Raw genomic sequence first — 67,137 nt, 5'->3', positions numbered from 1 at the left:
AGAACCTGCTGGGCATTAGGTCTGAGGGCCACATGGACCTATTTTGAGTCGCAAGATGCCAAAGTTGGTATTATTTTTGATGTGGGACCATGCAATGCACTGAGGTAGAAGTGCATTTGCTCCCAGCTCAGCGCATGCACAGCTCACTATTGTCCCTGCAGTTTCTTTTTTTTTTTCCCAAGATTTATTTTATTTTTATTGGAAAGTCAGATATACAGAGAGGAGAACAGACAGAGAGAAAGATCTTTTGTCCAATGATTCACTGTCCAAGTGGGCACAACAGCCGGTGCTATGCCAATCCCAAAGGCAGGAGCCAGGAACCTTCTCCAGGTCTCCCACAAAGGTGCAGAGTCCCAAGCAGTTGGGCTGTCCTTGACTGCTTTCCCAGGCCACAAGCAGGGAGCTGGTTGGCAAATGGAGCTGCTTGGATTAGAAATGGCGACCATATGGGATCTCGGCTCGTTCAAGGCGAGGACTTTAGCCATGGCACAGGGCCTGTCCCTGGTTTTTCAAAACCTTTGCCACACTGTGCCAAATGGCACTTGATCTGTCACTGGTGGAGTGCTGGATCTGCTAGGCATAATGTCTGTGTGCTACTTGGACCTATTTTGGGTTGAGCCTTAGAATACTATGTTGGTGCAATGCACTGAGTCAGAAATAAGTTCACTTGGAATTTATTGTGTATGTGGTCCTGTCCCATAGCCTTTGCCTCCTTGCATAAAATGGCCCGATGCAGCTCTGATAGGGGCCTGGGCTGTGAAATCCCCCTTGTTCCTGCACTGCCTGTATGGGATCTGCTCTGTCTCTGCTCCTGGTCAAATCAAACAAACGAGCAGGACAGGCATTTCTTTGCCTTGGTTCATCCGCTGAGTGCTGGTGCACTCCCCTTCCCATCTGGTTGTGGTGGAGCTCTGGCTGTTGGTGGAGGTCAGATGGTGATTCACTGACTGCCACTGTGACATCTGGTCATTGCAACAGCACACCATTTCTGCCCTGCTTTCCCATGTCTGTCAGTTTCCAGGTGGCCCTCTGCCATTGGTCTGTCCCATCCTATTTCCTGGAATGTGCCCTTTTTCACCCTGGCTAATAATTCTCCATTTGTGTAATTGTGTTTACCCTATTCCACCAACTTGAATCCCCTATTTACCGTTCTTCCTAGTGGTATGTTCCTCTTTAAGCCTATGTGTCACAATACTTGCCCCCAGGGGTACCTTTCCTAATAAAACTTTCATTTTCAACTCCTTTATATGTTGTTGTAAGAAAGAACACAGAGATCCTTCATGCCCAATTTTTCCTCCCAGTAACATCTTGAATCACTACAGAATAACATCACAAGCAGAAAATTAACAGTGATGGAACTTGTAGACTTCAGTTAAGATGTAGGACAGTTCCCATGCTAGAATCCCACATACTGTTCTCTCCCCTTTTCTCAGGGCCACTGGTGAGTCACTATCTCTGTAGCTTTATAACATTTCAATACTCTCACACAAATAAAGTCAGCCAGTGTTAAGTCTTTAATTGCAGTTTTTCACTTAGTATGATTAATTCCCTTAGGATCCATTCAAGCTGTCATGTTGTCTTTAGTTCTTATTTATGAGTAGTATCAATCAGTTTTTTCTAAAATACACTACTCCTTGTTTTTGTACATAAATATGTATTTTATATATGCACTTGTATTCATTTCCAGGGCTGCCATAACAAAATACCCAAAATTCCATACCTTGAAGCATTAGAAATTCAGTGTTTAGTGTGGAAAGGTGAAATCAAGGAGTTGGCAGGACGGTGTCCCCTCTGAGAGAAATCTTCAAGCTTCTCTAGTTTCTGTGGTTTTCCGGCCATTCTTGGCTTTCCTCATCTTGCAATTGTGTCACTCCAGTTACATGGCCGTCTTTACTCCGTGTCTCTTCACGTGGTCTTACCATGGCATATGTCTGTGTAATAACTTCCTCTGCTAAGAACCACAGCAGTCATACTGGACTTGGGCACATTCTAAAGATCTCATTTTAACTTGATCTTCTCTGTAAAGAGCCTAGCTCCAAACAAGATCATGCTCTGAGGGATTAGAACTTCAATATACCCTCCAATCTATAACAATATGGTATCTTTAGTTACTACTATTTTCAAATCTTATTTTCATTTTAATTGCAGAGATCCTCCTTCTACTTGTTTACTCCCAAATGCTTACAATAAACAGAAATGGATCAGGCTCAAGCCAGAATCCTGGAATTCCACTTCTATCCCCCATGTGGATGGCAAGAATCCAAGAACTTGAGCTATCACCTGCTGTCTCCTAGGGTTCCCATTAGCAGAAAATTCTGTGTGGGCAAAAAAACAGAACTCAAATCAACTATTCTGATAGGGGATGGAGATGTCCCAAACAACAACTTAATTGCAGCACAAAATTCCTGTCTTTATTTTGCCAAAAAAAATTTAAGATTGGATTTCCTAGGCCAGAGAAAATGAGCTGGTTTCACAACAGTTAGCTTCCTTGTGTCAAGTTTTCACAGTTCATTAGTGATTCTGGTGAGAGTTTGTAAAGCTTATTGGTTTTTATTGTGTGTGTCCACAATATCCATGAAATAATCCCCGCTACTATTTTTATCACCCTGGAAAGAAATCCAGTTCCTATTAATACTCACTGCCCGTCTTCCTTCTCTCTTGCCCCTGGTAATCTTTAATCTACTTTGGGTCTCTATGGAATTGCCTGTTCTAGAACATTTTATATAAACAAAATCACATAATAAATCCTTTTATATTTGGCTTCTTTCTTTCAGCATTATATTATCAAGTTTCTTCTATGCTATGTCATGTTTCAAGATTTCACTCCTCTTCATTTTTGACTAAAAATCCACTAAATGAGTATTCCACAAATTGTTTGTTCTCATATCAGTTGATGAATATTTGGATGGTTTCCATATTTGGCAATTATGAGTAAGACTGCAATGAACATCCATATATAAAATTTTGTGGGAGCACATGTTTCAACTTTTTCGGCTATGTATCTAGGAGTGCAATTCATGGTTCATGAGGTTATTCCAGCATTCTTGAAACATGCCAGCTCGTGGCACTGTGAGTTAAGTGACCATGTGCATCACCAGCATCCTTTTTCAAAGCACCAGTTTGATTCCCAGCTACTTTACTTCTGATCCAGCTTCCTGCTGATGCATTTAGGAAGGCAGCCCTAGTGGCCTAAGTACCTGGATCCCTCCCACCAATGAATGAATTTCCTGACTTCTGGCTTTGGCCTTGGCTAGACCTGGCTGCGGCAGCTTATTTGTGGAATAAAGTAGTAATTGGGAAATTTCTGCCTCTCTCCTTCTCTGTTTCTCTGCCTTTCAGAAAAAGGAAGAAAGAAATCTTTTTCTAAAATGTTTTTCAAAAATCAGCAGAAAGACAGGAAACTACAAAACAGCTGGATACAACTGGTTTTCAGTGTGCTTGCCGAGGCGCGGAAATGACCGGGGAGATGGAGGCAATGCATTGCTCATGCTCATGTTGTGATACCAAGCTACAGCAGACACTGATTGAGGAACTGAAATAAGATTGAGATGGTGGAGATCTGCTTCAAGTAATATAGCTCGTTATGCCAGGCCACTCTGTTACTATAACTTGAGTGAGGTTACTTATGAAAGAAGGCCTATTGTGTGTCACAGTTTGGGAGGTTTGTGCTCCAAGACTCGGCAGCCCCATTGACGTAGCATCTAATGTGGTTGGTAAATGATACCTGTAGAGGAAAGATCACATGGTGAGTTACGAAGCAGAAAGACAGAGAATACAACCATCCTCCATGTCCATTTGGCTGATCCTTAAACAGCCACCAGGAATCTATCATGGAAGTTCTACCTGGTAATTTAGCCCTATCAAACGACTTCCTAAGGGTCTGCTGTCAGATACAATTGGGTGAAGTCCCAACCTTAATCCATTAACCAGAAAATAATGCTTTGGAGACTAAAGCTTTAACACATGGGTCTTTGGGAGAACAGTTAAATTAATATTAATTAATATTTAAACTATAGCACTGCTTGCAATGAATCCAGGGCTCCCAAGCAGTGAAAATGAAGTGGAAGAAATGAAAGTAAAGGAGTCTATTAATGAGGGAGTTGGGGATGGGGTGTTTGCATAAGAGGATAGAAAAACATTAAACATGAAGAAAGGAATTATCTCTCAATACACAAGAATAGAAAGTATCACATTTCCTTGATTTTATAAATTCTATCAGATTTGGATCTGGGATGCCATTTGCCAAGTTCACAAAAATTTGATTTCTTTTCTCCCACCCCTGCATCCCAACCCATCACTGCTCCCAAAAGATTCTGTTCCTATCTCTTGGGCTTTATTAGAACCCAGGACCTAGGAAAAACTGAGTGATCACTATGGCCATTACAGAGATGAACCTTGCCCAGACCCACCTGACTTCTTTCTAGATTCCCCCAGTCAAAACATTTTTGCATATCCCCCTTTATTCTCACAAACAAGAGAGGCAGACTAGCTCAATTAGTCTCAGGCTTCATCCACAAAATTCTAACTAGGTCAGCCTCCTTGGCACCTTGCCATCAGATAACAAACACCTAAAAATTAAGCTAAAAATCACATCCCTGGAGTGGAAGAACTACAGACTCCAGAATACAAAATTCACTCCTATTGTTTTCTCTGCCTAAACTGTGGGTATCAAAATATCCTAACAGATTAATCCAATTATTGGTAATACATTCAATTTTGTAAATGAGCATTTATGTAATCACAACCTAATAGCTTTCGGTAATTGGAAAAAATAACTGTGGACTAGGTTTTTTAGTATTTTTCAATATCAAAAGAGAGTACTTTAAATATTTGAACATGTCAGAGTAAAATAACTTTAACAGATGTCAAAAGTGTCATTGCTTTTGGACTCAGAACTGTTCAGGAATTTTGCCAATTGCCTTTGAAAACACATTTTCTCCAGTTCTGTGTTTTGTTGGCTAGAAGTCACTTGTGTACTAAAAGGACAACAATGAAGAGAAGGCATGTGGATTAAAACATCAGTGTTACACAATCCTCACACTTTTTAAGTATCTTCAAGAATAACAATTACAGGGCCCAGCGCAATAGCATAGTGGTTAGACTCCTCGCCTTGCATGCACCAGGATCCCATATGGGTGCTGGTTTGTATCCCGCTGGCCCTGCTTCCCATCCAACTCCCTGGCTTGTGGCCTGGGAAAGCAGTTGAGGATGGCCCAAAGCCTTGGGACCCTGCACCCGCATGGGAGACCGGGAAGAGCTCCAAGATCCTGGCTTTGGATTGGCTCAGCTCCAGCTGTTGCAGCTGCTTGGGGAGTGAACCATTGGATGGAAGATCTTCCTCTCTGTCTCTCCTCTCTGTATATCCATCTTTCCAATAAAAATAAATAAATCTTTTTTAAAAATAACAATTATATGCACCTCTCACTTACCAGAAGCTCATTTTTGTCACTTGTTAGTAATAGTTTGTGCCTTTTGTGCTGGTGCTCTGTAAATATCTGCCCGTGAGCGTGAACTATTGTGCTTAAGAATCATGAGGGAGGGGCCCGGCAGTGTGGCCTAGCGGCTAAAGTCCTCGCCTTGAAAGCCCCGGGATCCCATATGGGCGCCGGTTCTAATCCTGGCAGCTCCACTTCCCATCCAGCTCCCTGCTTGTGGCCTGGGAAAGCAGTTGAGGATGGCCCAATGCATTGGGACCCTGCACCCGTGTGGGAGACCTGGAAGAGGTTCCAGGTTCCCGGCTTCGGATCGGCGCACATCGGCCCGTTGTGGCTCACTTGGGGAGTGAATCATCGGACGGAAGATCTTCCTCTCTGTCTCTCCTCCTCTGTGTATATCTGGCTGTAATAAAATGAATAAATCTTTAAAAAAAAAAAAGAATCATGAGGGAGAAAGGCTTTCCAATAAATATGTAAATGTATAATATGCTTATATACAGTCACCTTCCCCTAATACGGCTCTGTGTTGTGGATTCAATTAACTGGAGAGCAAAGATATTTGGGGGAAAAAAAAAACATATCGTCAGAGCTGATATTGTGGTGCACTACCTAGTTCTACCAGGTATCTACAATCCTGGCATTCTTCCACGGGTGCCTGTTCCTGTCCTGGCTACCACATTTCTAATTCAGCTCCCTGTTGATGGCCTGGGAAAAGCAGAGGAAGATGCCCAGAGTGTTTGGACTCCTGACACTCACGTGCGAGTCCTTGACTCCTGGATTTGATCTGGTCCAGTCCTAGACGCTGTGGTCATCTAAGGAATGAAACAGCATGTAGAAGATCTCTCTCTCTCTCTCACTCTTTCCCTCTCTCTGTAAAAGTCTGACTTTAAAACAAACCTAAATAAATATTGAGTTTTTATTGAACAGACATATCTTTTCACTTTTCTGTGAACAATACAGCAACAATTTATATAGCATTTACTTCGTGTTAGGTACTGTAAGTAACCTAGAGATGAGTTACAGTAAAAGAGAGAAATGTCCAGGTTATTTGCAAATGTTATGCATATTAGGGACTTCAGCATCCATTGATTCCAATATCCATGGGGGATTCTGGAATCAATCCTCCACAGATAAGGAAAGGTAGACATCTATATTTCCATCTATATCATCTATATATCCATTTTTCACTATGTAGCAGATAATTTTCCTTGGGTGAATTATTAACACTCTGTACTTGAATTCCTCATCTAAAAAATGGTTATGATAAGGTGGTTGTGTTGATTAAACAAGTTAATAAAAGATTTTTGAACAGTGCCTAATGTGACAAACTCTCAATAAGTGCCAGATCCAAAATGCACGATAGATAATTTGTAACGTATAGTCCTCTAAGAACTAAAATGACAAAGAAAGTTGTCAACTCAGAAGGTTAAGTTAGAGCTTGAAAAAGCATTTGGAGAAATATTATCTATGATACGAAGTCTGAGCCATCTGCTGTGGCAGGATGCCTGCGTTTGAAGAAGATGGATAAGGAGGCCACATGAGCAGATGGTGAAGACAGAAACCACCCAGAATGGGAGTTACCATAGCTGGGCCAATGTTCCAGGCCTCTTGGCTTCCCTTCCTCCAACAAGGCTACACCCAATCCAGATGGTAACAAAGCAAACTGCCCCATACTGAAGATCTTTCATGTATTTTCCTACTTTGCTGAGCTACCATGACCCTGCCCTACCCCAGTCCTCATAAGAGTGCACCTAGGACTATTGTCCATCAGGCTCATCTATGACCTCACAAAAGACTGCCCTTTCTCCTCTACCACAACCCCTTCCTCTATGTTTCTCGTCTTTTTTCCTGGTAAGGAGAACTTGGGAGAAGAAGAAAATCTTTGAAGAATTTCCTGATTTCAAAAATAGGTGGGATTTTTGTCTGGGTTTGGTTTGGTTCATCCCAATATAATCTCAGGATAAAATTAAATGATAAAGTAAAAGAGCAGTAGGGTTTTAAAACATAAACTCAAGGAACTGATGCCATGGTGTGGTAGGTTAGGCCTCCACTTGCAGTGCTGGAATCCCATATGGTGCCAGTTTGAGACACTGCTCCTCCACTTTCGATACAGCAACCTGCTTATGGTTTTGGAAAGCTGTAGAGGATGGCCCAAAGCCTTGGGACCCTGTACCCACGTGAGAGACCCAGAAGAAGCTTCTGGCTCCTGATTTCAGATCAGTTCAGCTCCAGCCATTGCAGCCACTTGGGGAGTGAACAAGTGGTCAGGAGATTTTTCTCTCTGTATCTCCTTCTCTCTGTATACCTGCCTTTCTGATAAAATAAATAAATAACATAAATCTTTTAAGAAAGAAAATCTGAACCACAAATTGGTAGACATAAAATAAGAGGAAATGAGCTATAAGATCCTACAGAATATGAGGGAGCAATTATATTCAGTACTGCCAAAGTTTTCATCCTTTTTTATTATTATTATTTTGGAGGGAAATGGGGTAATCCCATCTGCCTGTGAGCTCCTTAAATGCCTGTAGCTGCTGGGGTTGGATCAGGCCAAAGGCAGCAGCTGGAAACCCAGCCCCAGTCTTCTACATGGGTGGTGGGGACCAAAGTATTTGTGCCCTCACCTGCTGTCTTTCAGGATCTGCATTAACATGAAAGTGGAATCCAGAGCCAGTGCTAGGTATTAGACCCAGGGCCCCTGATATGGGACATGGATGTTCTAGTTAATGTCTCAAGCACTAGGTTAAACACCTGCCCAGAGTTTTCGTTTTTTTAAAGAGACTTTGGAAATAAAGATCCTTGTTTGAACTATCCCAGTGTGTGGTAATTACCATTGGCCTTCTGTGTGGTGTGGGTTCTGAATCCATAGATTCAACCAACTATAGACTTGGAAAATACAGGGGAAAAATATGCTTGTAACAAATTCATAGAGACTTATTTTCTTGTCATTCCAATGAGTATAACTAAATAGTATTCATGCTATATAGGATGCCATAAATAATCTAAAGGTATTTAAGTTTATTGAAAGATATACACAGGTTACATGCTTAACTACATCCTTTTATATAAGGAAATTGAGCTTCTGTGGATTGATGGACTTTAGCGGATCCTGAAACCAATCCATCACGCATACCAAGGGACAACTGTGTTGTTTCAGAAAAAAATTAAAGCACCACACATGCAAAGTCTGTCAACAATAGACTTAGCAACATTTAATATATAGGTACTCTGCTTCTAGACAACACTTAGAAATGTTTCTATTGTTTCACTACATTAGGAGTCAAAAATATATAATTGACTTGGATACATTTTGTTCATGAATTTTAAAATGCTGGTTCTATGACCAATCACAGTAGATGATAACAATCTATTGAAACACTTTACAGTGTTTGCACTTGTGCACTTTTCTGCAGGAGGATTCAGCATATGTCACCTAGTTCAAAATGCTCTTCCTTTCTTCCTCAGTAACTTCTTTCAAGCATTTCTGCTACAGTGATAAAAAGCTGAGTAATGCAGCTGGATTTTCCAAGTTGATTATAAATCTTCTTACCTACTTTCCTCACAGCCATAGGCACATCATTGTTCCATATTTCGATAAGAAAGGGCTGAGCAGTCAAAATGGAGATACAGAGCTTGGTTCTATGGTAACCATTCATACTTATCCTGGTCGAGAGAGAGAGAATGAGAGAGAGAGAGAGAGAATGAGAGAGGGGAGTGGAGAGAGAGAGAGAGAGAGTTAGGAACCCATGCTTAAATAAATTTAAAATCCATCTTGCTAAAAATAGGGAAAAATTAATTTTTGAGTTCCAAGACTCCCATAATCCATAAACCATTTTACTATGAATGTTTGAATGTGTCCCCTAAAATTCATAGGTTGGACACTTCCTTCCCAATGCAAGTACTAAGAGGTAGGGCCTTATAAAATGATTGAATCCTGGGGGTTCTGCCAAAATGAATACATTAATATTATTACAGACATGGGCTAGGTATCTTGAAAGTGAATTTGTTAAAAAGTGGCTTTGATCCTCCATCACAGAAGTGTCTTTTTTGTCCATCTGCCTCTGCCACAGGATGAAGCAGCATGCAGATCCAATACCAGACACTAACACCATGTTTGTACTAGTTCTCTGTCCCTAGAAACATCAACCAAGTAAACACTGGCTCATAATAAATGGCTCAGTTCAGTTACTCAATGACAGAAGCACAAAATGGACCACTGGTGGCTGAAGTCTAACCCAATCTGTCACTCCACAGTCCCAGTGTACACCATGCCAGTGCAGGGTATAGCCATGTCCAGCCAAGCCTGCTGCCTACTCTTGTCCTTACCAGTGGGAACCCCAGCCCAGCTGAGGTGCACTGTTACCTCCCCAGCAAAGCCTGACCCCATCATCAGTTCTCGTGCAAGCCAACAGAGATGGCAGTTCTACAGGGATGAGACCACATTTCCCCTACAGGTTCTGCTATCAAACCTATTTCCCTCACTCTTGTTCTGCTCTCCAAACCAATTTGGTGTCAGTCCCCTACTTGCATACACATGTCATGGACTTGACTATGGAAGTCACTCAGCTGTAATTCCTAACCTGGGCATAAGAACCAGAGGTCATCTCTCACTACCACCTGGGTGATCGCATCATTCTCCTGTAAAGCACAACCCCTCAAACCATGAGGGTGCTCCACTGCGCAGCCATGGGCAGAGAGACAAACAGCCCGGCTACAGGCACCTGTGTGGGTCAAAAAATAATAATAACTTCCAGGATGGGATGGTGCTGGAAGCCCACTGAGTGACTCTCCACCTCCCCAGGGAGCCAGTGCGCTCAGCTGTGTGTACCTCCAAGCAGGGGATCCTGAAGGCCTGCCACAACCATCCCTCCCCCAAGGCAGCCATGCCGTCTGGCTACAGGCACATGTGCGGTTCAAAAACTATAATAACTTCCAGGATGGGGTGGCCCTGGAAGCCCGCTGAGCGTCCTTCCCTACCCCAGGGAGCCAGTGTGCTCAGTTGTGCATACTCGAGCCAGTTAGCCCTACTGTCATACTTTCAATGCCAGAGACTTGTTCTTTCTATTTTGGAGGTACATAACATAATAGTGATTTACAAAACTGAAAATATTTACATTAAATGAAAAACAGCAATAGCTTCTGATATCTGCATAGCATTAAAATTTCTAATGAAGCTCCTTTACATACAGTCTTTTCACAAACATTTAATCCTTACCTCAATCAAGTTGTAAGACACTTCCAGGGATCCAGGAACATTCCTGAAATCCCTTTCCAGTCGATTCCCACATTATCCCTTTCTCTAATAACCTCTGATTGCTTTTAACAAAAATTAGTCTTGTCTGTTTTATAACTGTATAAATAGAACCACACAGCATGTGGTCTTTCTTACGCAGCTTGTTTTGCTCAGAATAATAATAATATATAATAATAGCATAAGTTCCTCCTATAGTATATGCCAGGCATTCACTTTTGCTGCTAAGTAGTAGTCCATTGTATGAATATACAGGTTTCCATCTTTCTTCTGTTGGTGGTCATTCAGATTTCTTCTAGTTTCGAGCGATTGTGAATAAAGCTATAGTGTAATTATAAATACATAGTTTTAAAGATTTACTTAATTTTTTTTCTTTGGGGAGGATTGTGGAATCGTATGTTTCCATATCATATGCCTATTTAGCATATCAAGCATATCAGCTCTGTGGTTAGATTTAATTTTTGAGGTCCATATAAAACCAGGTGTTTGGTATTTAGGCAAGAGGCAAGCCCAAGTAACGGAGAGAACATGTCAGTCTACTAAACAGATCTTATTTTTGGAAGAACTCAGAAGGTGCCAGGCCACCAGTCAATTATGGAAATTACGAGAAATCAGTCTAAGTCAAAGTTTCAAACACAGGATGTATGAAGAGCCATGTCTGTTGACCTCCCTTTTCTACATCTTAAATACTCCTCTAACCTTTGCGGTCAAAGCCCTGGCAAACAGCTTCTCAAGAAGGCAGTTAGCTTAAACAGCTCAAGCTCCATTTCCTCCATTACTTGTCACAAGTAAACAAAACTTTCCTTGACCAACTCCCATCAGTGGCAGATGATTTGTTGACAACTACAAGTAGAAGGAGTCCTTGGGTCTGCTTAACACCAAAAACAGCAAGGAGATGGAGTGGGGTGGGGACAGAAGGGGAATCTGCCTTCCCCACCCAGGAGATTGTGGAGAGAAGAGGGAGGCAGATTGGGTCCCGTCTGTGTATTTTAATCCCCATCAGCATGAGTCAGGTGTGGAGGAGACTGAGGAAGAAAGGGCTGCTGTTGCCCTCACTGGGGACTTGCAAGAAGTGCCTTTGACTCACTTGGCAACAAAGAGGTCAATGTTCAACCCAAGCAGAGTTTATTGCCAGCTTTTGCTTGCGCCCAAAGCAGGAAATGTCCACTACCTGGCTCCACCACAAGAGCTAACAGGAGACTTTTATGGATTGGAGAAGCCTGACTGCATGCTTTCTCGCTCTCTGGCTCCTGTCCTGAGCACAAGGCACTTTGATTTGCATTCGGCTCGGTGTCCTGTGTGGCACAGTTGCCTCTGTCCCCCACAACATGTTCAAAGTGGCAGTGGTGTTGTTCACTTCCGCTTCTCCAGCAGGGCCCTGTGTTGGACAATTGATCACTTCTCCTGGATCATTGTAGGCATGCAAAAGTTGGGACATTCCCTTGCAAGACACTGGGGAGTGTTCTGCAGTGATTCGTGTGAACCTGTGGTCAGAAATGGCTACCTAGCTGGGATGAGAGGGGCTTGGTGTTATGAATCTTGTCTCCATATTGTCTCATTTTTATCTCCTTCCACCTCTTCCCCCTGCCCTTTCCCATACAAGCCTGTCTGAGCCACAACCAAGTGATCCCAGAGCTGCTGTGTTTTAGCAGGAAAGAGACTCAGGTGAGCTACTCTTTTTGCTCTTCTGTGTAACTGGAACCCAGAAAACAGCTGGCAGTCTGGGAAGCTGCTTCTTGTAGGAGCTGAGTGTAATCAGAAAAGCTGTCTCTAGCAGGGTATCTAATGAGAGAAGCAACTAGCTGGTTGAGGAGGGTCTCACAGAACCCAAAATGGCCTAAGAAGCCTGAAAGGATGGATATCCAGTCATGTCACTCCAGGAATGCCCACGTACACCTTGTGACCACAGCAGGTTCCAGCTGAGAGTCCCAGCTGGACAATAAGCATCTGCATTTGGAGAAGCAAGGGGACATCACCTTTGAGGCCCCTGATGCTTTCCTACTGCATGAGATTTTTAAAAAAATTTTATTTATTTTTGTTGGAAAAGCAGGTGAGATACAGAGAGAAGCAGAAAGGAGAAAAGGATCTCTGTCTACTGGTTCACTCCCCAAGTGGCCACAATGGCCAGAGCTGAGCCGATCTGAAATTAGGAGCCAGAAGATTTGACCAGGTCTCCCATGCTGGTCCAGGGTTCCAAGGCTTTCGGCCACGCTCTACTAACTTCCCAGACCACAAGCAGGGAGCTGGAAGGGAAGTGGAGCAGCCAGGCCACAAACTGGCACGGACACGGCATCCTGGAGTGTGTAAGGCAAGGATTTAGCCATTGAGCCATTGTTCTGGGCCCTGCCCTGAGATCATAACTTTTCTTTCCTACTTGTGTCCACATTTCCTGGAAACCATCTTACAGCAAGAAAAGAATATTGGCAAAAGTGAGTATTTTCATTACAAGAAACTAAACAATGCCTATAAGGATTGTTCTAATGGAAACGAGTGGTTTGTTTACCTGTCAGTTAGTGAGTGGCACCTGATTTGTCTTAGATGACAAAGCTATAATAAATGTGAATGTCTGAAGGAGATAATCAGATTTGATTCCATACAAACTAACACAGGGTGAATACAGCTGAAAGAAAAACTTCTAACCAAAAACATGCTAGCTATTGAGTCAGAACGAAAGAAATAACATGGCTGCTGAGGCATGAGTTTCTACTAGGAGTGGTCTTTTCACTTATCTTGGCCAAACCAAGTCACAGGTGGAGCATGGGCTTTAGAGGGTGAATGGAATTTTTCCACCGCTTGGGGCATCTACTATTGTAAACGGTTGCACCCACTGCGAAGTATCCTGGGACCCACTAGTCTTGTAGCTTATTTGTTTCCACAATATGGTTTCTCAGAGGACTCTTCTGAGCTACAGCTAATGATTTGTGAATGTAAAATAACTAACTCTGAGAAGCTGGCATGCTATTCTTCCACCTGCAGTGCCAGCATCCTATATGGGTGCTGGTTCTTGTCCCAGCTGCTCCACTTGCCTTGTAGCTCCCTACTAATGGATTGGGAAAGCAGCAGGAGATGGCTCACATGCTTGGGATCCTGCACCCGCATGGGAGACCTGGAAGAAACTCCTGGCTCCCAACGTCAGATCAGCCCAGACCTGGTCATTGTGGTCATTTAAGGAATGAACCAGCAGATGAAAGACGTTCACTCTTTGTCTCTCCTTCCTTCTCTGTAAAATCTGCTTTTCAAATAAAAAGGAAATAAATTTTTAATTAAAAATGAATAACCCTGAGACACCTTGGGAGAAGATTGCACTTCCAAAGAGAGTTTGTGGAGCAGAAATGCCATTGGAGTCCTCCAAGGAGACCGAGCAGTTACCTTAGAGCTACAGCTTTTGTCATTTTTTATATATTTTTTTGTTTTAAAATATTTTTTATTTATTCATTAATTACATTGTATTACATGACACAATTTCATAGGTACCGAGATTCTCCCCCCTCCACCCCAAACCCTCCCTTATATTTTATTTTTTAGATTCATGACACTTAAGTTCTGCTTTAAGCCCCTGGCCTGTCAGGTGCCCTCTGTAATGATTCACATCAATTATTAACTCAGAATTTAGTTTAAAATGTTATATCAAAATCCTGTTTCCCTTGTCCTTAGGCACCCACACTTATGACCCAGGCAGCCAGAGTCCCTACGGAGCGGGACTCTTGTGGTTTCTGTTGGCCATACACTGGAGCCGAGGAGTCTCACTTGTGTTCCTGTCCCCACCTCAGGTCTCCACGTGCTAAAGATGCACCAGTCCCATCGGACAGCCCCTTATGGATCTGTGGGTTCCCACTTAGTCCCGGGCATGCACGTCCACCAGAAGTACTAACCAAACATTTGCGTGGGTCTGTGGCAAGGATCCCAGGCCCCTTCCTCAGTAATTCTTGGGAAGTATGCCTGCTCCTGCCCTGTCAGCTGTGCCTCACCAATTTTGCAGTAGCAACATTTTCATTTTCATTTGGATCCCATTCAAGCCACATTTCCCCGGGGCGGGGGGAACATACAGCTCCCAAGTTCCCTCTTGCTCTTTGTACTCCTACCAGTTCAGGCCTTATTTTCCTAGCTACTGCTTTTTTAGACTCAGTCAGAAAACCCCTATATACTTGGGGTTCATGGAGTGCTGTGTACCAACCTGCTTTCCCGCCACACTAGGCAAAGCAATAAGGTTGAGACGTTTGAGTACAGAGTTCATTTGCCCTTTTCTTGTCTCTTCATATCACTGTGCAGACAATGATACGTGTGGGCAGGAAGGAAACCAGTTCCCCTGGTTGTCTCAAATTCCCCCAGCCTTTTGGTCTCACACCTGGTGGGATGGTCTTGGAAATCAGCAGATCAGCGTCTAGCCACTTGGTTTTCACAAGCCCATGTCTAGGTAATTGCAGTAAAAGAAGGGCATGTACTTTAGTGCCTTAATTTTTAACTTTCAAAATGTAATATTTTACAGAGTATTCTCTCAAACCAACTCCTGACAATTCTGCTATGTTTTACTTGCAGGTTTTGACGTGGTGAGAATATTTGTAAAATGAGTACCTGAGAACTTAGAATTAAGAGGGCCTAACTGGTGAAGTTTCAACACCATCGTAGTAATAGATGTAGACTTTGCAGTTCTATCTGCCTGAGTTTACCTCCAAACACAGATTAATGGGGGCATGTTGATGGGTCTGTGGTGAAAGCTTAGTACTTTAGTTGCATTTTTGGAGAAGTGAGATTAGAAGAAGAGAATGGAAAGAATACAGAGGGCATCCTAGTGTCTGTTCAGAGATCATTCCATCGATCTGGTCCATTGGCCATATGTAAAACCTTACAGAATAGAAAAGTTGTATCAGAGGTGAGGATGTAAATTTCATGCAGGATTCTGTGAGACTCTAAGGCACAAGGAACTTAGTTTAGTACCCAGTAATAAAATACTACACAGGTGTCACCCTCCCATAGGTGGAGTGCAAAACGGTCTAATTGCTTTAGGTTCCCACTGGTGAGGACAAGAAACAGGTTTGATAGCAGAATCTGTGGGGGAAATGTGGTCTCACCCCTGTAGAACTGCAATCTGTGCTGGCTCACACAAGAACTGATGATGGGGTCAGGCTTTGCTGGGGAGCTAAGGGGGCACCTCAGCTGGGTTGGGGTTCCTGCGAGAGCCATATTGGGTGTAGAACAGGCCAGGCTAGGTCTTGACTCTCACTGAGCTATGTGAAAGCTGTGTGTGGGTGCGGACCAGGTATCACCAGGCTGCAACAATCAACAACAACAACCAGAATGGGTGTGGCTGGTTGAGCAAGGCCACTGTTCTTGCCAGGGCAGGAAGTGGACAAAGTCAACCTGGGCCAACGACCCACTGGTGTGAGTGGGAACTGTCGCTGGGAGGAGACTCTCTGGAGGAACTTGGGAAACTCCTTAATTGGGATGCAGTTTCTGCAGGTGAGCACAAGAAGCAAGGCAAGAAACAAGGCAAGAAGCAAGGCAAGAAGCAGCTCAGACAATGTAAGGCTACAGTATTCACCGGCATACATGTGGGTCAGTTCTGGGGACAGACCAGTCTGGACCAACACATAATACCCACTGGTAGATCTGAGGACTGGGGCAGGAGGCAGGAGGAGCCAAATCAGGCCGCAACACCAGGCAGTTCACATTAGGGCCAGGATAGCAATCATCCTGGGCTGGGATAGGCTATAGCACCCACCAGTAGTAGCTGGAACAGGGGGCAAACTAGACTAGACCAGGCTGCGCAATAAGACTGCAGATGCTGAGGTGAGGCAAGTCATGCCAGCCTGGGCCTAGCGGGGGCCAGGTTCATGAGTCTCAAGGACAGGGTATCTGACAGGGCTCAGGTATCAAGGGCCCACCTACATGGTGGTGGTCAGGTTCCTGAGCCCCAGGGATGGAGGAACCAGTGGGGCTTGGGTCACCTGGCCCAAATTCTGGGTCCTACCTACTAGGTGGATGTTGGGTTCATGAGCCCCAAAGGTGGGTGATCTGCTGGGACTCAGGTCACCTGTCTCTCGTCTTAGGGCCAGACTGTGAGGTGGGTGTTGGGTTCATGAATCCCAGCAGTGGGGAATCCGGCAGGGGTCAGGTTGCCTGGCCTGGGTCCTGGGTCATGCCTGCGAGGCGGGTGCCAGGTTTTTGAGTCCCAGTGGTGGGGGATCCAGTGGAACTTGGATTGCCTGGGCCAGATTTGGAGGCCCTCCTACTAAGTGGATATGAGGTTTGTGAGCCACAGGGGTGGGGGATCCGACAGGGCTTGGGTCGTCTAGTCCAGGTTCTGAGTCCACCTACTAGGTGGGTGCTGGGTTCATGAGCCTCAGGAGTGGGGGCTCTGGCTAGGCTTGGGTCACCTGGCCTGGGTCCTTGGACTCGCCTACAAGAACATGTCCGACTTAATGAAAAAGATGGAGCAGTGGACCCAGGCCCTGTTGTTAAAGGAGAATATGGAGCTCATTTGGTTCTGTAGCAGAACAGAACTGACTGGATAATTACCCCAAACGATGACAGCAAAAAATCTCAGTGAATGGAGCCAATGGACATTGGGAGGGTAACATCATCCTTGCATTAGTGAAATCTGCAATATTTCAGAACTATCCAAAACACTTGGACAGAATCCTCAGAATAAGCATACATTGAGACTCTGGTTTGATACGTTGTGGTAGCTCTTCATCCCTGGGTCCTGGGATGTGTGGCAAGTCATGTGTTGGTTTCCCTCTTTGTCTCTTCCCTTCTCCCAGAAACAACAAGAAGAGGCAGCAAATTTGGAAGCAATGAGTTCACCCAAATTTCCCTAACCCTCAATCCTTTCCACTCTGATCCACCATGTAGTCCTTATAAACAATTAAATTTAAAATTAAAAAAAAAAACTTCATGGAGCCCAGTAAAGGCAACCTGGCCAACTAGATCTAAGGGACTCCCCATAACAATCAAATGTGTGATGTGGAGTATGGTGTGTTTGTGTGTGTACACGCATGTGTGTGAGTGAGAAAATTGTGAGTGTATGTATGAGTGTGGGTGCATGAGTGAGTATGTGTATGCTTGTGAGTGTAGGTATATATTTGAGTGTGTATTGTGCATACAAGTGTGCATGTATGTGGTTGAATGTGGGTGTCTGAAAATATGAGTATGGCCACTTCAATAAGTGGAGCAAGAATCAGAAATCATGGCTTATTACCAAGATCTTAGCCTCATCTGATCCCATAGCCTGGTGAGGCCAGAAGTTTCAGCCAAGTACCACCTGAAAAAATTAGCTAAGAACTTTAAATGGAGATGATATTTAAAAAAAAAAAAGCTTTGTCAGGAGTTTAAGTGATACACAACAAACCACACATACTTAAGTGTCCAAGTTGATTACTTTGACATAGATATCCACACATAACCACAGTCAAGATAATACTTTCGTAATCATTTCCTGACATCCACTGATCTGTTTGCTGTCACTATCAAGTGGTTTATTTTTTTTATTAATTATTTTGCATTATGTGACAGTTTCATAGGCTCTGGGAATCCCCCACCCCTCCCTCTCCCCTCCCCCTGGTGGATTCCTCCACCTTGATGCAGTATTACAGTTCAAATTCAATCAAGATTCTTTCCTTGCAAACATATACCAAGCATAGAGTCCAGTTACTTATTGTCCAGATGGGTTGAAAAGTTTCTTGGGGAGACCATTTCTGGTCTGAAGTTAGAGCTGGTAGAATATCATCACAGTCAATTAAGAGTCCCAAAATAACATCAACAGCAATTTGCAATATTATGGAATTGACATGGTTTTGAGTAACCAGTATGTTAAAAAAAAAAAAAAAAAGCAAGTCCTAACCACAACCTATGATTAGCTCATTGACATTTCTCAAGTGGTCTATTTTCTTGGGGATTTTGTGTAAATGGAATCAAACAATGCACACACTTTTTTCTTTTAAATACGTGGTATAAAGCACAATAGAAAAAGCATCATCTTAGGCATTTTTAAATGTACGGTTGTGTAAGTAAGCTTACTAAACACATTCACACTGTTGTATAATTATCATCACCATCTGTCTTCAGAATCTTTTTTTTTCAGTCTTCCAGAACTGAGATGCTGTCTCTAACTCCATTAAACCGTAAGTTCCCATTTCCCACCGCCACCAGTTTGTCTTTTTTCACTGTCTTTTTTGAAAGATATTTATGTTCATGTATTTACTTGCAGAACAGAGTGACACAGGGAGAGAAAGATTTTCCAACTACTCCACTAGGCCATTCCACAAATGACTGGGCCAGGCAGAAGCCAGGAATGAGCAACTCCATCAGGTCTCCCAACAAGCACCTGAGTCATCTTCTGTCGCCTTCCCTGGTGCACTAACAGGAAGCTGGGTAAGAAGCAGAGCAGGCAGTACTTGAACCGGAACTCTGGTATTGTGGATGAAGACTTAAGCTGCTGCAGCACAAGGATGGTCCTACATAGTTTGTGGCTGTTTTTATTTATTGTATACTCAAGGTTCATTCATGCTATAGCATATGTCTGATCTTGCTTCTTTTCCAAGATGAATAACATTCCAGTATGTGTGTGTGTGTAAAATTTGTTGATAGACAATTCTACTCTTTGGCTATTGTGAATAATACATGTGGTAATAACTCACATGGGTGTTATGAATATGCTGACAATGAACTTTGAACTATTTTGACTATATACCCAGAAGTGAAATTACTGTGCCATGTGATAATTCTGTTTAATCTTTTTTTTCAGAACAGATCATACCACTTCCTACACTTATTGTACCACTTCACAACCCTACCAACAGTGCACAACAGTTCAACTTTCTTCCCATCCTCACCAATATTTGTGACTTTTTAAACAATCATGAGGCTAATGGATATGAGGTAAATTTTTTTATTCTCAGGATATAGTCTATCTTCTTGAATTTTTGTGCACTTATTTTTTCAATATAGTTGGAGGTCAAACATAGAAAGAGATCTAGATCTCTCGTCCACTGATTCACTCCCTGAGTTTTCTCAGTCATTGGCTCTGAGCCAGGCCAAAACCAGGAGCCAGAAACTCAGCTCAGCCCTCTCAAGTGAGTGTCAGTGATCCAGGTACTTTGGCCCTCCAGGGTGCATACCAGGGTACTGCTGCCCTCCAGGGTGCATACCAGCGGCACGCTGCAATGGGGAGCTGAACTGGGACTGTGGCCTGAGCACTCTGATATAGGTTGTAGACATTCAAAGTAGTGCCTTACCCACTATACTGCATGTCCATCCCATTCCTTACGCATTTTAAAACAATATCTATTGGGGAGGGGTGGGGAGAACCCAAGTATCTATGTAACTGTGTCACATAATACAATGTAATTACTGAAGTTAAATAATAAATAATTAAAAAAAATATCTATTGTGACATTTAGATAGATTTGTCTGTAAGTTTCAATTAAATTGGTCAATACTGTTGTTCAAGTCCTCTGTATTTTAGTCTACCTACTTATTCTTTCAACTACATATATGTACTTTATATATATATATACATATATATTCTATCTATTCTTTGTTCCCTTTTCTCTCTCAATTTTCCCCTCCCTGCATTAAAGTTTTATGATTTTATGTAATCTCTTTTTGTTATCTTCTTAGTATAATTTTCTAAAATAAGATTTATTTATTTTTATTTGAAAGGCAGATTTACAGGGAAAAGCAGAGACAGTGAGAAGATCTTTTATCTGATGGTTCACTCCCCAAGCAGCCACAATGGCCAGAATGAATCCATCAGCAGCCAGGAGCCTCTTCCAGGTCTCCCACATTGTTGCAGGTGCAGGGTCCCAAGGCTGTGGGCCATCCTCTGTTGCCCTCCCAGGCCAAAAGCAGGGAGCTAGAAGGGAAGTGGAGTAGCCAGGACACAAGACTGTGCCCACATGGGCTCCTGGTGCTGGAGGGGGAAGACTCTCAATTGAGCCATTACGCAAGTTCATTAGTATAACTTTTTATGGTAGAGTTTCAGTATTTGGTTTAGAATTTTCATAACACGGCTTGACCTTGCTTATTACTAAGTTCATTTTACACTAATATCCATATAGTATAAGGGGCCAAAAGTAGTACTCTTTCATTTCTCTTCTGACATATATCTTATTGTCACAAATCTTATTTTTAGGAATCTTCTATACTCTTTCTGCATTACAACTTATTTTTGCTAACATGGTAAATTAGCTAGCTTTTAAAGATTTGTATACCACAAGAATCTCACAATTTTACTTACGTAGTTACAATTACTTGTGCTCTTCGTGCCTCTGCTTTGAAGTGAATCCAAACTTGTGCTTTTGCCTGAAACAATTCTATGTTGGTTTCCAAGTTTCCATAACAAAGAATCAAAACCTCTTTGGTTTAACACCACCAAAATATATTCTGTCAGTGTTCTGAAAGCTAGAACTCTGAAATTGCATAAAAACCTTAGCTTGCCTCCTCCAGCTGCCATGGGTTGCTGACAACCGTGCATATTCCTTGATTTATGGCACTGTTACTTCTATTTCTGACTGCTTTCACAAGGCCTTGTACCCATATGTCACCACTCTCATAAAGACACTAGTGATCTTGGATTTAAGGCCCAGACTAAAGTAGTAGGACCTTATCTTACCTGGCTTGTATCTGTGAAGGTCTATTTCCAAATAGGGCCACACTTAGAAACTTCAGATGGAAAGGAATTTTCAGAAGACACTACTGAACCCAGTACAAATTCAGACAAGTTCCTCAAGACTTCTTGCAATGTAGACAGAGAGACAGAGAAGAAGTCTGGTTAAGAAGTTTTTCAGCTTTTATATGTTTTAAATGCTCATTTCACCTTCATGTTGAGATTACTTTCCTTAGGTATAAAATTCTGGGTTGATAGGTTCTTTTTTATTATCTGTAACTTGAAACTGTTGTTTCACTTATGTTGCTTCCAGTTATTATGTTTCTCATATCAGTCAGAGACCTCTAAAGGACGTTGAAACAGATTGTAGAAGGGGAATTGTGTTACAGCACACTCTTTATGAGGAGGATTGGAAATAACCTGGAGAGGCTTGGAAAAGTCTCAGCAGTTTTTTCTTTCTGGTTCCCGACTTCACCAGAAAACCACATGTGATAGGATCAGCTGCACATGAGCCAACAGTTTTGGAAAGCCTTCAAAGATGCATAAATTCACAGTTGTCATAGTCGTTCTCCGAAGATGAGTAATAGAATATTCAAATTAGTTGAGAACCGATGTCATTTCATCTTCTACATTTATTACTTCTTGGAGGAAAAACACTTTTTAAAATATTTTGTTCAAAGATCAGAGCTAGAGAAAGAGGGAGAGACAGAGAGGAAGAAAGAGAAAGAGAGACAAAGAAAGGAAGAGAGAGTGAGCGAGCATTCCATCCGCTGGTTTACCCACCAAATGGTGGCAGTAGCCAGTGCTGAACCAGGCCAAAGCCAGGAGCCAGGAGTCAAGAGCTACATCTGGGTCTCCCATGTGGTTATCAGAGACCCAGATATTTGGGCCATCTTCACTGCTTTAGGCCATTAGCAAGGAACTTGATAATAAGTGGATTATCCTGGACTCCCTCAAACAGGTGCATATAGGGGATGACAGTGTTGCTGACAGACTTTACCCACTATGCCACAACACCATCTTGCAAAAAGTTTTATAGATAATATTCATACAACAGAAAACATGTAGCTACTTAGAAGTCTGCCGTAATTTTGAATGTTTGGTCTCATTTTCCATTGCAGAGACTTTGATACTCATATAATTGCATAAGCAGAGTTTAGGAGATAAGAGGGTATGCATGAGGGTATCTTTAAAACATTCATGAGAAATGGAATTAAAAGTGAACTTTATTTTGGTTGGAAAAATTAAGATCCATAAAGGCTGTAGAACAGCAAGTTATGTTTCCTCCTGCAGCACTGGCATCCCTTATGGGCACCGGTTTGTGTCCTGGTTGCTCCATTTCATTCAGTTTCCTGCTTGTGGCCTGGGAAGGCAGTGGAGGATGGTCCAAGTCCTTGGTACCCTGCACCATGCCAGCTGTATCTGTTGTGACCATTTGGGGAGTGAACCACCAGGTGAAAGATCTCTCTCTCTCTCTCTCTCTCTCTCTCTCTCTCTAACTCTGCCTTTCAAGTAACAATGCTGTCCATTTTAGGAAGATATTTGCAGCTGGGTTCTAGGCAACAGGGCCTCTCAGTGAGCCTCCACATGGGCTAAGCAAGCATCAGCCACAGGTGGGTAGGAAGCATCTGTTGTGTCCTCCTTTACAAAAAAGATTTATTTACTTATCTGACAAGGAGAAAGAGTAAGAGAAAGAGAAACTTCCATTTCCTTGTTTGCTCCCCAATAGCAACAACAACCAGGGCTGGGTCAGGCACAAATCAGAAGCATAGAGGTTTACTTGAGTTTCACACACCGGTGGCAGGGATCCAAACACTTGAACCATCTCCCACTGCTTTCCCAGGCACATTATAGGGAGCTGGCATGAACCAGAGCTCTGATGAGGGCTGCTGGTCCTTCTGGCTGTCCTTGAAGAAAACTTTAGTCTTTGGGTCATTGGAGGAAGAGTGAGTAGGGACCCCTGTCTGCCTCTTCCTCAAGGTAAATAATATCCCAGGTGGGATATTGTTCAATGTTCAAGGATTGATGACCACACACAAACTTTTACTGTTCAAACAGATTCAATGAACGTACTCACCTGGTAAGAAAAATATAAGAACTAAACTGTAACTAAACTCAGATGTCTAGAAAAACCAGCACAAGAGGCTAGTTGTTTCCGAGTTTAAATGCTTCATTTGAATATTGCTATGAACTTCCACCTTGATTTTTTTTTTCAGCCAGACTCTTATTTCATTCAACATCCTGTTGAAAGCACGGGGGATTTTTTTCTCTGATCATCACTGCAAGAACCTCATTGAACCTCTGGAGGAAGAACTCGTGAAAGCCTGGGTTTCTCTGGGTTTTGTCTCTCAGAAGTGTCCACATTGAACCCCAGGGCTTCATCAGTGACTGCATGTGCTGCACTGGTGGTTATTGTCCCATGCAAGATGCGAGTCTCTCTGTATCAGCCTTGTCTGTCTAACGTTGTTAGCCGTGATTTACCCTGTAATATCACTTCTATGGGTATGAGTGACTGACTTTCTGTTTGTTCAGGTTTTCAAACGTCAACAAATTAAATTAATTCTTAAGCAAGACATGTTGGAAGCCATAAAATACAGCTCCCATGTGAAAAACATGATGGGACCCAGTGCGATAGCCTACTGGCTCAAGTCCTCCTTGCACACATCGGGATCCCATATGGGCACCAGTTCTAATCCTGACGGCCCTGCTTCCCATCCAGCTCTCCGCTTGTGGCCTGGGAAAGCAGTCGAGGATGACCTAAAGCCTTGGGCCCCTGCGTGAGAGACCCAGAAGAAGCTTCTGGCTCCTGGCCTCAGATTGGCTCAGATCCAGCCATTGCGGCCACTGGGAGTGAATCATCGGACAGAGGATCTTCGTCTCTGTCTCTCCTCCTCTCTGTATATCTGACTTTCCAATAAAAACAAATAAATCTTAAACAAAAAGAAAAATACTGACAGTGATGTGCAATTTAGCTGAAAGAATAGCAGCAATTAAAATCCCAAACTCAAGACAGTTATGGAAATGTTTCCACAATAGTTCACCTTCTGGGAGCTAGGCAAACTTTATGCTTTCGATAGAATACTGAGTTAGGGTTCGGCATGATAGCATAGTGGCCAAAGTCCTCGCCTTGAATGTGCTGCTTCCCATCCAGCTCCCTGATTGTGGCCTGGGAAAGCAGTCAAGGACTGCCCAAAGCCTTGGGACCCTGCACCCACGTGGGAGACCCGGAAGAAGCTCCAAGCTCCTGGCTTTGGATCAGCTCAGCTCCGGTCGTTGCAGCTGCTTGGGGAGTGAATCTTTGGATGGAAGATCTTCGTCTCTGTCTGATCTGCTCTCTGTATAATCTGCCTTTCCGATAAAAAAATAAATAAATAAATCTTATTTTAAAAATAGAATACTGAATTAGAGCCTTCCATACTCTTTAATGGATATTATTCTTTAGTAATCTGCTATTAGCATTCAAAATCATAAATCCAAGGTCTATTAATAACCATAGAAGCTTTAGGAAAACCCGCCTGGCCTTCTACTATGGCTGAGAGTGTTTCTTTGAGAAGCATGAATAATACCAGCTGTATTCAAATATCTTTATCTCAGTGCTTTTTTTTTTAATTGAGGTGAAATTCACATAATATATAATTGTTATAAATACACAATTCAGAGCACTTTAGTGTATTCACAATTTGTATAACAATAACCTTTCTGATTTAAAAGTAACTTTTAAATTATCCTAGAAAATCAGCTCTCCCCATTGAGTAATCACTCCACACCCCTTTGGAAGCCACTAACCTGATTGCTATCTATATGAAGTTGTACATTCTGAATATTTCACACACTCACAAAAATTATGCAATATGTTCCTTTGTGTGCAGGCTTCTTAAACTTAGCATCATGTACTTGGGACTTATCCATTTGGTAACAGATTTAAATATTCCATTCTTTCCTATGGCTGGATAATATTGTATTTCTTATGCGTTCATTTGGTGATGGGTACTTGAGTTCAATGCCACTATATAACACGTAAGTTTCTTTTGGACATGTATTTTTCCTCTCTCTTGAGTATGTGTATAGAAGTAGAATTGCTGGGTCAGCTATAAATCTGTATTTAACTTTTTTGAGGTAACACCAGCCTGTTTTTCACAATGGTTAAACCGTTTTATACCAATGGAATCTGAGGTATGAGATCTTATTTTTGTTTTTCTCTCAAAGTCTTTATCAGTGGATATGAAATGCAGTTCACTGTGGTTTTGATTTGTATTTCTAAAATGGCCAGTGATGTTGCTGGCAGTTTTTCAGGCCCTGCTTATGTGATTAAAAATTATTAAGATCTTTTGTTTATGTAGATGTATATCTAGAGATACCATTTTTAAAAGGTAACACCAAGAAGTTTTATAAATATTCTTTATTGATTCTTTTATAAACAACAGTAATAAACCCATCATTACACATCACGTAGCTTCTGGAAAATTCCAACAAACATCTTTTTCAAAGAAGGAGAATAAAACAGACAAATAACAGCTTAGTATTCTCATGAAAACAATTTGGACACCATGGGTCTCCCTCCCACAAAATGAATAATAAACCAATTCAGTTTTACTCAAGTAAGATTTGACAAACTTTTTCCGGTCTGAAATTCCGCTCAACCTAAGTATACCCAGAAAGTGTGTATTTGGGGGAGGGGAAAGTGTGGACAACAAAATCTGGTTTATACTTGGTTCACTTTAGGAAGGACAGAAAATCTTTCTTTGATCTGGGCCTAAACCCTGCTGAAAATTGCCCGTCATTTTCAGAACAGTCTTCTGCCCTTTTAAAAATGAAAGCTGGTTGATAGTTTAAATTTTTTATTCATCTTTTTAATCACATGACTGATTTGAGAGGAAAAATATTATTCAAAAGATTGAGCACGATGTCTCAGCACCTGACGATGATTGTTTTCAGCAGTTGAGGGTGGGTGGACATGCGCCAGGGGTTCTCAGACTGTGGTCTCGGGACTAGCATCATCAGCATCACCTGGGAACTTGCTAGAACTGCAAAGTCTTTAGCTCCATACCAGATCATTGATTAAGAAACTCTGGGAGTGGGCCCAATCATCTGTTTTTTAACAAAGCCTTCACGTGATTCTGACTTGCTAAATTGTTTAATAACATTTGAGGACCGCTGGTGTGTCGTTTTCCGTAGCTAAATTCTATAATATGACTCCTTTTCTCTCCCCTCCCCCATTCCCTACGTTGTCTCCTTCCTTCCTCAAACATTTAAGCCATAGCTATCTTTTCAATGTTTTAATGACACTTCATTTGAAATATACACTTCTACACGTCATGCAAATTCAGAGTACCATTTGTAGAAATCCCCCAAAAACTATTCCTAAAATAGGTCTATTACTAATGTACAAGTAAAGCTTTTTACTAAGTGTAATTCGTTACCTGGAACCTAGCTTATCCTTCTGTTCCCAACATTGACTCCAGTAAAATCCTTCCAAATATTGAAGCTCTACAATTCCAAGGGCTTGGCTGTCCTGATTAGGTGTCACTGGAAGACTGTTTAGCCTCGGCCTCCGAGTTTCTTTAGAAATTCAATTAGAAGGAACTGTCTCAGTACACTGAGTTAAGGACAAAGTGATTCCTAGTTACCAGATCAGAATTCTTTAAAAATATTAAATAATGTGATCAAGAGAATAGGCTTGTCAAGCACAGGCTGGGAAAGAATCTACATGGACAATATCCAATTACATAAAGTGTGTGCGTGTGTGTGTGTGTGTGTGTGTATACATTAGCCCTAAGGTTTTACCTGAGATTTCTAAACTTGGAATTTGGGATAAAATTAGCATTAAGAAAGTTTTCCTTATATTGTATATGGCATGGAGAGTTTTATAACATTCAAGCTCCGATAAACATAGATTCATGAAACTAAGACAAAGAGTTCTGATTGTTCCGCCTTCTCCTTCAAAGACCTTGGAATTTCTGTTTAGAAGTGGGTAGAGCTCACTCTTGTGTAGCACAGGGCTGACTTAGAGATGGCATTGCAGTTGCTGTGTAGCCTGTGATGTGACTTCAGATCTTTCCAAAATGCAAGGAATCACAAGAGATGCCTGTTGGGTGAGTGTTTAATGTCTTTGATTTTGCTTGTGCTTTGTAACTTCTCTGTTGGCTGTTCTTGGCTTCTTGCCATTGTTTTCTAGATTGTCCGTCTGCTCTTCTTCCTGTTGTGATATAATTAAATCATAGCCATGGATGTAATAATGTACCAAGAAAAACATGGTCCCCACTGCAAGCCATTGTGGGCAAATCATTCAATATTAGTCCTCAGAATATGGTTATCTGCGCACACTATGAAATGTGGCCTTAGGCCACCCTGTTCTTCCAAAGGCCAAGACTTGGGGCCCAGTTCTCACCTCTGCTTTGTGGTCTTTTAAGGTGATAATTCAATTAATTGTTCAGTGCATGAATATGAAAAAAAAGACCAAGAAATCCTCCCATTTCCCTGTCAGTTCCAGGGCTGACTGGCTGTGGACGTGGAATCTGGGTGAGCAAACTATAGGAGAGGTTCAGCTTTGTGGATAGTTTCCAAAAGGTATATCACTTCTGAGCCTCACTTGAGATTCTATCCCATAGGGTCACACTATAACACACATTAAACTCTATGGGCCACCTCTGACTCATCCCTCTTCCTTCTTATTTTTACTCAATAAAAAACCCTACTAATTTGATCTCTCTTATGTGTATCTTGATTCTTCTCCTCCTTTTTAACTTCTGTACATGGATTTAGCTCGAGCTTTCATCATCTCCTACACGGATTTATTCTCTTGCAATATAGTCAAACTGCCACCCACACTAACACCAAAAATCCATTGTAGTCAGACCATTCAGAAAGCCAGAGTAGCCACTGGTCTTACATGTAAGGCTTTCTTTAGTCTTCTACTGCCTTAAGAGTACAGGCCAAGCTACTCCATCTAGCCAGATCCTCCATAAGTAGCTCTCTGCCCATCCATGCAACAGTACATTCTCCCTACTTCCCTAGCTGTTCTGAACTGCTTGGCTTCTTGCAAGCATAACATCACATACTTTCACATCTCCTTACTTCTCCGTTTTCTTCCTCTGCCAAGAGGCATTGGTCTGCCTGCCTTTACTTGGCCTGCAACCTTTCAGGTACCATCAGCTCTGAAAGCTTTCTTTAAACTCCCATGTAGGGTCAAGAGATCTTCCTCTTTGCTCCTATGGAAAGCCCTCAATTTGGGACTTTGAAAAATTACATTTCAAGCCAGTATTCCTTTTCATTCCCTATTTCCATTCATCTGTAAACTCCAAAGGACAGGACCATGTTGCATTCATCTTTGGGTGCAGTTACAGTGTTTGGCATTTAGCAGGTGCTTTTTACATTGCTTCTAACTCTGTGAAGGGCAATAATGGCTGAATGAGAATAGAAAAATGGATAGTAACTGTGCTAAGTGATTATCCTAAATTGAAAATGACTTTCTATCCAGAACCGTCCAATAGAACTTTGTGAGATCATGGAAATCCTTGTATCTGTGTTTTCTGATAAGGTAGCCACATGCAGCTAGGAAACAGCTGAATTTCTAATGTTATTTAGTTTGTCTGGGCATAAACTTAAAAATCCACCTGTGGCTAGTACTACCTTGTTGGTGAGTATAGCCCGATACTTATCCTTATCCCTAATTAGCATACAGGAATACCTGGTTACTTCCTGCCTTGCACAGAGCTCCCCACTAACCAGGCTCCAAGCAAGGGTGTGCTGGTAATATCTAATAGTTAAGTCTCTGAAAACAGATGCCTATTCTCATGATACAAACAGTCACCCATACCCAGTTTTCAGTTACCATTGTGCAGCTGGAAATCACCAAACACAGTTGAGAAGAGCTGCACCATTACCACGTTACCACAGACTATTTCCATAATATTTTAACATGTATCATTGGTGGAAATAAGTCTAAAAATAAAGGTAACAATAAAATGTGGTTTAAAAAATTAGGAAGTCATTAGTATTATAAAGTTTTTGCCTTTTTAATATAATTTATTTCATTATAAGTTCACACACTTTAATTTTTATTGATAATTGTGCTTAAAGTCAGTTAACAGAGCTCCTAAACACTTAACTGGTATGAGCCTGCTACAACACATCTCTGGCTCCTGCCAAGTGCTCAAAACAGCAACCAAAACAAACAAATAAACAAACAAACAAAAACAAACAAAAAAACAAATCTCTGGCCAAGAAACAGTCTTTTACTAACTCAAGTGCAGCATTTCTGTTTTGCCAAAAGAGGGCACCATCAGATGATTCTAAGAAGTAGGATTTTGGACAGGCTCCCTGAGCAGAGGGTCATTTTGAGACTTAAAATTGACTCCCTGGACACTGTACTTTTGGGAGACTCGAGGAAACTGATACACTTCCAGACACTCCTTTACTTTACAGCATTAATTTTCATAAACATCTGCAAAACACCTTGTTTTCTGTGTCTGATGACAGTCTGTCTACAAACTACTCAATTAGGCCCTTACAGTTATTCCTCTTGAAGCAAGACAAGATTTAAGAACTTTTGTGTATCTGCAATACACCAGGCACTCACAAGCTTCATCTCTGGTCATCCTAAAGCCATACTTTGGAGAAGTCGATGAACTGCAGCTGTAGGATGCCACAACCCTGGAGGGCTTCTCATTGGCATTACAATCATTTGCACTTTTTCATTCACACAGGAAAAATGGGAATATATTGTGGCCTGATGACCAACATAAAGTTGGAAAACATCTCATTGTTTTTCTCTTGTCAAAGAGAGCATAAGTAAAGTATCTAGTAGCTTCTCAGGGTCTTCCTGTGGGGTTCAAATCAGGCCTGACCAAAATATAGTGAGCTTCACTGTCTACAGTGAAAGGATGGGAGGAACTGGCCTGTCTTAACAAAGCTTGCCTTTTTCTGAATTGGTTTTACTTTCTTAACTCTTGGTAGTGTTGGTCGCATGCAAATTCCTGGTTGCTGCTCTGGGGACCCAACCAGGAGGTGCTTTGCCCATATATCCTTTGAAAAAAGGGCCTCCATGATCATGTAGGACTCACCATCTCCGCTGCCAGCTGAGTGCAATTAGAAGCAGGACACTGATGAGCAGGAATACACAGCCAGCCACTGTCAATAGAGAGGAGGTTCAGCAAAGCACAGCCAGGGCTGGGCCTGGGGGGCTGCAGGTGCCGGTCCACAGAGCAAGCCAGGGAAGTCCCTTAGGTGAGTACAGGCTTCCAGCCAAGGGACAGGCTGCAGGCTCTCCAGTGATTGGAGGCTCAAAGAACCAGGGCAGGGATTGTTGTGAAGGGTAGGGGTGGGGGAAGGTGGGGAACATATGGAAGGCTGGCCTTGGTCTAAAGAGAACAGATAGTGCCTCTTCTCAAGAGGTTCTTTCTAGGGAGCAAACTAAGACAAGGAGTTCAGTAAGGTGCAGAAGCCAGGTCTCTTTGGGGACCTGGAGCGGGGTGGGGGCTGTGGAATGTGTGTCCCTATGTAGCGGAGGAGGGGGTGCTGCTGGGGTTGGCTTCTAAGCCCCACTCTCCCCATCTGCTGGCATGGTCTGCAGCCAGGTGTATGAAGCTAACGGTAAACACATTCACATCTCCTGAAGGTGTTTGTGTTTTCTAAATGCTGCTTTGGTGAGAGTCTGAAGTCAGGCAGGCAGGTGTAGCCTCAAAGCCCATCTCTCCCTCCCCCCAGGAAACTCACAGTGCTAATGGGGCATGTTTTCTCCCTGGCTGCTTCTACTGCCTCCACCCCCAACCCACCATCCTGCCTGGTCTCACTCCTTACGCTCAGCATGGGGGCACTGTCCCTGATGATCAGCTCAGGAGGATGGATGTGGGCTGCTTTGAAACAATAACCCACGGCATCCTAGCACTGACTCTTGGCATTTGGAGCAATGTTAGTGTCTGGATTCATCTGGCTCTTAAATATTATGTTACATAAGAGGGAGTCATTTAAACAACCAACCTATTGTTTTCCATAATTCTGTTCATAAAACAAGTGAACCCACTCACCTGCTACCTGATATTCCATTGTAAATAGGAATGTCTCCATGGTGGTTGTTGCTTCTGTATGTTTCTGAAAATCTGTGGGAGCAAAAGGGGCAAAGGGGACTCTGAGTGTATACTCAGACCAGGACCACAGCAGGCTGAAGAGAGGGAGACAGGTGGAAGGAATCTGAGAGGAGACCAGTAAAGCGGCAGTATTTCATTCCTTTACTTGGTCCTGTGTTTCCTCTTTCTGACCCTGGCTTTGGGATATGCGGGTTACTGAATGTGTGCCCCTGCTATTGGAGAGAGGGGAGGCTGCTGGAGTTGGCTCCTGGGACCCGCTCTGCTCATCTGCTGGAGCATCCTGCAACCAGATGTCTACCCTTTCCCAGGGAGGCTTTAATGGTCAAGTGTCAGTCTCCATGGAAACTCCCCTGCACCTGTTGTGGTGATGGGGCAGGAAGTCTCGCTCTCCAGAGGGTCATCCATGCTTGCTTGAGGCTCTTCTTTATCTGCAACAGAGAGAGTGATGGGTATTCAGCCAAATAGGGAAACAAGAGTCTCACTTCTTCCACCACCTGTCCTCTTCAGCTAGCTTCAAATTTATCTACCGAGGCGTAAATCCTCATACGGACATAAGTCTGGGAGGTCACACACATACTTTACATAAGCATGTGAGAGGGAATTCTAACCCTGGTGCTGGCTGTTCATGACATTATGCAACTCTTTCTCAAGCATTGCAGCTCAGTCCTGGCTCTCATTCGCAACTTGCAAATGGGTCGGAGTAATACAAACACTGGACCGATAGGTCAAGCTGCCACTGTTTGGGATAGATCCCATTAAAAAAAGTGTGGGTTTGAGTTCTGCCACCTCTGCTAATGCTGCTGTAGGAAGGTGGTAATATGCTTAGGAGGCAACAGATAACAGCTCAAGTACTTTTATTCTACCACACATGGAAGAAACAGGAATGGGTTTTCTGGATCTTTGGCCTGACTCAGCTTCAACTATTGCAAGCGTTTGAAAAACAAACAAGTGAACAGCAGATTTCCTCTACATGCACATGCATTTTCGCACTCTCTCCCAATCTTTTTCTCACATACTTTTTCTGTCTTTTAAGTAGACGAAAGTAAACTAAGATAAACATTAAAAATAATAATTTGGACATTGTTAAACCACCCAATGAAGAAGAAATGCACGGAGGGATAGCCCTTTCTCTTTGGAACGTTCTCCATTTCTTCTAGTAGTGGTTAGGGGTCAGGACCCTGCCTGATGAGCCTCTTGCAAAGGAAATGATTGACATACCTTGGCTGTCCATGTGGCTCACTGAAGATCGGCTATTGGGAAGGAATTGCAGCCCAGAGAACCCAGGAAGAAGTCATGGGAAATATGAAATGTTGAGGCTCAAGGAAAATAGGGACTTATGACACAATGTGAGTAAATTAGATTGTAGAAATAAGATGGAGGAGGCTCTCAGTCCAGGCAGGTTATCTGTGTGTAAGAGTATGAGTGTGTGCACATGCTTGTGAAAGCTCCTTCTCTGCACATTTTTATGAGTGTGCAGGTGGAGAGTTACACAAGGAGGAGGAGCATGATAGCAACAGACACTATAGATGATGGATTTTCAGGGAAGGCATATGTGGGTGGCTGGCTGGACTTTCACTTTTGAAGCAGGGCAAGTTTAGTAGCTTGTGGAAGTAGTGAAATTTGGGGATTAACTAGGAGAGGGGTGGCATTGTTGAGACAGCATCCATCTTGCTGTGGAGACCTCAGGGGATCTTTCCCTTCTACCTGTCTCCTACTAACTCCCTTGTGTGCAAGAAGTACCTTAGGTGAAGGAGACCTTAGAGTTTTTCTGGTTTTTTTTTTTTTTTTTTGTCTGTTTGCTTGTTTGTAAGGTTTTTTTATTTTTTATTTTTTTGAAAGGCAGAGTTAGTGAGAGGGAGGAAGAAGAGAGAGATCTTCTATCCATTGGTTTACTCCCAAAATGGCTACAATGATTGGGGCTATTCAAGGCCAAAGTCAGGAGCCCAGAACCTTTCCCATATAGCTGTATCTGGACCATCTCCCTTTGCTCATCCAAGTACATTAGCAGGGAGCTGGATCAGAAATTGAGCACCTGGATTTCTAACTTGTGCCCATATGGGATGCTGGTGTTACAAGTGGTGGCTTAACCCACTGAGCCACCATGAAGGCTTCCTGATTTTTGTTGTTGTTATGTTTATTAAGAACAAAAGCAAAACTGAGATCCAAGAGAATCAACTTCATTTCCCAAGGTCACGTGGCAGCTGGAGTTAGGAGTTCTATCCTGGTCAGCCCCACGAAGAACAGATCAGTGGACTCAAGAAGGAGATTATGTACCTGGAAATTGATGGTGCTTGCTTTTATTTGTGCAGGTGAGCTGGGGTTGGGTCCACTGTGTTTTCCCACACACCATCTTGCAGACACTCACGGCAGGCTCTCTCTGTATGGGCCTGTATCCCTGAAGGCACTGGTAGTGAACTACCTGCCCCACGATGAAATGATAAATTCTCTCTGTAGCTTCATGTTTCCATGATGGAGGCTCCCTGCAGTCACCTGGAATGAAGGAAAAGAATTCTGAAGGCATATTAGGGGAAAGCATTGCAATTGAATCCAGGTGACTTCTAGCTAGGAATGGAGAATGGTTCATTCTCCAGGTCTGAAGCCAGGTCTGAAGCTGGACTCACATGAGCCCTTGCAAGACCTCTGGAAATCCCACGTGCTCAGTAGCTTTCCACTCCTGCTAATTACAACCCAGCCTGGCTGATCTTGATCTCAGAGATCTCATTCTGCTCTGCCTTAATCTCAGAACTCCCTCCCCTCTGCCCCCAGTCTGGACCTGTAGACTGCATGTACCCTCTAGGCCCTGTGAATCTGCATCTCCAGACTGGCTACTGCACCCTGATCACCCACTGTGACTTTTATCTGCCCCAGCAAGAAGCTGGCTACCCATTTGGAGCTGTCTTCTGTCATATAACACCTCAAAAATAGTGTGTAAATTTGTGCTCTCCTCTCAGAATAAAGTGTTTTATAATCATAGTTCATGACTGTTAGAATGTGTTTGAACTGGATTTGATTCTTTCAAAGGAAAATAACCAAACTAACACAATCTATGAAATTTCCCTCCTCCAGAACTAGCTTTTGATCTTTTGAGTGAGGACAACTCTGGCCTCTTTAAAAAAACCTATCAATAATGGTGTGTGTGTGTGTGTGTGTGTGTGTGTGAGAGAGAGAGAGAGAGAGAGAGAGAGAGAGAGAGAGAGAGAGGCATGGTGGGAGTTATATGAGAGAAATAGAGCAACATAATTAAATGTGTTTGGAAACACCATTCCAGGACCAAGTTGAAGGGGTAAGGGGATAAAACCATCATGATATAACAGTGTCTGAATTTTTTTAATATAAAGGAAATTGTAAATAAATTCCAACTATTTCAAAACAAATAATCAGTAGAAATATTCCTCATCTAATACAAGAGAACTTAAATATTATTCAGTCCCATTATGTGAGTTAGTTTAACCATGTATTTGTTAGTTTTTAAAAAGTTCGTAGTTTCATTTGCAAGACAGAATTACAGACAGAAGGAGAAACAAAAAAGAGAAAATCTTCCATTCACTGGTTCACTTCCCAAATGACCACAACAGCCAGAACTGAGCTGATCTAAAGCCAGGAATACAAGCTTCCTCTGGGTCTTCCATATGAGTACAAGAACCCAAAGACTTATACCATCCTCCACTGCTTTCCCAGGCCATAAACAAGGAACTGGATTGAAAGTGGAGCAACCAGGACATGACACCATGTGGGATGTCAGAACCCCAGGCTGAGGCTTAGGTTTAGGCTATTATATCACAGCAATGGCCCCCATTGATCTATTTAATTTGGGGAGGAGGGGAATTGGCATGGAGCAGGACTGAACCCTAGGCACATAAATGGGGCTACAACCATCCCAGTGACATTTTAACTGCTAAACACCTGTCTCCTGTTGCATGAATCTTTTAACTTTTCTGTCTTTGTTCTTTTAGCAACCTGAAGTTGTCCTTATTCTTTTCTGATTCACTGGTTAGTAAGGCTCAAAAGAAAACATAGGTGAAATGACAAATTTATTCATAAGATTACAAAATTGGGACCCGGTATGATGTCTCAATGGCTAAATCCTCACCTTGAAAGTGCTAGGATTCCTTATGGGTGCCAGTTCATTTCCTGATTGTTCCTTTTCTGATCCAACTCCCTATTTGTGCTTGGGAAAGCATTAGTGGATGGGCCAAAGCCTTGGGATCTTGTACCCACAAGGAAGACCTGGAAGAAGCTCTTGGCTTTAGATTGGCTCAGCTCTGGCTGAGAGTGGACCAGTAGATGGAAGATCTTTCTGTCTCTCCTCTCCATAAATCTGATTTGCCTTTCAAATAAAAATAAAAAAGTTTTTTTTTTAAATTACAAAATTGGCGTAGAGCTATGGGATCTTGTAAGAATCAACTGGTGCCCCTAAAGTTCAGGTTTTTCCTAGTAAGTTACATTGCTCCTTGACAGTGTGACTTAATTACAACATCTATGGGAAGTCATCTACAATCTGAGAGCTGGGAGGTGTCTGTTTGGAGCTCAGAGAATCACTAGCCTATGTTACAACCCCATCCCATTCATCATAATTCGTAATAATACTGGCAGTGCGTTTCCTTGAGGCCAAGGATGGGTGTCCTGTACATGCTTGTACTTTTGCTGGCAGTGTCTACACACAGCATTAACATATGCTTTTGAGAGGCCAGCTGCAATAGCCTAGCGGCTAAAGTTCTCGCCATTCACACACTGGGATCCCATATGGGCAACAGTTCTAATCCAGGCAGCCCTGTTTCCCTTCCAGCTCCCTGCTTGTGGCCTAGGAAAACAGTCGAGGACGGCCCAAAGCCTTGGGACTCTGCACCTACGTGCAAGACCTGGGAGAGACTCCAGGCCCCTAGCTTCAGATTGCCTCAGCTCTGGTAGTTGCAGCTGTTTGTGGAGTGAATGATTGGATGGAAGATCTTCCTCTCTATCTCTCCTCCTCTCTTTACATCTGCCTTTCCAATAGAAATAAAATAAATCTTTAAAAACAAACATGATTTTGAATTCAGTTGAATAACTTCTATTTAGCCTAGTTCCCAACCATAGCTCATGTTGGCTGAGTTGCTGAGTAAAAAGCAATAGTTCTTGTCCACAAGATCTCTGAGAAGAGAAGGAAATGTGCATACGTATGCATAAAGGCACAGACTTTTCTCCCTGGGGGAACGCATTATACAGGTGCAAGGGAAGGGTTGGCTCCGAGGAGGCCAAGTTGATTCCCAGGTGTTCCCGGTCATCTCTTACCTAGAGGATGCTCCTGGTCCACAGGCTGCATCGGACTTTGCATTTCTGTGGTTTTTCTTTCTGTCTTTTCTTCAGGTTGAGTTGTCACTTGTCTTTCTGAGTTCTTAATTGCTAGAAAATATGTGTGGGATGAGGTAACTTCCAAACACTTCAAGCAGAAGTCCCATTCACATATTCGTTCACTCAGAAAGAGAATCCCTCGAGTGTCTCCCTGGAGGAGATCCACCTGTACATGCCCAGGTACTGGCTCTACAATCTCAGTTTGCCAGTAATGACAGAATCTGGAGCACTTAGTCCCCATCTGACAGTGGGAGCCACAAGGCTCTCAAGCCATGTTTGGATGTTCTGAAATGAAGAGATTCAATGTGAATAGCCCCCCATCTCTCTGCCTTATGCTAATTTATAGTCTTATTCAATACCACTCTGATGAACCTCAACCCTAGCTCCAGAATGTCCCAATTTCTTTTACAGGACTAGGACAAGAGACAACAACCTTTGAGGTGTCACATGGGATCTCCAGGGGACATTCCTTATGCTCTGAATGTTGGTTCCTGACTCTGGACTGGCCATACTACCCTTGACAAGTTATTTTCCCCCAATTCAACATAATGAATGAATTTGGTAAACCAGAAAACAAACAAACAGAAAGCCAAGTAGAGATTCCCCCCCATTAGATTGCTATTTTTTGTATTCTTTATAATAGGCTTGTGTTCTGCCTATTCATTCTTATAAAATATTTTTATAAAATACATGCAAATTAAAATTACAATTTTAACCAGTTTTAAATTTGTGATCCAGTGACATTATATACACTTACTATTATTGTGAACTACAATTGTTTTCAGTTGTATAGTAAGCATTGGTACAATATGCATAACCCCTGCCCCCAAACAAAAGGAAATTTTTAAAAGATTTATTTACATGTATATAGTCTCATGAGCTGTATAATGATGATTAGCATATAGGGAAGTGAAGATATGTCACAGGAGGCATCGCTATGCCCAGATAAAAGGAGCACTTCCAGTGAAACAATTAAGTATTTTTTTATACTTGTCTATTCTATCATTGATACTTGATACTGTATTTTTTTATCATTGTCTATACCTACAATTCCATGAAACACTTAACTAGCAGAATGTTAAACCTGAAACTGTTATTAAGGGGAGGAAATAATATGGGAGGAAATAGTGGGGTGGGAGGGGAACAGGAAGGACAAAGGGTAAAAGAAGGGGGAATCCCTACACCTACAAAAATGTATCATGGAAAATAATAAAAATAATTTGTTAGAAAACCAGAATTATATATAGAGAAAAAGACAGCTCTTCCTTCCACTGGTTTACTCCCCGGGTAGTCTTATAAGCCAAGGCTGGGCCAAGTCATAAACCAGTAGCCAGGAGCTTAATCCATTTTTCTCATAGGGGTATCAGGAGCCCCAGTACTTAGGCCACCTTCAGATGCCTTTCTTAGGCCACTAGTAGGGAGCTGGAATGGAAGTGGAGCAGATGGGACATGAACTGGTCTCCATATTGGAGGGTAGTTGAATTTAACTCACTGTGCTGCAGCACTGGCGCCTAAGGGAATTTCTTGAACTTGGTAGACACTCATTAAATATTTTTAATGGGTGAATATTCTAGAAGCCACTAAGATAGATTAGTTAATCTGTAAATTGGGCAGACCAATATTTTCCTGTAATACTAAATGAATGGAGACCAGTGCTGTGGCGTAGTAGGTACAGCCATCACCTGTAATGCCAGAATCTCATATGGGTACCAATTCAAGTCCCAGCTTCTCCACTTCCAATCCAGCTCCTTCATGATAGCCTAGAAAAGCAGTGGAGGATGGACAAGTACTTGGACACCCTGTGCCCACATGTGAGACCCAGAAGAAGCTTCTGACTCCTGGCTTTGGATTAACTTAGCTCTGGCAGTGCAGCCATTTGGGGAGGAACCAGCAAATGGAAAACACACACTCTCTCTCTTTCTCTGTCTCTTTCTCTCTCTCTTTCTCTAACTCTGCCTTTCAATTAAATAAATAAATCTTTTAAAAATCATGAGTGAATGAGAACTACACATCATCTTTACTGTAGTTCCCTTTTTCCTGGTAGTGACAAAAAGAATGACTTACAGGAGTTTACACATTCACATTTGTTGTCCCAGAAAGAGTGGCTAGAATTTCCTGTACAAAGCATGTAGCTTGACCCATATTTGATTCGACGGAAACCTTTCTCACATTCACAGTTTAACATGGTGCCATTCTTGTAGGTAATGGCTCTAAAAGTTGCATGCTGGATCATTGGCGGGTCATCGCAGAGCTCTGCCAAAAAAGAAAAGAAAAGAATGCTGGAGTTCAGAAGGGCCTAGCCACATAGGGACATGTCTCATTACAGAACAGCTTGAGCACATGTTTCTTTCCTTTGTTACGTGAATGTACACAGGCATTACATTTTCCTGGAATTTAATTCAGTCTGATAATGCTCTTTCTTCTCTTTCTTACACACTTGTGTATCAGAGGTAGCTCCAAAGCTTGGTTTAGCCAAGCTCCTCTGCAAAGTACAGTACATTCCCAACTAAATGCATACGCAGTCATGAGGTTTTCTTCTGCGTGTGCTTCCTGTTGAGCAAGTCTAGAAGCAAACATGAGCTGGGGATTTGAGGAAGGTGTATGATTCAGGTGAGGGACTAAAAGTGTCTGTAAAAGTGCTTTGCAGGAAATTAGGATTGCCAGGCATTCTGTGATGAATGATTCTGTACCATATTTACAGAAACACACGTAATGTGCTTTGCTTAAGTCTGGAAGTAAGTATGTGGTTTCCCACATACATGCCTACCTCTGCCTTGTCATACCAGGGTAACCATACACATCAGCTTTTAGAGTGAGATACTTGGGGCAGACTAACTTGATTAAGGAAGAAATTTATTCAGGAAGAACTTATTCTACATGTACAGTCTCAAGGGCCTTCATTGGTAATGGTCCTCTTGCTATCAGAGTCCTGAGGTATACCAGAATAACACAGCAAAACTCTGGGAATGCACATGTCTGATTATTGGTGTCTCTATTAATGTTAAGTCTTTCTTTAAGTGGGTGGGAGGTAGCACAAAGGGGAAAGCAAGGAAAGCAGGAGTCTATCCCAGTGAGCATCCCTTCCATGTGTGCACTCTTCCCTGGAGGGACGCTGCTCTGTGCCCTTTGGCTCTGCCCAGCAGCTTATCATCCTGAGGATCACCCATTTCCAGTGGTTTGAGCTTCCTGATTCCTCTCAAGTACCAAATGTGGGACAGCTTGACCCAGCTCTTACCAAGAAGGGGATAAACGAAAGCAATTTGGATGACTCCAGTGAGCCAGTAATTACAGTAGAACAGGTAGCACAAATGTTTAATAGACTCTGATCATCTTCATACAAAGGTGGAAAGACAAGATGGTGAAGACAGAAGAAAGATGAGTTTCCAAATACTAGCTTTATCAGCTTACTAGTCATAGAGTTTAACCATTTTGTTCTTCTCAGGAGCAGTTTCCTTTTCTGTTGAACAGCTATAACAATGATACTCTTATAGGTTTGATGACAAAATAACATACTAAAAGGTAACTAAGAATGCTTGACAAATAACAGATATGGAATACATGCTACTTCTAATGCCTTCTTTGTTTTCATTGTTAGAAAAAGAGTAGAAATTTGGAGACAGATTGGGCTGAACTTTACCTTAACCTTCAACTGCTAAAAAAGGTCATCAATCTCTCTGCTGCCTGCATCGTCAGCACCATTTGCTGGCACTTATGTTAAGAAATACCAATATTTGACTGTCAGAAGGTGAATTTGCTGCCAAGCCAAGATACAGATGATACTAACTAATGATAAGAAAAACAAATAATGACTTTTGCTTCTAACCATGCCAGAGTAACTGGGTTTAAGACTTACCTGTCTGCTGGAAACACCTCTACAACCAGAGACAAAGCATGCAGCAGTGTTTTCAATTAAAAAGCAATGGATCCTCAAGGGTTGCATGACTTGGAAAAGGGGACAGAATGAAATGAGTCCATAGGGATCATGCCTTTTTTCTGAGGGAATTCCCCTACTACACAGTGCTGAAGTAAAATCCCAAGCAAAAAATAAATCTTAAAAAGAAAAAAAGCTCCTGGCTGTTGCAGCCATTTGGGGAGTGAAACAATGGATGGAAGATCTTTCTCTCTGTCCCATCTCTCAGTTAGCCTGCCTTTTCACTAAAAATAAATAAGTCAGGGAAGGAAGGACAGAGAAAGAAAAGTTAAAACCAAGCCAGAAAGACAAGGTGATACACCAGACCTTTAAGTGCTTCCTGAACAAAACCACATTGCCTGTTACAGGACACTATAACCCAGGCTCTCAGGTCTCTCTCTGATATAGAACTGATAACACTAAGTAAAAAAAAAAAATCTAGACATGTGAAGAAATGGAAAAATGCACCCCCCCCAAAAAAAGCAGCCAATATTAATTAACAAACAACAAAATCATCCAGAATTCAGAATCACCAACAAGGAGTTTAAAGTAGTTGTAATAAATATGCTCCATGTTTCAAAGTAGGGGACAGCAAACCATTACCTACTGGTAGACTGCCATTTATTTTACTAATTTTTTTTTTAGCATCTGAGAGAGAAATTTATTTCTGGCATATTTTACTCAGGTAACAGTTTCAACACACATGGTCCAAAACCATACAAATAATAAATCAATGTTAAATCGGTCTTTAAACATGATAGCCAATGATGCCACGCTTACCTATGATCTCTCTGATATAAAATCACATCTACACCTCAGTAGCCACCAAGCCATTCAGCACAGATTCCTTAGTTGTAAGCTGTTTGAAGCTACCAGTCTGAGCACTGTTGATTATCTTTTTCAGGCTTTGAATTGCTGTAGGGATCTCAGCAGGGGTTGGAGGAAACAGCTCAACCTTGGCATAGTGCCAATGTGGCCAATCGAGGCTTCGAGTAAGTCACAGCAGCATTCACCAGCGCCAGGGCCTTCTCCGTGAGGTTTCAGATGAGCTGAGCCACGGTGGCAGACTGCAGAGTCTGTTGCCCCCAAGGCCGGCTGAATGTCATTCCTATTTTATTAATTTTTACAAAGTTTTTATTTTATTTATTAGAAAGAGTATTAGAGAGAGAGAGAGAGAGAGAGAGAGAGAGAGAGAGAGAGAGAGAGCCACCTTCTATCCTATCCACTGGTTCACTCCCCAAATGGCCACAACAGCTGGAGCTGGGTCAGATAAAAGACAGGAGCCAGGAGCTTCTTCTGGGTCTTCCACTTGTATGCAAAGGCCAAAGGATTTGAGCCATCTTCCACTCCTCCTCAGGTGCATCAGCAGGGAGCTAACTGAAAGTGGAATAGTGGGGACTTGAACTGGTGCCAGGAGATGCATGAGCTGCAGGTAGCAGTTGTATCCATTACAGCACAGCACTGGTCCCTACTGATTTATTTTTTTAAAAGATGTTTCATTTATTTGAAAGGCAGAGTTGCAGATGAAGAAACCAACAGAAGGAGAAAGAACAAGATTTTCACTCCCTAATGACTACAATGGTGGGGGCTGGACCAGACCAAAGCCAGGAGCCTGGAATTCTATCTGGGTTTCTCACTTGGGTGGCAGGAACCCAAGCACTTGATCATCTTTCACTACTTTCCCAGGAACATTAGCAGGGAGCTGGAGTGAAAGTGGAGTAGCTAGAATTTAAACTGTTGCTCAAAAGGGGTGCTAAAATCTCAGGCAGTAGGTTAGCCCACTCTACGACAACACCAGCCCTGGACTATCATTTTTTGTTTATTTATTTATTTGTTAGTTTGTTTTGTACCAAACAGAGCCATGAGCATTTATAGAGATTTCTGCTACAGAGGCCGACTTGAGTGGTTGCCAGAGACTATATAGCTTTCTCAATTACTCGCTGGCATTTTTAGAAAAAAAAAATTAGCAGAAGCTTAACTAAGGTAGAAGAGTGAACCTGTAAGATAGCTCAGTAGAGAAATGAAGATTATTAAAATAGAGCCAAGTGCCACATTGTGACCCTGGGTTGATATCGGTTGGCTTTTCCCCATCCTCAGGTACTGGGATGGTGGGAGGCTGAGTATGGCTTGTCCCCTCATCACCCCACATCCTCTTAGAAATGGGAAGAAGAAATAGAAAGCTTGGAAACAATGATCACGCTCACTTCTCCATAACCCTAGATCCTTCTCACCCTGACCAACTATGTAAACATCATCTAAAATAATGTTTTAAAAAAGAGAGCCAAGTGAAAATTCTAGACAAAAATGTGCAGTGTTTAAAATGGGCTGAACTATGGCTTGATGACAATCTCAGCTGAACTTATCCAAGCTGAGGAACACAAGAAGAAATTTTTTTAAATGAATAGATCCTCAGTGAGTCATGAGAACATTGTCATATAATACTCTAATAGAAATTTAATTGAAACCCCAAAGGAGGTGAAGACATATTTTGGAGAAGAACAAAGTATTTGAAGGCCCCAAATTTCTAAAATTTAATGCATAGGTGATTTATACATTCAAGATACTCTGCAGGATAAGTGTAAATAAAACCACACATAGACACTTCATAGCCAAATTTCTGAAAACCAAATTATAGCGAAAAATGACACACTCAAGGGAGCTGTGCTGAGTTATGACTGACTTTGCAACAGAAGCAAAGAAACCCGAAAATAGTGATACATCGTATTCAAAAGAAGAAAACCATGTCAAACCAGAATCTACATACACAAAATACTCTTCAAAAATGAGACTGAAAATAATATTTTCAGATACATGAAATCAGAAAGACTCTGTCACCAATAGGTCAACATTACACATACATTAAAAAAATGTCAAAGCAAATTATCCAGGCTAAAGGAAAAGTATAGCAGCTGGAAACAAAGATCTATAGGAAAGAATGAAGAATTCTGGCACATATTTACATAAGACCTGATTTTCCTTTTAATTCCTTTGAAAGATAATGATTTAAAATAATATTATATAATGGGTTTATTATTTTGTCGATGTAAAATACATAACAACTGTTGTAGAATTATTGGAGTGAATGGAATTTTACTGTCTTGAGATTTTATGCCATGAAATGGTACAGTGGTGCCATATGGATAATAAAGAGCAAATATATACTGGATAGGCTAGAGAAATCACAAACGGTTTTGCAAAGACTGTAGCTAAAAGGGTAGTGGAAGAAATGAAATAGAGTATTAACATTTTTGATTACTCAGAATGAAAGGAAAGACTAATAGAAATGCAAATAAGACAATGAGAGAACAGCAAGATGGCAAGCTTGAAGCCACGTATACCCACAAGTACAGTAAGCACTAATGAACAAAAAAATACAAATCGAAAGATAGATACTCCAGATTAGATAAAGCAGCATGGTTCCACCACCTGTTGACTGCAAAAGGATTTGCTACAAAGATAATAACAGCTTGACAAAAAAGAATAAAGAATAAAGGCATATTATGCAAAGACCATCAGCCAAAAAACTGTTACGAATACAGGTGTTAATGTCAGAAAGTAGATTTCAAGATAAGCAACAACATTCACAAAAGACCGTTTATATAAAATTACTAAGAAATCTACAGAATAACTGCCAAGACTTAGAATAGTAGCCTCAATCTGCCACAATCACGTGTGATCAGTTCTGTGTCCCGGAGGCAATAACTGAACTAAGCCTATGGCACTCTAACATGCAGCGGTCCTATACCATGACTGAATGTGCCGTGACACAGTACCTGCTGCCTCTGTCTCTTATTTCTTTTTAATTTATCGGAAAGAGGCAGTGTTACCTAATCCAGTATGTAAGTGTACCAAAATTCATCAGATTGTACATTTTAAATTGTACATGTCTTTATAAGTAATTTTACCTCTAGAAAATCAACAAGAAGTATAGTTGGCAACACTTCTGTCATTCTTTGTTGCTCAAGATTTTACCCTGGATGCATTTGGAAACTGTTATCCCAACTACTACTAATTTAAAAGTTTCTGAGCACACATATTTAAAAAGAGGTGTATGGAGACACAGCAGTGTAAGACACCACGTAGGATGCAGGCATTCCCTCTTTGAGTGCCTGAGATCGGACTTCATCTCTGCTTCTCGTCAAACTTCCTCTTAATACACCTGGGAAAGCAGCAGCTGATGGTCCACGTGCTTAGGGACCTGCCACCCACCAGGGAGACCTGCATGGAGATCCTGGTTCCTGTCCTTGATCTGACCCCACCCCAGCTGTTACAGCAAGTTTCCCTGCCACCCTGCCATTCAAATAAATAACTATTTCTGTAAATAACAAAAAGAGGCAGATGCACTGTCTTTGAGGCAAGTTTGTGACCTTAGAAACTCTTTAAATATGCAATGGTGGATTCCTCTAAGTAAGGTCATGGAAATTCACAGAGTCTTAAATTAGCCTGAGTGTCTGAGGAGGTTATGTGGGGACAAGGAAAAATTTCAGAAAGTTCTACACTTACAGACTTTTCATTTGTAAAAGAATCTTTGCCGGACTTTAGACGCATGGACACTTTCCAGGTCTCCAGTTAAGTAACTTACAGAGTACCAGCTAGATTCTTTTCCCTGAAAGCTCTTGTCAAGAGTGTTCAAAGAACATCTGAAGCAAGCGAGAAGTAGCCAAATGTGGGAAAGGTGGCGCTGAAACTGTTTCTCTTCAGTATGATGGATAGAAAGCTGGGATATATGTCAGCCCTTTGCAGCATAGGGTTGTAAGATCAACAGCTGTATAAAATATAGAACCAAAAATAATTTGTCTTTCAGAGAGATCAGGAAGAATTCCATTTACATAAAGGTATTTCAAGAAGTTCGCAGAAAATGGAATCAAAGAATATGTTTATTCTGGTGCTAACATTCTTTGAAATCCATGCATAGTTTTTCTCATAATATGCACTTCCCATGACAACTTTGTAGTAACAGAATTCGCCTTCAATATTTCATATCACTCAGCCATCTTTAATCGCTCTATCCCTATGTTATCACTTTTCCTTGAAAATATATTTTATTTATTTGCTTGTTTGTTTATTTGTTTGTTTGAAAAGCAGAGAGATGGAGTGGGAGATCTGCCATCCCCCATTTCACTCATCAGATGATCACAGCAGCTAGGACTGGGCCAGGCTGAAGCCAAGAGACAGGAGCTTCATCCTGATCCCCAGGCGTTGCAAGGACCCGAGTACTTCCGCAATCACTGTCTGCTGCTTTCCTAGGCATATGAGCAGGAAGATAGATCAGAACCAGCGAGCAGGCAAGTCTGAAACCACTGCTCCAGTATGGGATGTGCACAAAGCAGGTGGCTCACTGTACCGCAACGTCAACAACGTCAACCCATCTGTGCTTGTTTGTTTGATACAGTGTGACAGCTGTCCTCATTCTCTAGTTTTACTCACTGAAGGCCTGAAGATGCTAAAAATTCAGCCTTTTCAAATCTACTTCTTGCTTCTACCTGCAGCTTCTGCATTTTCACATAGATCACTCGTCCTCACATTGTTTTCGGCTATAAGATCTTAGCTATCCACCATCTCATACCAAACTAGGGATGGAAACAAGCAGAATTCCCTTCAGAAAATGAGAAATTCAAGCTCTTCCTTCTGCTGGTTCATTTCCCAGATGTCTGCAATAAGCTAGAAGGAGCCAGGATGAAGTCATAAGCCAACCCAGATCTCAGTTTGACTGGCAAGGACCCTCGTACTTGGGTCATCACCTGCTATATGTACCCTAAGACATTAGCTGGGAACTGGAATCAGAACTGCAGCCAGCCCTCAAACCAAGGCACTCTGACACTGGGTGCAAGTGTTCCAAGTGGTGTCTTAATGGCTAGGCCGAATATGCTCCCTAAGTGTGGGTACAATTCTGGATGTAGAATGTGAAAGTTGTCAGAATTAAAATGAAGTTATTCTTGTGAAGCCCTAACCAAAATAAGTAAACACATAAATAACCGAAGCCAGAATATTATGAAGGAAGGTTTCTCATAGACAAATGCCAAGGGTTCTTGTCTGCTTATAAGGACTATTCAGAAAAGACTGCCAGAGCCACAGCCTTGTGAAAGAGCCACAGCCATGCAGAGCCATCCACCTACTCTCTGTTCAACCTTCAGGTTGCTGTTACTATGTTACTGACCCTGCAGCCAAGGTAACTGCTTCAAAACAGCTTAGAAATATCCTCCTGGCTTTGCATTTTAAAAAGTTCTCTTGCCTCCACCTCCTTGTATATGCCCTTCGTTTTCAACAGCATATGTAGTTCTGTTGAAGTTTCTACTCATCATTATTTCAATAGTATTACTCTTCTGATAACCTTTGATTGTCATGTAGGTTGATCCAGTGTCATTTTCTCTTTTGAGAGTATTGAAGTGTCTGGTGCCTATGGAATGCAGGAAAACTTGAGACACTGATTTGCAGAGGAGAGACTGAAGGTTAAATCCTCACTGGCTGGGTGGTGGAGCCCCCAGAGGAGAGTTCTACCACAGACTCTGAAGCCCATTGATGTGGCCTTGCATTTTAGCTTCTGTATCTTTCATGTGGGCAGAGGGAAAAACAGCCAATTAGCAGTTATTATCAACCCTGAAAATCCCAAGGGCCTCTGCCTGAGATTTGCACTAGCGGGGAATTAAATTGAGCTCTTTGGACGTTGGCAGTGTTTCATATCTCATGTCAAATTCTGCCTGTGGCTTGGGATTTGAAAGCCACGGATCGAATCCCACTTGTTCCTGTCCTTCCCCACCCCCCACTTCCATCTCTGATCCTGAATTATTGTCATAGGCACTCTTTTGCTTGGTATTTTGGTGGATTTGTTGCCTCCAGGAATTCCCAATGCAAATGAAAGGTGAAGCATGGAGCCCACCTTTACAGCTCGTGTGAAGAGAGTGACACCCTGCGGGTTCATCCTCCTACATTCCATCCCAAGGACCTGAGGGCACGTTAGTACCCCTGCAGCAGAGGCCCTCTGTCGCTGCTGTGTCTGCAAACATGGTGTTTTATGCCCAGACACTCCACTCAGTATCTAACAGGGTGTGCTGAAACCTCTTGGGCTTGAGAGAAGGTGGGTGGGTGTAAAACGTTTGTGGCCTCCGTGATGTTTTTGTTGTTGTTTTTCCTCTGATGTTCAAAACCAAAGCGAACTCATCTGGCCCTTGTGGTGCCGACAGGAAGAGGCTTCAAAAGGATGTGGACAGTCTGAGATAAGACTGCTTTCTCGGACCATCAGGGTCAAGCTGCCTCTTTTCTTTCCCACCCATAAAATAGCTATCAGGAATGAAAACTAGAATCACCAAACGGAGCACAGAAATGGCTTAGATGAGGAATTTACCCAGCTTTCCAGAGGGATAAAGGAACTGGGTCATGTGGTGGAGAAATGACCTTGTTTTTGCCCTACAATCATTCACCATCTGTGTCAGATCCCATAACAACTGCGAAGACATGCCTTATGGTAAAGGTTGCCTCCTTTATCATGCTGTATGGTTTTGATGCAAAGTAAAACACTCCTAGGGCATACTGAATATCCCTTTGGCTAAGATCACAGGATCTGAGACATGGAAGAGGAAGCTGAAGCTGCAGACATTTCCCGCATGTGTGGCAAGCCTGGAATTTCAGCCAGGGCCCCCAGGCCACTGCTTTTCCATCATGGGGAATCCTGGTCCTCAGCGAAAACATCAGCTTTTCGCCCATCTATCCTAAGCTGTCTCTCACCAGGTGATAGGGCCATCTCTAAACTCTGTGGGTGCTGAGCCCTGTTTGTGTGATGTTGTGGTTTATTCAGATCATTATCTTGGAAGACAAGAGAGTGCTCAAGCCCTCTGTTTGGGTTTATCTATGTGATAATCGCTCTGATTCCAGAGCCCTGCTTGCTGAGTATTCTAACCTTGTGTGGTATTCTAACCTTCCATGCAGAGACTCAGGACTATCCTGAAAGGTGGAATTTGTCATCCCCAATTTGCATCACTGCAGACTAAGGTTCAGAGAGATTGAGTTGCCCAAACCACACAACTTGGGGTCGAAGGGACAGGAGCCACAGGAAAGTCTGCTATTGCTGCTCTCGCTTCTGCCTTTTAAAAATTCTCACTTTTACTTTTAGGAAATTTCTTTTAAATTGCAAATATGAAATGTGTGAAGCATCTCAAAATAACACGTTAAAAATAAACACAAAGTTCTGATTCTCTTCGTGTCCCTTTCACATCTATACTGTCAATCACCGAAGCTAGACACCTTGGTATCCTTCTTAGTTCCACTTCCCCTTTGACCCCATGTCCCAAGAGGCATTGTTTGCACTCTTGCCAATACCCTTGTGTCCAATTCCCCTGGACTCCACTGACTTTCAAGGCACAACTACTGGCCTCTCTTCTCTTCACCCCTCCAGCACGCTTTTCAAATTTCAACAAAGCGAGTATCCTAAAGCACAGAATAGCTGCACCTGTGGCCTCCTAAATAGCCTGAAGGCAAAGCCTAATGGGCCATTCAACACCTGTGACTTCTCCTTGATAGTGACCAGAAACAAAAGCCTTGCTCTACTGTTTTGGTTCAGGAAGCGGGTGTGTCTAACATGGATTAAGTTCTTGAGAAGTATTAGCTGCATTTTGTTGCTCCACTCTGGCTACTGAGTTGCCCATCAAATAGCAGATGGCTAATTTCTCAGAACCATTCACCAACCATGAAAGCCATAGGAGCTTCTCAGACACCCCTGTCAGTGCCTTTGAAGGGGAGGCAAAACAGGCTGTATGTGGTCCAGGGTGAGACAGGGTGCTGTGTTCAGGGAACTGCTGGTTGAGTATTTTGCAGAAATGGGAATTGCAAGAAGGTGAATGACAGAAATGGGAGTGTCAGTTGAAATGACACGTGTAAACTATGTAAAATGTTACACAAGCCTTGATGTGGCCTTTCACTGCCATTGCTTGTGTAACTCAGTGCTAAAATAGGTAAAGTTACTTTGTGAACTGGGGAAAAATATGGAAAGTAATAGTTATGTAAAGCTTCATTGTATCGAAATCAGGAAATAGTTTCTTTTAAATTCATATTCTAAGAACCATTTATGAGAACACTGAAATATTCTCATTTATTGGTGCTTGAATGGGTAATAATGAGCTTCAAATCCACTAAAATGTGACAGTTACCTGGTCACTGCCAATTAGCTGGCATGGTTGAATTTGAATACTTTTAGTCATCTTTGATGACCAGTCATCTTTCATTGGCTGCCAACATCACCTATTACTGATATAAACTATTTCAAGTGTGTATAATTTTTGCCTTATTTTGCAGTTACTGTATTATGCTAAATTACTAATGTGTGGGCTATTCACTTTATCTTTTGTCTCTATGTTCTTAAGTCCACCTTTTGTTTTTCCCTCCTCAAAGACCTAGCAGTAACTGGATTTTACTCATTTCCACTAGCTTTACAAAGTACTTACACTGTTGATGATCTTATAAAATTGGCCCCAGAGATAAGTTGTATGATCACTGGAAAACAAGACAAACTAATCATATTGTGTGAGCAATTTAATTATATACTTAGAAAACCCAGAATAACTAAAGTGCTAGAACTATTAAGATTTTAGTAAGGTGGCAAGATACAAAATTGGTTTATAAAATTCAGTATTTCTCATATATTAGCAATTGCCAATCAGTAAATTTCACAGGAAAGAATAGTTTAAAAAAAATAGTTGTCAATTCTTCGTTACCAGAAATATTGTAAGCTCTAACCAGAAGAACCTAAAATTGGAAGTCACATTAATTAATGTAGACTTTCAAAGTCAAGAATACCTTCGAGAACTTTAAGGATGACATAATTCTTTTTTTATTCTTATTTATTTATTATTTTTAATTCATTAATTACATTGTATTATGTGACACAGTTTCATAGGTACTGGGATTCTCCCCACCCCTCCCCAAACCCTCCCACCATGGTGGATTCCTCCACCTTGTTGCATAACCACAATTCAAGTTCAGTTGAGATTCCCCCATTGCAAGCATATACCAAACCTAGAGTCCAGCATCTTATTGTCCAGTCAAGTTCAACGGCTTCTTAGGTAAGGATGACATAATTCTAAAGGTAGAATTAAATCATATAACTTTGAAACTAGTAGGAAAAAATAAAGGATCAATTCAATTTAAAAATCAATTCAATGTAAGACAAGCGAGGCAGTCCATATGGTACAGTGCATTAAGCTGCCGCCTGCCATGCTAATATCCCTTATGGGCACCATTTCAAATCCTGACTGCTCCACTTACAATCCAGTTCTGTGCTAATACACATAGGAAAGCAGCAGCTGATGGCATGAGTAATTGGCCCTTTGCCCATGTGGAAGACCTGAAAAAAAGTTTCTAGATCCTGGCTTTGGATCAACTCAGCTCTGGATGTTGCAACCCCTTGGGAGTGACCCTGTGGATAGAGGATATTTCCATCTGTAAATCTGACTTTCCAATAAAAATAAATAATTCTTTTCAAAAAACACTGAAAACTTAAGCAAGTGACTTTCACAATATGTTAAAAGCCTTCTATTTAATATCAGAAACAGAGAATGAGTGTAGTGAACTAGGTCTGCTGTTGTTTAATATTGTGTTGACTGTCCTGGTTACTGCAATGAAACAAGTAAAAGAAGTAGGAACAGGGAACAAATAAGAAGAAATACAATTTTAAGTAGTAATGGTGTCTATTGACAACACCAGGAATCTGCAATTATTCTAAAGATTAATATCCAGGATGCATAAAGAATTTGCATAATTTGTTAAGCAAAAGACAAGCAGTCCTGTAGAAAAGGGACAAAGGGTTTGAACAAGCAGGCTACAGAAACACGTAAATCCATGAGAGCACGCTCGACATCATGAGTAACTATTGAAATTTATAACAGTGAGGAGTCTTCATTCTATCATGTTCACAAGAATCTTAAAGTTTCTCTGTGCTAGATGATCATGAGAAATATGTGAATGAATCAGGAAATCTCATAAATTGCTGATCATGTGTATAAATCAGAATAGCTACTTCAAAGAGAAATTTTTAAATACAGAAGTAAAATTGAAGCTTTCCATGCTCTACAATAAGCAATCTCATTTCTAGGGGAAATTCATAGGGAAATCTTTGGACATGTACACACATTCAAGACTATTTGTTAGAGCATACTTGCAACAAATGAAAACAGAAAAAGCAGAACTATCCATCGAAAGGAAATTAGATGTACTCACGTAATCTAACCCCTATGGAGTGCAGAGGCTAAGCTGGCACTTGGGACATCTGCACCCCACGCTGAAGTGCTGGGTTCAAGTCCCAGTTTCACTGCCAACACCAGCTTTCCAGTAATTCATATCCTAGGAAACAGCATTGATGAACCAAGTAGTTGGACCCCTGCCACCCATATGGGAGACCTGTATTGAATTCCTGAATCCTGGTTTCAGCTTGGCACAACTCCAGTTGTTGAAGGCATTTGCAAAGTGAACCAACTGTATACAAGATCTCTATCTGTGTTTCTTTGCATTTTTAAAAGGAAAAAAACACCCCTGATGTAATCATACAATGGAATGAAATACAGGAATTAAAAAGAATAAGTCAGCTTCTTCAAGAATCTCAAAAACAGTATTGTGTTTTTTAAAAAAGCAAGTTGCAAAAGCAATATGTTGTTTTTCTATATTTAAAATAAAAAACAGTAATATATATTAAAACATTGCCTCTAAAGCAATATATATTGCCCAAATTTAAGGGAGCAAACTCTCAAGTTCTTAGCAGCTGAATTCAACAAAATGACTAAGGCTGCAGCACCAGCTTAGAGAAACTGGTAAGAGGACTTTTGAAATAGCATAATTACAGCCATCTAACATTTTATATGTCTGCATGGAGCAGAACAAAAATGGAATGGTGGCACAGGGTCTTCACATTTCATTTCCCTTCCATCCTCCATTTTTGGTTCCACCACCACTCCAGGAGACAGCAGAAGCCTCATCTGGCTTTTGTAGCTCCTTCTGCATGGATTATGGTAGCCACTGAAAGAACACTTGGACCTTGTAGCATTGACATTGATTGGTATGATCCACTAATCTACTGTTGTTCCCTCATGTGGCAAGCATACATGTGGGTGACGCAAAGTACTGTTTTTATGCGGCTTGAAAAGGGATGTTATCATCACCATTTTTTTTTAAAGATGAGTAATTCCCAGGGGGAAGGAGATAGGGACTCTGAGCTCTGAGAAGATGTCACCTGTGCACAGTTCCCCAGAAATCAGATCGCTCATCTGTAGATTATTTGCTTTTTCTAACCCGCAGTTTCTGAGCCTTGCTGCCCCAGGCTGGCTCAAGTCAGACTGTGCATAAATCAAGGATGAGTGACTCATGAGATAAGAACTTTTTGGAGCAAACCTTGTGCTTTAACATGTGTGATCAAAAATATATATACATACATAGATATGTATATATATATATATATATATATATATATATATATGCACACACATGTCAAAGTTGGCAGGGAGTGATCTAGTTCTTTTCTCCTAACTTAAAAGAAAAAGAAGGCAGAAAACCAAAAATATACCTCCAAACAACTTCCTGTAAGTCCAAACTGTCATGTCTGGGGATCTCCAATGCTTCAATACAGAAGATGGGACTGGTTTTCTCATTTGGGAGCCTCCTGAGTTGGTAACATGCTTCTGTACATGAAAGAGTTAACCACAACCTTACCACAGAATGTCACCCTGATTAAAATTAAAGGGTTGTCAGATGAGAAGGAAGAGGGGGGTTAGAAATAAACCCTTGGTCTTTCTCTGAAATCTAAAAGCAGCTTTCTCTCAACCCTTCGAAACCAGTTTCTTGGGACAGAGTTGTATTTTTAGCAGAAATAGGCTAAATTGGTCAGCCCCACCCACAGCCTTCTTCAGGGAGAGAGAGAGCCTTCTGAGAAATTAGACCCAAGGGTGAGGAGGTTTTCAACTGGATCTCATGGGATTTCCCCTGAGATTTGAAAGAAAGACCAGATAAATAGCTGTGATGCCATGTAGAGACATGAGATTAGAGAGGAAACAGAATAGAATGGACAAGAAAATGTGGTTGGAGAGTTGCTCCTTAGAACTGCTGTCCAGTGAGGCAGACATCTGTGATCCAGGCCAGACTCATACCTTCACTGTGGCCAGCATCAAAAGTCTCTGTGATCAGACCCAGGGTGCCCACTTGGCTATTTCAAGTCTGTCTCTTGCTTTTATTCACTCCATACTTGTCTCCCAGAATTGTCTCTGGTGCCGCTTTTCTTTCCTGCTTCCCCAAAATTGCCCTGAACTACTTGTCTGCTTTGATTCTACTCCAGAAGGATTGGTACAGACCAGTACCCAGCAATATGTGAGTGTGCTGTGTGTTGGCAGGTGCTACTCAGTTTAGAGAGAGAGGATGATAACATGCCAGGGGTGGGTGGCATTGCTGGGTTTGGTGACACAGAACTGGAAGGCTAGGTTGAAACTGTACGGTAAGTGGCACTCAAAACCTTTTCCGGTGCTCAGAAACACAAATGTGAACTGAAGGCTTTTGCTGAGCGCAGTCCACATAATCAGTCCCATGTGGGCTGCCCTAAATTCCCGTTTGCTGACCACAGCTAGTGCAGAAATGAAGCACCGTGTTCTGTTTCCCCAAAGATCCTTTTAAGGCATGAGCTCTGAACTGGCACTTGTAAGGGGAAGATTAGCTAATTGAGCCAATGTGCCAGATCCTAAAACATGTTCTATATTATAAAATCTTAAATACATAGTAATAGTAGCATACATTATATAAAATAGGTTAAAATATAGTCATTATTTCATATTATTCTATGGATTATATATACAAATTTAATAAAAACATAGTACATGATGAAATACTACAGCAAGATAATTAATGGGATTATAAATAATGATTATGTGATAATAATTAATAGGCAAGTGGTTTCTCCCGTCCCTGGTTTGTGAATAAAAGAAGCTAAGTCACAAATAGGGTCAGCGACTGTCCTGAAAGCACAAAGCCCTTCAGTGGTGCTTGTGTACGCACCTGACCTTGCTCTGGGTGATGGCTGTGTCCTTGGCCCCTGTACCTCTCACCTTTCCTGCTCTGGCTGAGCTCCTGTTCTGCATCACAAGAGGATGGTTGTGGGACTCCTGGGAGGAAGTGGTGATGAGGACAAGGAGCAGGAAGGGACACAGCTAATGTGAACAGATTTTAAAGGCTGGAATAATCAGGAATAAATCCTGATTGGGTGCATGAAGGAGTGGAAGGCAACAAATGGAGTTTTGCTTGAAAGTCTTAAGGAATTGGGTGGATGGTGGTTCCATTGGTTAGAATTGGGAATGAAAGAAGGCAGGCCTCAATTATACATATATAGTTTATTCAGCCGGTGAGTGTTCAGCTGGGAACATCGGGAGTGCCTTTGTCTTTGAGGATGAGAAGTCTAGAAAGTCACTTTCACTGAGCCCCTATTATATCCTGGCTACTTTAGGCAGGCTCTCTGGTGTAGCTTACAGCAACCCAGTGAGGCACTGTATTAATTCCATTTTATAACAATAGCCCACACAGATAAAAACTGGCCTACCACCAGCTCCCACCCTATATTATGGAACATTTTTTGCCCCTCCTGCCTCCCACCTTAGCTGCCTTCATTCTCAAATCAGAATGGTACTGCCTCTCTAAAGGGACTGGTGATTTCATTCCTTGTCTGAGATCCCTCTGTAATATTCCATTCCCCTCAGAGCACAGTCAAAGCTCCATAACACCATTCATGCTCAGCCCTAAAATCGCCATTTCCCGCCACACAGGAACATGTGTGTCGGTCCTGTGGAGCCATGCGCGCCTCCTGGAACACATTGTGGTTTTCTCTCTGACCTTGGTTATTGTCTTAATCAGGGTTATCTGGAGAAATAGAATCAATCAGAATCTTGTATGTTGAAATGAAAGCACACATTCATAATTGGAATTGGCTCGTACAGCCTGGATACCCCTAGAAGCTTATGGTGTCATTCAAGTTGGGACAGAAAGCCTGAGAATTGGAGTGGGAGGGTGCTGAGGGAAATCCTGGGGCCCGAAGACTAAATAATCAGAAACATCAGGATCCAAGGGTGGGGGAAGATGGATGCAATCCACAGGGACAGAGAAGACATTCTTCCACATTTGAGATCTATTTGATCCCATATTTGGTTCGTTGTCATCCACTCACATCATCTACCAATTCAGAGTTCATTCAATTTAAGTAGTCGCTGCTTCTGGAAACATCCTCACTGACACACTCAGTAACACTGTTGGACCACTCGAGCATCCCTTGGTGGAATCCAGTGGATATACAGAATTAATCATAACCTTCCTGCAATGTTCAACAGCTAGTCCCTACCTCCTGAACTCCTGCTTGTCCTGCAAGCCTCTTGTTAGCTGTCACCTTTCCTCCTGAAGCCTTCCCCAGCCTTTCTCTGCACCCTCAGGCTCTCCTGCTATTTCTTTACATAGCGCTTTCCACACTGTCCCCTTCACGTCCCCATTGTCTGGCTAGAGCCTGCAAGCAGTGGCATGCCGAGGATTTTCCTGAACGAAAGTAGGACTTCTCAGGTCCCAGCTATGGTTAAGCCTGTCAGATGCCCATGGGCATGAGCCCTTCCTCTCTCCCAAGATGCTTTCTGCTAGAGAGAAATTCCAATTGCCACATGAGAGGTGAACAGATCTTCCAGAGAGAGGGAACATTGCTCCTAGAAATCAAGCTTTGGAGTCCTAACCGGGAACATTTCATTTGAAGGACAGGAGATGTGCTGAGTGGATACACCATATACCAAGGACATACAAAAAACACAGCTTGGAAAAACTATTGTGTGCCCAATAAAGGAAATGGGGAATGAGTGGATGTATGTGACCAGAGATTACCCTGAAAGTTGTTTACAGGGAGCTCCAAGGGTGGCTTAAACTGAAACTGAAGGCTTGCCCAAGAAGTCTGTGGAAACAGGTGGTTTCCTGCTCTGTCTGGAATGACAGCCTGGATTTTGGTCAGATTGACCAGCTCCTCACTTTCTTGGGCAAGTAAATTATTATACCAGCAGTGTCCACTCCCTGATCTGTCAGATGGAAATGGAGAGAATGACAATGGTACTCATCTCCTATGGCTGTTGTGAGGATTCTGTGAGAGGCACACATGTAGCCAGCACTTGTGATTGCATGGCATGAGGATGGCGCCAGCTGCATGTCCTGGTGACCGGGCACTCTCTGACCTGCAGTTCTGCCGCATCTGCTATTGCAAATGGAGCCAGAGAGGAAAAACTTAAACTCTGGGAGGGAGAAAGTGAAAGTGATGGTCTGGCAGGTAAGAGGCAGTGAAAACCAGAAGTGAAATAAACGACTCAACTGAACAGCAAATGCTATTCACCCTTGCGGTCTCGGTGCCTGCCCGGTGTCAGCAGGATGTCTAAGGAAACTGCCCTTTTATTCTAAAAAGACTTTTGGGGTGGGGGTGAGGAGTAATGGTTTTGCTTTCCACTTAAAAATAAGTGTTCTTTTTACAAAGATCCTTTCTATTCTAAGTCAGACTCTGAACAGAGGTGTCACTACCACAAGGGCCGGAAACAGACACCACACCGGAGCTCAGCTGGAGTGCCGGTTCTGCCTGGTTTCGGCAGCCGGGGACACCACGGACAAACTGCCCACAGCGGCAAGGTGTCACGCACACAGTTTGACGTGAAGTCATCTTCCCCAAAACTCCCGGGAAACTCTCAGAACTACGCAGCAGGAAGAGGTTGACGTCAACTTAGACTGTGGGGAGTTCAAAAAAAAAAAAAAAACTTTTAGAAATGATTGCTTAGGAACACAATAAACAGATCTGTCTTGGAGGAGTTGGGCCAATTTGCTTAAGTGGTTCATTTCACTAAAATATACACATACACATTTAAAGTGGTTTGTTTCATGAAAATATACACATACACCCCCAAAACACTGCTATTTTGCTTTTAAAAATATAATAGTCAAAACTGGACATTTGAGGCTTCTTCTTTGGCTAGATTGTGCAGATTTAGGAATAGAGTGGTCACAGGCAGTTGGGTGTGTTGGCTCAGAACTGCCTGAGAGGATTCCTTAAACTACTAGGGGCTATGGCAGCCATCAGAGTCTGTTGTAAAAGGGATTTAAATACTCACATCTGAAACGTTCTGATTTCACCTGTAAAGGAATCTCTGGAACTAGGCAGATCAAAACTATAATTCCATTAATTTTATTCTAAATTCAGAATCAGTCACATTTGGTTTCAATAATCCTGCTCTCCAGGGTCTGTTCTGCTCCAATGTTCAGGGACACAATGATTACTTAAGAGGCCCGAGGGCTTTCTGGAGTCAAACTGTGTCCCATCGATTCCCTTTAAACTTGAACTTTGGCATCCAGCTGTGTGACAATCTGTACACTGTATTTCTCTCCTGCTAGAGAATGAGCTCTCAAGTGCAAGGGCCCGCTGTCATTCATTTCTGTGTCTTGAACTCTATATTCGTTCGGCACACACTCAGTTGCTCAATAAACATTTCCTGAACAAATGAATGGATGAATAAATCAACCTCTTCCACAAACAGGAAGGTGCCCCCAGTAGCCCTATCGCTTTATTCTTCCACCTGTGCCACAGCCTCTCTGCTGCTCCCCCTGAGGCAGCAATGTTTTCACCCTAAGAAACTTCACCAGAGAGAAAACTCCCGCCATCACACCACAGAGGCACACACCCATCCTTGCTCTGCTCTTTGTTACCAAGGGCACAGAAAGCAGCAGGCTTCTGAGGGAGGATCTATTTTGGTCCCCAACAGAAAAGAGTGGGTGATTCCGTGAGCAAAGATGGCAATTCCTGAACATGATGTGGTGATTCACGCCCCACACTGCTCAGAATTTCCTCTGTTTTGTGGGCTGCTGGTGCCGACTTCACTGCGGTGCTTTCTTTAAAGCACAGTTGCAAGAAAGCTACTGTAGGCTGCTCTTCATAGGTGGAAGGAACGCTGGAGGAGAGGATCGCAATCCTGGGAACGGAGACTCCAAGGGCCAGATATGCCCCTAACACAGCCTAAAACAAGAGCCTAGTGAGAGGCCATTGCCAGGCATTAGGGATTTGGCTTCTGTGGCCACAGACATTCTCAGTTGATGCCCAAGCTGCAAGAGCAGCAGGTCAGGTGTCATGGCATATGAATTCAATTGTTTAAGAAGTAAAAATAAATGCCAGTAAGACTGGCCCACATGAATAAAAGCACCAACAACACTTGTTGCCGAGGTTGCGGGGAAAAGGGAACCCTACTCCACTGCTGGTGGGGCTGCAGGCTGGTACAGCCTCTATGGAAATCAGTATGGAGAATATTCAAACAACTCAAATTCAACATACCGTATGATCCAGCAATAGCACTCCTAGGAATATATCCAGAACACTTGTTCTATGAGAAACCAACATGCACTCCTATGTTCATAGCAGCACAATCAGTAATTGCAAAAACATGGAAACAACCAAAATGCCCATCAACAGAGGATTGGATAAGAAAGCTATGGTTCATCTACTCCATGGAATACTACTCAGCTATTAAAAAAAACAAAATGCAGTTCTTTGTGGCCAAATGGGCCAAACTGGAAACCATCATGCTAAGGGAAATGAGCCAATCCCAAAAGGTTAAATACCACATGTTTGCCTTGATTTAAGATGATATGATGTTATGTATAACATGTTATGTTTTGAATGTTATATGTTGTGTATAAACTAAAATTGAAGTATAGGTGAGGTGGTCATAGAAGGTGGCTGGGAACTCGCATTTACTTTTAACATATTGGTTACTCATTACTATGTCAATTAATTCCATAATGATGTAAATTTTTGCTGATGGCATGTTGGAGCTTTCAATTGACTGGGATGATACTCTGCTGGCTCTGTCTTCAGACCAGAGAGGATATACCTAAGAAGCCGTTGAACTTGACGGGACAATAAGATACTGGACTCTATGTTTGGTGTACGCTTGCAATGGGGGAATCTCAACTGAACTTGAGCTGTGGTTATGCAACAAGGTGGAGGAATCCACCATGGTGGGAGGGTTTGGGGAGGGGTGGGGAGAACCCAAGTATCTATGTAACTGTGTCACATAATACAATGTAATTACTGAAGTTAAATAATAAATAATTAAAAAAAAAGAAGTAAAAATAACTCCTGTTAACACGGTACAAGTCTTCTTGACAAGCAGTTTACTCTTCACAGTAGTAAAGAGAGTAGGCTGGGCCGTGGTACCCTAGTGGCAGAAGTCCTCACCTTGCATGCACCAGGATCCCATATCGGCACTGGTTCATATCCTGGCTGCTCCGCTTCCTTTCCAGCTCCCTGCTTGCGATGTGGGAAAGCAGTAGAGGACAGCCCAAAGCCTTTGGACCCTGTACTCATATGGGAGAGCCTGGGAAAGCTCCTGGCTCCCAGCTCCTCACTTTGGATCACCTCAGCTCTGGCCATTGCAGCTGCTTGGAAGTAAAACAGTAGATGGAAGATTTTTTTTTTCCTCCCCCCTCTCTCCTCTGTAAATCTGGATCTCCAATAAAAATAAATAAATCTTTAAAAATGAGAGAGAGAAAGAGAGAGAGAGAAGGCTGCAGAATTAGATCTCCTGGCTGTTATCCTAGCTCTTTGCTGCTTGTGGTGCACTGTGCAATTTGCCTGACCTCTGTCTACCTGTTTGCCAGGTGTGAGATGGGAATGAAGTTAAGACCTACCTCATTTGCAGAATTAACTGAATTAATACAATGTTCTAATATACAGGCTGTTTCAAAATGCTTATGGAAAATGAAATTAAAGATATATTATGCTATTGGAGAATTTTGAAATCTGCATACAAGATCTCCAAAAATTATCATGACCATGCAAATTATGAAAACATGCATGCACTGCAAAATGTTTTTTGTCAAAAGAAACTTATCTTCTAATTATATTTTTCTACAAAATTTTGAAGTCTCCTCAGTAACTCTTAGCAATGCTAGAGCAAGGTTCAACAGAGAGGAATTTAGAATGATCTGTTCCTCTTTCACTCTCACTGTGGCCCTGAGGTTGGACTAGCTTCCCTGGTCAGGTAAAGGAACCCATGGCCTCCTTTTAACTTCCTTTTTATTCTTTAAAAACACCTTTGCTGTTTCTTCTGTTGGGAATGTGCACCATTGCTACTTGTCCGGTCACCTACGGTTGTTCCTTCACTGTGTGCTGCATGAGAGGGGAACGCCTAGGAGAAAAAGAGAAAATGGGCCAGTATGGCACATCTGACCACATGTCTGACCATATGACAGACAGACTTGATGCCAGAGGACGTGACCTCTCGTGATCAGTGTCACACTCCTTCCCTTCATTCCATTCATCTTCATGCCACCCACACTTCTGTTTCCTGGAATCTTTCTCTAGGCAGGATGTCTAGTACTTGGTTAACAGTTGCAGGTCAAAACTGTCAGGACAGAGCCTTCTAGTATGCAGGTAGTAGGGGCTTGGAGGGGGAAAAACCTAGACATAGGGAACTAAGGCCAGGACTCCTCTGACTCTTCTCTGGAGTACTCGTGGTGCTGATGAGTGCTCCATGCAGTCAAGGAAATCACCAGGGACTGGGGACATCTAGAGAGCCAGGGGCAATCAAGTGAAGTGAGGAACTTCTTTTTGTCTGAGTGAAAGTATTCACTTTTGTCAGAGAACCACTAGCCACTGAGACTCTTTGCTCAGTACGTACACCTCCGAAATGCATATAATCACATGCAGAAATGCCATATGACTCATTTATTTAGTTGTCCTGGTAAAATCCTCATTCATCAGCTGCTACTCATCTCTGTAATTCTAATGCATGAATGGATAGATGAAGGAACAGCATCTACACAATTTCAGCACAATCATCTCAAAATTCTGTCCTCCAACCTCTCCTCCTATATTCAAAATCACCAGGAAGAGCCAATCTGTCTCACGTCCATCATCTCCAAGAAACTCCTAACTCTGCAGGTAGCATGCTGCACTCTCTATTCTAATTCTTTGAGGGCATTTGTCAGCTTGGAAATAGTTGGTAAATATTTGATCTTCATAGTATTAGTTTTTCCTTTTTAACTGAAAGTTTTGTGTAAATAGAAGTAATATATTGGGATCAGTATTGTGACATAGTAGCTTAAGCTGCCACTTGAAAGGCCAGCACCCCATGTCAGAGTGCCAGTCCAAGTCCTGGCAGCCCTACTTCTTATTTAGCTCCCTGTTATTGTACCTGGGAAGGAAGTGGAAGATGGTCCAAGTATGTAAGAGATCCAATGGAATTCCTGACTCCCTCTGGCCTGGTACCAGACCTTGTGGCCATTTGGAGGAATGATCCAGCAGATAGAAGACCTTCCGTCTGTCTCTTCCTCTTTCTCTCTGTAACCCTGCCTATCAAATAAGTGAATCTTAAAAACTAAAAGAAGTAACATATATCTCTTCTTCCACATAATAGACTAACTGCTCAATATGTGGCTTATGCATCAACAACACAGACTTCATGTTGAAGCCTGTTTGAACTAGAGTCTTGGATATCAAAATTAGATTTCTTGAATCTACCTTGTATTAAGACCTGTAAGTGATTTGTACAAACATTTGAGAATATTATTCTAGGGCTCCTTCTCATAGTGAATAGAAATGAAATGATGGAATCAAAATGACAATGAGAATCTATTCTGTCTCGAATGTAGTTTTCACTACATCTTAAAGCCTCTGAGGAACTTAAAACAAACATTATTGTAATGGCCTGTTCTCTTCTGCCAGAAAGTCAAGCTAATTATTCTGCATTACTGTTGGTGTCACCTTTTAATGTATCGCGCATACACTTTTTACTGTGCAACTAAAATCATTGCTCTAGAACTATTCCCAGCATGACATATTCTCTTGAAGGAGGTAAATCCCAGAATAACCCCAAAATCAATCAAGTAACCAAACACGATCTGAGCAATCTAAGGGTAGAAAATACCTAAAATCCTACTGATGATTGATTATATGATTGCTTTTCCCCAAATGAGTGACTTACTTGAAACCATGTTGCATGGCTCAGGGATGAGGCTGACTCACTGGCAACCACTGAGAACCTTTTCTTGACAGTTTTCCAGACACAAATTTCCTAGTAAATATTTCTTCTCCATTGTTAAACAATGGGTAACTAGTTTGAGAACAAGGATTGCCAAATTTTTTTCATCCCTGTACTATTAATGTGTGAATGGAAAGGTGAAGAAATATCATTGAGAGTCACTGTGAAGATGTGTAAGTACTAAACTGGAATTTAAAATGCCTGGATTCTAGTCTAGCCGCAATCAACACCTTCATGAACGAAAGGATTACAACTTTTTGAAGCAGTTGTTTGAATTTGAGTCCTCTTTCCTGTTGTTCACAGGAATGACCAGTGAGAAAGAAAAGAGAAACAGGTTCCAGTGCAGGTAAAACTGTTCTGATGAGGCACAAGGTGAAGACTCTCTTAGCAAGCCAAAAGCAGAAGCTTCATTACCAGTTAGCAGTGCTCCTGCCCTAACACAACCACAGATAGAAGCAATAAGTGGGCCATGTGCAAGTGCAGGACACTCCAGTGCAGGTCAGTACCTGCTGAGAGCTAGAAACAGCCTGCCATGAGATGTCAGCCTTCAGTCTGCTGACCCTTAGGGATCTCTCAAGCTGGATCCTTCTGGTACATGTTCAGTTGGGAAAGTTTTCTCATCCCCAAGAGCCCCAGTTTAAAAATGCCTTTTGGAGCACAGCGTATTTAATTTTCATTTCCAAATTCTTGGCATAGAGTGCCAGGAATGGGAATTCCAAGATCTCCCTGTCCATCTTATCTAATGGACTTAAATTTGTCGGAAGCCACGCCATTTCCATGTTTTCACGTCAGTCCTCCAACAATGTCTCTAGGAGATAGTTCACTTTTGGCTTCCTGAAAAGTTTATTTTCTTCCTAATCTTATTTCACACTGACATATCAGGTGACTTGTCCCATTTTCTGTGGAAATTCTTGATCAGTTCCCACCACACACTGGACAGTGAGGGGAGCTAGAAGTTAGCTTGAATGGCCACCATATCAAAGGACAGTCTGTTTCACTGATGTCTATTGATATATTATACGGATGAGAGAATTATTCAGAATAACCGAGACTTCAGAAGCAACAACAAAAAGAGTCAGACTACTTCTGAAGGGGATGAAGGTAGAATTGTAAAGCACATTAGCCATTCTTGGCTAGTGACCATTCTTTCTGTAAGAATTAGGTAATCCGTTTTTGCATTATAAAATCTGAAAGGGAACATATATATGTGTGATATATCAAAGACATGATAAATGAAAAGAGCAGCTGTTTTATACAGTACTCCCTTTGCTTACCAAAGCCCTATTACTCCAAAGTTTGTCATGGGGCTGAAAAAGGTCAAATTAGTAATAATTTGGGATCTAAAAAACTGAAGGATTAAATGTGAAGAGTTAAACATTTTGTATTGAAATGACAAAGGTCAAGATGGGAAATTCCAGTGTGGGTAGGAGTCTTTACAAGAAGGGATAATTAGACAAACAAATCCATTTTCTGCACTTTTTTTATATCTAGGAGATGAAGATTTGCTCATAAAATTCCTAGAATGAAAGAAAGATGATCAGGAGACATGTAGACTATCAGAATTTCCACAATTCTAAGAAAGGCGCTTTTAATAACACAGTGTTGGTAACATCAGGAGAATTCTCCTTTTTAACCACATCCCAGAACACAGTAATACAGAGACTAAAAACACCCAGATTGACTAATACATCGCCCATACTCCATTGCAATTTTAAATGGTGGCTTTGGAAATTTTCAGAGTGAAAATCTCCATTATGAATCAGCTAGAAATTGCATCTGTTGACAGTCTGCTTGATTTAATTAAAGAACTCTCACACCCGAGAAAATGACAGACGAGTTTCTTTTAAGACCAGATTCTACTTGGAGAAAAATGTCTGAGCCAAGATTGTTTTTGCCCTGGAGGATTTCTGAATGCCCAGTTCATCCCAAAAACTCAACCCATTTCATTGACTTCAGTTCTCATTGACTTTGAGTTCTCATTTTTCTCTGGATTGGGTGACTTTAGAGTCTCATGACCTGCCTCCTTTGGACCTGGTCACCCTCCACGCTGTTCTGGAGTCATGTTTAGAAATCTCTAACCCTGCTTTCAGTAAGCCAAAGGAGCACAATTCAGGAAAGCTGATTGGAGCCTGGGCACTGGCACAGCCTGTGAGGTTTCAAATTGGGGCTACTTCTTTATCTAGGGGTTCATGACAACAATATACAAAGTGATTATGAGAATTAAAGTAAGAATCAGTAGTGGCATTGTGATGCAGCAGGTTAAGCTAACTTGTGATTAAAACATCCCATGTGAGAGCCCTGTATCAAGTCCCAGCTACCTTGATTCTGATTCAGCTCCTTTCTAATGTGCTTAGTAGGCAGTGGAGAAGACCCAAATGCTTGAGCCATTGCCAGCCATGTGTGACACCTGGATAGAGTTTCTGGCTCCTGCTTTGTGGTCCAAGCCAATGACCATTTGAAAAATCTCCCCCTCTGCATCTCTCTGTTTCTTTCGCTCTCTCTCACTCTCCCTTTTCAATATATAAGTTAAAAAAAAACCCTTTAAGTAAGTCTTATAGGCCTGGCACAAAGAGGGAACTCTATAAATAGTCATCTTTAACATGTTTCCTAGTGGTTCTTTATTGACTACCAAATGAAGTTGTAAAGTCTTGATTTGTTATCTAAGATCTTGGTCCATTCATTTGGTTCCATTCCTTTTTTTCTAGACTTCCGATTCCCTCATCCCCACATCCTTATCCAGCTTGCACAGCAGACCTCTTGCTGTTCCGTGATGTCCTTGAGGAAATTTACCACTCCCTAATGCTCCACTCTGTTAGCATCCCACCTTCAACAAGCCTTTCCTGATAGCTCCTACTCTCTTACACATTTTATGCCATAGGGACAGGACTTGGTATTTCCAATAGAATTGAGCAGAAGATTAAGAAGAATCCCGCATGATCCTTCATTTGGCCCACAGCCAGCAAAACTTTTCATATCACTGGCAAAGTCACCAATGTTTTTAAACAGCACAAGTTTGCCTGAAGCGTGTTTCCTAAGAATAAGACAAGATTAATTGTACAGATTCTGCTGCTGCTCTTGCTTGGACTGATTTGATAACCACCCTGTTGGGGCAGAAATTGCATTATAAATATTCCTGAAATATGTTCATTTTAACTCCTAAATCAATCCATAGAGTCCTACACAAATTGGCCATTTCACCAAAACAAGGAAACAAATTTCTCATGCACATTATATTTTACTTCTTAACACATTTTATGTAATTAGTTAGCATAAATTTGATTGAAATAAATTATATGAAATGATAGACTTTCAGAAAAAGACATTATAGTTTCATATCTATCTTTCTGGTTTAGCAAGAGAAGATGTTATTAGAAAATTTACACTCAATTAGGAAGGGTGGTTTGAGGTAGAAAGTGGTGGTTTTGTTCATTTCTGTTTTAAAACAGTCTTTGAGAAAACCCAAGAAAAATTTACATAAATACGTGTATTATGAACACATATAAATATACATATACACAGGAGCACAGAAAAAAGTAATGTCCTGGAAGTGAATCTATTTCTTTAACATTTCTATGAATTTGGAAAGCTTTCTAATTATTACTTCGTGAGGCAATCGAGATTCCAAGTAACATTTTAGTGTTATCCTACAGCTAGGGCAAGGATGTTAGCATGCAGTAGAAAATCAAAATTTATTGAGATATAACAGAAAACTTCTCCAGAAATCTGTTCATCAGTATCCTGTTGACATCCAACTATCATGCTACTATAGACTTTCACAAATTCTTCCTGGATTAAGTAAGCAGTCCAGGACTATGAGTGACAAGAAAGCCCATTCCAAACTCCCTTTACAGACTGGGGACCCTTGAGGCATAAAGAGGGAGGTGGGGATCCAAGGGTGGTCACAAGAGATAGAATTCAAGACACTTAGGGATCCCCTCTGGTTCTGTGTCTGGGGGAAATAATGTCTGTCCCAAGACTCAGACGGCACCCATAGCTTACCTGTCCTGAAGCCAGGTACCACAACAAATGAGGCTAGTGCCCACAGCAGCCAGCATGGCTTCATCTTCCTGGCGCTGGGAATCAGCTCGAGGAAGCGAAGGGGAGGTATTTTTCTGCAGAATCTTGGGATGCCCACCAACCTCTTCACTTCATGGTGCTGGGAGGATGGGGACTGGAAAGCTCAATCCTACAGGGCTGTCATCCTTGCTGCTCCATCCAGTCTCTGTGACAGTCAAGAGGTGTACCCTGTGACTGATGAGTTCAGTCAGGAAATCGTGCCTACAACTCTGTCCTGTGATCTCAAATATAGGAAGTGGGTTTTTTTTTTTTTTTTTTTTTGATGACAACATAGTTTGTGATAACTTGTCAAGCGAGGTTTTTTTTTTTTTTTTTTAAGTTCAATTGCTGGGAGGTGTGGGCTGGTATTGGTGAGAAGGATTAAGCTTCACATATGAATCCTGTTTTTAGCTTCAC

The 67,137-nt window shown here is 41.9% G+C and overlaps 1 protein-coding gene and 1 pseudogene across 1 annotated transcript; both read right to left on the bottom strand.

Annotated features, from left to right (window-relative positions):
* Positions 1-26,159: 26,159 nt before the first annotated feature.
* IL2RA (interleukin 2 receptor subunit alpha) lies at positions 26,160-66,928 on the bottom strand. Its single transcript, XM_058669516.1, has 8 exons — positions 66,664-66,928; positions 38,770-38,958; positions 36,646-36,756; positions 33,652-33,867; positions 31,734-31,805; positions 31,318-31,389; positions 30,355-30,421; positions 26,160-27,488 (listed from the first exon to the last, which is right to left on the bottom strand). The coding sequence occupies exons 1-8, from the start codon at positions 66,725-66,727 to the stop codon at positions 27,464-27,466; spliced, it is 816 nt and encodes a 271-aa protein (XP_058525499.1). The 5' UTR covers positions 66,728-66,928; the 3' UTR covers positions 26,160-27,463.
* LOC101526980 (ATP synthase subunit g, mitochondrial-like) lies at positions 41,117-41,721 on the bottom strand (annotated as a pseudogene).
* Positions 66,929-67,137: the final 209 nt, after the last annotated feature.

This window comes from Ochotona princeps, chromosome 10 (genome assembly GCF_030435755.1).
Source record: "Ochotona princeps isolate mOchPri1 chromosome 10, mOchPri1.hap1, whole genome shotgun sequence".
NCBI lineage: Eukaryota > Metazoa > Chordata > Mammalia > Lagomorpha > Ochotonidae > Ochotona > Ochotona princeps.
The sequence above is the reverse complement of the archived record's forward strand: the minus strand, read 5'-3'. Positions and strand labels throughout refer to the sequence as shown.

What these genes read in the sequence shown, in the direction of transcription:
- IL2RA (XM_058669516.1), bottom strand. Translation starts at nt 66,727, where the DNA reads ATGAAGCCATGCTGGCTGCTGTGGGCACTAGCCTCATTTGTTGTGGTA. An exon ending in ATGTGAATGTGTAAACTCCT is followed by an intron (nt 36,757 to 38,769) that starts GTAAGTCATTCT and finishes CATATTTTCTAG; the next exon opens with CAATTAAGAACTCAGAAAGA. An exon ending in CAAGCACCATCAATTTCCAG is followed by an intron (nt 31,806 to 33,651) that starts GTACATAATCTC and finishes TCTCTGTTGCAG; the next exon opens with ATAAAGAAGAGCCTCAAGCA.